This window comes from Bidens hawaiensis, unplaced genomic scaffold (genome assembly GCF_021521415.1).
Source record: "Bidens hawaiensis isolate Kalapana, Puna unplaced genomic scaffold, B.hawaiensis_p1.1 tig00049163_1, whole genome shotgun sequence".
In the NCBI taxonomy this organism is placed as follows: Eukaryota; Viridiplantae; Streptophyta; class Magnoliopsida; order Asterales; family Asteraceae; genus Bidens; species Bidens hawaiensis.
In genome coordinates, this window is record NW_027498804.1 from 74405 (window position 1) to 135743 (window position 61339).

The window sequence follows — 61339 nt, forward strand, 5'->3', positions numbered from 1 at the left end:
CAAAGCTGTATAATTAATTACCCATTACAGAGATCAGATGAGGGCTTAATTGATCCAAACGAAGAAGTCAAAAGAAATAACTCGAACGTCTAACATATACATCGAAAACAAAATTAAGCAGACGGGTTTTATTGGCTACATCATAAGGATGGTGTGGGCATGTTTAATTGAGTTAAGATCATTGTTATGTTATAGTTTGATTAGTGGATTCAGAGGGTTTGTATATTAAGTATTACATATCACATTTGATCGTTTTAACAAAATTAAAATCGTTGGTGAGCCATTTATGGCAAGATAAAAGATTTCCCCAAATCATTTTCAAGTTAAACGCGAGAATTGTGGTTCAAGCAAATCAAATGGGTCACAGTTACGGGTTTGGTTCATGAGTATGGGTATGGGTAATTGGATAAGGGTTAAGAATATAATAATGTTGCAGAAATTGAACTTAGGCCCTTCAAGATTTGAGATGGGAACACTAAAGGGTTAAAGTATTGTTTAGGGTGATAATTGTATATTTATCAAAGATGTTTTATATATACTAAATAAATATAATAACAAATAATAATAAAATAATTACATGATAAACGTGATAACTTTTTATTGATATAAATTTCCCGAATATATAAACGGGTCAGGTAATATAGATTGGAAAAAACCGAGTTATTACAGTCTCCCCTACTTTAGGGAATTTTGTCCCGAAATTAAAGGACACTATGAAAAAAATCATTACATTTTGAGGAGAGGAAAATTTTTAATATAAATTTTTAAAATTAATCATGATATTAGAACTTTGAATAGTTGAAGCAACGCTCTAGATGAAAATCCTATAAGGGCACTTATATATAGGATGTACCAGCGGCGTATCCACCATGTCCTTATCATATTTACATTTGTACCGTTATCCCAACTACTTTCGATTCTATATTATTAACACACAATCTTACGCATCATGATTTTCATGCGAGGACTTTGATAATTATGTTCCGGACCTTAATTATTTTCATCGTCGGATGGTCCACATGATTCGTCCCATCGTGTGGATTTACAAAAACGTTTGAAAATCTAATTTCGATAGAAATATTTTAGGGAAAAGAGTTATACGAAAGACATAATGATAGGAAATCTTAATTTAGTATTTCAATAATTCTTAAAAGCGTTATCCAAACTTTATTTAAGAGTCGATACAAAACGGAAATCAGATTAAATAAGATAGAATACGACGAGCGGCAAAGTCCTCTAGTTGCTTGAATCCTTAGTTGGCCATGACTTGGAACCTTGAAACTTGAGCATCTTGAGTGATTTGCGTAACACTCGGTAAAAATTATCGTTAATGTAATCATGATTATCAATATAATATCATTTTATCAATAAAATCTTCCTTTATTAAGATTCTATGTCTTGCAAAGTCAACAAAAAGTCCAAATTTCGACACGTAACGAGCATGACGTGTAAAAACCTCGGACAGCAAGCCAGAAAGTAAATAAATCATTAGAATTATTTAATGGTCCCAAAAATTCAAAATATATGTAAAAATATAGGAAACAATGTATAAACATAATTTAGGAAGGTTCGAATCACGAAAACTAAAAAATAAGTAAACAAAAGCCAGTACAGGGCCCGGAAATGACCCGACAGAAACTATTTTCAGAAAAATAGTTTTTTAGTCCATACTGTCAGGAATTTGATTTCATTCAAAGTATGGCAAAAAATTATATAAAACGGGATCCATTTTAATATCCAAAACTTGCAATACGTTAAATGATTAACCAAAATTAACTAGTTTATGACCAACTCCTCGCCTCCTACGCCCCCCTAGCCGCCCCCATGCCACCTCATCATCACCTCCCTTTCTCTCAAATACCCATCCACCAAATCATCCTTCCTAATGATTGTTGTTTATAGAAACTTTGTGTTGTAACACACTCCAGCAATCCACCTATCACTCTACACCCTTATTCACCACTCTACACTCCTCCTCCCCTCTTAAAAACTCACGGCCACACACCCTCACACACACTCAAATTTAAATAATCCTAAACACACACATGCGATCAATAATCAAGAACTATGGAGAATTAATCAAGAACATGGAAGATCAAGTAAGCTAGGAAGAAGATTATAAGGAAAACCACCACATTCACACCTTCTTTATTACCTTCAAATCCTCAAGAACACAAGTAAGTGTTGTTATAGATTGATTTCTAGGATTGGATACAATAGATTAGATGTTCTTGAGTTAGATTTGAGCTTGAAAGTTTAAAAATATGGATGAAGATGTATGTATGTATTTATGAACTGTATGCATGTATCTGTGGGTAGGAGGAAAGATTAAACTCACTTATACATGCATACATTCATCTTGAAAGATCATACATTGATTGTTAAGTTTAATTATAAGCATTGTTGGATTTCTTGATAATTTGGTATAATCTTGGATGAACTTGATGTTAGGGTTTGATGATAGAATGGATTTAGGTTAATTGTTGATCATTAATTTGATGATATGGACTTGAATCATTGAATAGTTGTTGTTAGAGATGAATATGATAAGAACTTGTTTATAATTGAAAATTTGGGAATTTTTTGGATTCTTGGATTAATTAGAGATTTTGGATGGATTGATGGATCAAGAAAGTGATATGAAATAATATAATTGGAAATGAAATAGGGTATATGCTAGTAAAGTCATAAAAACCATTAGTTAATACTTAAGATTGTTAGAAATTGTAAAATCGCCTATTAAGGAAACTTTTTTGAAGGAAAAAATGAATTGTTGATTTTAATATGAATACTTGGTATGTATGTATTTGATTTGTGATAAATTGCATCTTTGAATTAAGATAGGGTGCATGGTTGACGTATATATTAGGTTAGCATATTGATTAAATTAACAACTACTTACTAGAAATGAAAACTTTGTTAAATGGAGAATTGAAAGAGTAAAACTTGAATAGAACCATAGGATGCATGAAACCCTATCAAACTAGTTGAATGAGATAAACTTAAATTCATACATAATCAAGAATTGAAAAATTGAATTAGATAGAATTACCAAAAAGTAAAAGTTACTATAATATGAAACTTTGATAGATAAACACTTAAGAAATTTATAAGAATACATGATCTAATGATTTGAATAATTTTATGATGATGTGAATAACTTGAATTGATTGATAATAATAATAAGAATAAACACAAAAGTTAAAGTACTTAATCTTTGAAAAAGACTTGCATGATCACACATGTCACACCCCGACCAAAGGCGGCGGAACATGCCGGGGTACAACGTGATTGGACAAATACACAAGACACTATTTAAAGTGACAATATTTATTTAACTCATTTTATTTCAACAAATCAAATAAACAACACATCTCGTTCACACAAACAAATTGAATACAAGTAACATTTATATTGTTCGTTTTACTAATATCCTAAAGGTCTTGGTAACGTTTTCATCAAGTCCTCGAGTCAAGTCAAACATGTAACATTTCATAAAATAAAGTTTGTCAACACAAAGGTTGGTGAGCAATTCATAAGTTTGAGCATATAAGTATATAGTGTAAAAAGCCACAAAACTTGTATACAAAACAATAAATAAAAGCAACAACTTGGATAAATTGACAATCGCTAATAGAATTACGTTAGCGCCACCTAGCTACAAGGGGTTGCCAAGTAGTCTAGGATTTAATAGAATATCGTTAGTTGCATTACGTTAACGACAGCGTGCTATAAGAGAATATCAGATAGATCACGGATTTATAGACTTCCCCATGACTGAAAGTGATAAACACATAGGCACATAGCATGTAAGCATAGAACACCAAATCAAGCAATTATTCAAGTAAAGTATACAATCACGTTTGTGGGTTTAAAGATTCAAGTAATTGAAGCATTTAGTTTGATAAGTATGAAATGTCACCCCAAAACGAAAGATGGAAAAAAGGGTATGAAAGTACCCACCTCGAATGATGAACCAAGAAATAAATAGATAAATAAATGAAGCTCGAACGGTAAACGAACAGATCCGACTTGAAACGATAAACATCTTAGCTAAAATAAATAACGTAATATATATTAATGAACTTGAAACCATAATGAAACTATATTGGAAACAATGAACGATGAGGTTCGGTTGTAAATCGGATTACCGGTTAATTTGTTAATGATTAGGGACTCATACTTAATTGATAATTTAAAATAAAATATTATCATTTTATTGGGCTTTTAAATAACTAAACCAATATCAAAATAGAAACAAGACGGGCTTAATTTAAGAGATAGATTTTATAAAAATGAATTGGTAACAAAGTTTACAATAATATTATTAATGATAGGATAGTAACGATAATAATAATTCTTAAAAGATATGTTATATATATACATATATATATAGAGATATATAAGATAATAATAATAACAATAACTATTTCTAATAATACTAATATCGTGTAATAATTATAACAATAATTGTTATAAATAATACTAATAATAATAGTTAAGGAATAAAAATCTTTGATACCAATTTAAAGTGATGTTGATAAAAATAGTAATAATAATAAGTAATATTGATAGTACAAATGATATCATTTGGTAAAATATGATTTTGATAGATAATAATAATATAATCTTTAATAATATTAATAACAACTTTAATATTTATAATAATAGTGATAATAATAATAATAGTAATACTAAATAAATGTAATGCTAAGTTAAACTTAATAATACTAATAATAATTTCTACGTAGTGATATTAGTATTAATTAGTGAAAATAAATTTGTTAAGTATATAAAACTAATAATACCAAAACCGGTATAGGATGAGACCCGAACCCGAGACTTTTAGTTCAACAACTTATGTACAAACCAACCGAACCAAAATAATTAAACCCATAAGAACTTAGTATATCCATTACCCGATCGTTTATCTTTTCCCAAATTTATAACAACACTAAGTCCATCCAACTCGTTTCAAAGTATATAAGCAAACAATATATCCGATTATTAACAATTTAAATCCGACAATCGATATATGAAAAAATTAATAATAACAAAACCCAAATTAACTTGTACCTACTATATGTTCACGAGGTCGTCGAAGATGGAAACCGCAACCGGAGGGAGGGATGAAGGGAAAAAGAGAGAGAGAGAGAGAGAGAGCCGTAGAGAGGGAGAGAGAGCCGTAGAGAGAGAGCGCCGGAGAGATAGAGAGATAGATAGAGAGAGAGAGAGAGTTACAGCGAGAGAGAAAGAGAGAGAGAGACGGAGAGTGAGAGAGAGTGTGTCGGAGAGAGTGCAGCGAGAGGGAGAGAGAGTGCGACACACCGGTGGCCGGCCTTCCGGTCACCGGAAAAACGAGCCGAGGGAGGGGGAGAGCTGCTGGAACGCGAGGGTGGTGGTGTCGGGTTGAGGGGGTGGCTGAGATGGTGGTGATGTAGTGGAAAGTGGTGGCCGGAGATGACGGCGGCGAGGTGGCGGCGGCGGCCGGAATCAGGGAGGAAGAAGATGAAGGCTGGTGTGGTTTTGTTTATGATATTAGGTTTAGGGCTGTTTATATATGTATGCATATTTTCACAAAAGGCCCTCCAAGTTTCAATCAATGTTCAAAACGAGTTTTAAAGGTTCTTATAACTTGTAACAACTTTACGAAAATTAGTTTGAGCCCCTTACGTTTTTCTTAACGACACTATAATATGACAAACATCGATTTATTTATGATCAAGGTCAAAAATATTATTATATAATAATTAAATAAGTTCTAAAAATGTTGAGTCGGTTTTAAAAACGAATAAAAGTTTACAAACTAATACAACGCGATACTCAAATTTGACGGATGTCACAACACATGTTAGAATCTTTCAAAATAGAATAAAAGGAATATAGTTGTAAAGTGATACTTTGGCTTGATATGGCACCCATAATAAAAGATTTAAATCTGGATTTTTAGTGTATATTATAACATTTATTCATATAAGAAATGATAAGCTTAACAAGTAATATTACTAATAAACTTAGGATAAGAACTAGAAACTTGAAAATTTGTTTAAGTGTGTTATGTGAAAATATGTGATCAAATCTGGAAGTTTGGATGAAATATGTGTATTAATATGTGTAATTAGTTCATAGGATAATTGATGTAGACTTATTTGACTTGTCGGTAGCTTTAACGGTCGAAAAATCGACTTTTAAACGTGAACCAAAGTTTTAAATAGGGATAGAGCAAATTCGATGCCAGTACCGAATCGTTACCAAAGTTTTGAGTTTCGGTATTGGTACGGTACCGGTATTTTCCAAAATTTACCTTAAATCCCGATACCGTATCGGTAACGAACCGAAAATTTCGATACCATCACCAAAAATTTACGATTTTCAGGATCAGGATTTTCGATACCAATCTCATCCCTAATCCCAACTGTATCCTATTAACAATTAACAATCCCAAATAACACTCAATTTATAGCTTCAAAATGTCAATAAGTTATTAAAATATTCGAAAGGAAAACAAACTCATAGTTGAAATTTATTCTCCTTTGAAAATACAATTTGAAAACAACATAGGTATAACTTTTAATTATTTAAAGAAAATTGGGTTTAATAATTCAAATTTTTAATCATTAGTCAAAATTAATCCCTACTAACAATATAAGCGGTGGCAATCCCAACTTTGAATTTTATAACTCGTAACAATCCTAGTCTAACTTAAATGAACTTAACTAACAGAGCTAACGGTTTGCTAGACTAAGATTGTTATGGGTAATAAACAGTGACGGATCTAGGATTTTTTTTCAGTGGGTTCACTGTTTTTAGATGCTCGATTTTCATACGGACCAATTTTCATGTCGGTTAAACTGTTCGGGTCAGGTAATCCAAAGATTGGGCTCGTTGTAGTATAGGCAAGTGATTTTATGTGGCAAAATGGTTTGAACGAGTCAGGTACACTGTTGTTTAATGTTTAAGAATATTGTACATTTGTTTCGGGTCAGAATAAGTTTTTAACCAAATTTAGCACATGGTAGTTTAGAAAAAAAGTATTAAAATGATTAAATTGTTAAGTTAAAAGATATTCAAAAGTATTATATATTATATTTTGCAACTTCTGATCCAGACACAAATTCACTGTTCATTTTAAAATGTTGCTTTTGTTTGTACACTCTGCTAGCATGATTGTACACTCATTGGATTGGACCTCATATTCCACTTTCTCATTACCACCTTTGAATATTATTCTCTGCTCCTCTTTCTCCTCGCCTACCGGATTCTCTCTCTATGAGATCACCGGCCACCGTATCATGAATGCCGAGGCTCCTATAGGCGAGTTCCAAGATGAATATGCTGAAGATGACGTGCTACTTCAGAAAATCAAAAGCAATATGCTGACTGAAATGGAGATTCCCGATATTAGTATAGTGTATCAAATCGGGCAAAGTTAACAGATTTCCCATTTAGACGGTTGCGTCTCCGATTCGTCTGTTGCCGGATTCCATTTTGGAACCCTAGTAAAAATGCATAGATGGGACTATTGAACAAAGGGGCTACAGATCGAATGCGATCCTGCCGGAGATCTCCAATCAACACCGTCACTCTACTACGGAGCGATCTGAACGAAATTGAAAGTGAGGGTTAGACAAACAAGGTTTTGCTTTCTGTCTCTGATGATATGTTTTGTTATATTATTTGTTTAGGTCACTAATCAAACTAATTGTTTGGTTTGGGCTTTGGTTTAATATGTTCTTTTCTTATTGGTGCTTCCTTATACAGATGTATAAGATCGTTATGGTGGTTTTTTGTTTTTTAATATGTTGTTTTTTAATATGTTCTTTTCTTATTGAAGTTTGCTCGGTTGAGGTTAGTATCACTGAAATGCATCTTTTCTAGACTTAATTTTTTGGTGCATGTGATTGTGTTTCTCTTTAATTTGTACTTCTTAACTTTTTAGTCACGGTTTGGGTTTACTTTTTCTATTTTAATTGTTAGTGTCATCTTTACACTTTTGTTCGTTTTGGTTTAGTTGAAGAATATGGATGGGTTGCTTTGCCCAACTGGTAATTAAAATGAATAAAGGATCGGTAAAACTAACTGATATAATTATAAGATAAAGTAATATAATATAGATAAATTTTCAAATATATAATTAATATTTTTGAGGTTTTTTTTATCGGTTGTTGATTAACTGCAGAAGGAAATCAGCAGGTCTTTTACGGAAATTAGGAGATAGCGAGGGTGTTATCGACTGTCGCCTACGGATTTTTGTGAACAAATTGAAAATCAACGGTAGCAAGTTTGGTATTTCAAAATTTTAAAATGGGTCACCATATATACCAAGCTAGCTACGAATCGACGGCTGGTTGCCTTAGGCCATATAGGTTCCAGCCGGATCTACATAGAAGTATTTAGTAACACGAGGGTGCGGAATCCCCACATATACGATACGAGTGTCAATACAATTAGTACTTTGAATCTAAGCAAACACACAAGAACATAAGATAATACTTGATATATTGCAAAGACCAACACGTGATACAGAGAATCACACCAACAATCGTTCAAAAGTTTTTTTAACTCAGCCGAAGTTATGGGTTTATAATACTCGACAACTTCGCCTAACACACTAGGCAAAGTTGTCATAACTTCGTTGTCCTTCAAGTTCGCCCAACACATGGCGAACATATAAAAAACACTATTCAATACAAAACAAACGAACTAAACGATTACAGACCCAAACAAACACAGGATACTGAACTACTGACATCATGCACCAACAGAGTCCCCCTTGGCAGTAGCTTCATATCTCTATCTTCTTTCTCGTGTCTTGTAATCCAAAAATCTCGTACCACTCGTCTTCAAGCATGAACACCCTGTCTTACGCAGACAGAGACCAACCTCTGGTATTTTTTAGATTCCTCTTTCCACGCAGGAATGTAGAAAATCTTCTTATCATGGAGTACCTGCAAATCAGCTTGAGACAAATTAACCAAGTGCATGGGATCATACACTCTCAGAATCTCCTGTTCGTCCTCATCTTCCATAACAGCTTCAGTAGTCTGGCAGTCAACATACCACCACTTGAGATCTTTTAACACGTCCTTGGGCATCATCTTCATCGGCACCTCTTTCAAATAACGAATCGGCTTATACTTCATCACCATCCAGGGTTTGCCGTCAGCCCGCATTCCCCGTTCCTTATCTTCAACCAACTTTCCTTTCTGAGGCTTTAGAAGTTCAAACTTTTTCTCCTTAATAGCTTCCTTCCATACTATCTTTCCAATTATTCTAGCCATATTGTCATCACTCCTATTAATCAATCTCAAGCGAGCCAAATCTTTTACCTCACACTCAGGCAAAGTGTTAAGCGATCTTAAAGCCTTCTTAAAGTACTGAATCCCATCATAACGCTTTATCACAAACAACTTCAACTGTTCGTCATACAACCAGCAAATGATACCTTTCTTTGACTCAGCGTAGCCCTTGATATTGTAACTCTTCTTGAACATTGTTGGTACCGCGGGCTTCTTTGTCTTGAAGAACCACTGAGCACAGCCTTTTTTCCATCTCGGCTGTTCTTCCCACTCAGACTCATCTGGCACACTTTCATCTTGACTCAAGTTCACCTTATCAACATTTGGAATATCATGCTCTACACCATCATCAACAATCTCCCCTTCTTCTAGCTCACTATCAATCTCTATCTTTTCCCCAATCTTTTCAATCTCATCAACCGTTAACACATCATCAATTAACTCATCATCATCATCATCATTTCCCAACGCTTCCTCATCATCTACAACCACCACATTCTCACCACCTGTACCGCCTAATGGAACAACAGACTCCCCCTGAGATGTGGAAGTCCTAAGAGTTTGTTCAGTTCTTGGCAACTCACCACCTGCATCTTTCGATGCATTGGGATCATCGTCTTTGTCTTGCCTCTTCTTAGTTCTCAATTCATCACCCTTGCAGCTCGTCTCCCCCTGAGATGCTAAGAACTGTTTAAGAGCATCAAAAAGTTTACCGTGTTCAACGAGGAGTGAGGATTGTATCTGATTTTCTGCCACCAGTCGCTGAATAGCTTGTGTCTGGATGAGGTTGATACGTGATTGTTCAGCAACTACCCCTTCAAGAGCCGCAATTCTCTCGGAGTTTTACAAAGTGGCATCAAAATCAAACCGCATATGGGAGATATCTTGAGCATACGGCGGTGGAATTCCCAAAGTGGCTGGAATGTCTGAGGTAGGGTGAAAAGTAACTGTGGGTGGTATTGTGACAGGTAACCCAGCAGTTGCTACCACAGTGGATTCAACAAACCTAGCAACCACCTCTGAAGCAGTAAGTGTCGGAGGCGGTAATGAAACAATCTCTGGAGCTGTAAACTGAAACGTTGTTGGAGGAACACCAAAAGATGACGACGTGGTTACCAAAGGAACACTTGAGGTTATCGGCAGTGTGACAGTTGAAGCAGCAGGTAACATAGTCATACCGGATAACGATGGTGGGGAAAAACGAACAACTTTTGAACTTTCACCAACTCTAGAGCTTTCACCAACCCTTCCCTTCTTTGATCGTCGTACCAGACGATATAGATCCTCCTCATAATCTGATTCACTGTCATCTGAGTCTTTCTTTTGCTTGCCATGAATCCTCTCTTGTCTGGCAAGGATTTGTTGTGCTTCAACGATATCGTCAGTAGAGGAGTCAGAGTCAGTTCTTTCAAAATCCGCCACAGAGGTAGCGACCATGGAAAGATTCACACCTGATACCTCAGCTACTGAGGCTTGAACTTTAGCAGTTGGATCAATCCGTTCCATATCAAAGAACCCTTGTCCTCCAAAGGCAGCTTCAAGATCAACCTGTTCTTCTAGAGCTGCAACAGGATTAGCAGGCGGTGCTTGCTGTACCACAGGTGGTGGTTGAACCACAAGAGGTGGTTGAGGGATATTAGCCTGTTGCGGTGGAGGATCCATAAACTCATCTTCCGGAGGAGCAACATATGCCGGGTTCACTAAAAAACCAAACAAGGCAGTGTGCCTCGGACGAAGGTCAGGTTTGCTACGAGCACTTGATGACTTACATTGCGCAAAGATTCTCTTAGACACACTTTCCACATAGGAAATAGGACGACATTGTGGCAGATTAGGAGCTACATGATTCAGAATCATCTGAAGAAATCTCGGATACATCAAAAATCTTTCCCGTGCAACATCACGTCTCTGACGATCAATCTCATAAAAAATCATCTGGCTAAAACTATAAGGCTTGTTGTAGGTTAAAGTAGTCATAGCCGATTGCATTGTCGCCCCCATTCCATCTGTACCAGCTTTGCGACCAGACATGCACACTATCATCACATGCATCAGAAACCTCCACTGATCTAACAGAAACCCCTTTCGTCTCTGAGAATCTTCTAAAGGACCCGAGTACCCCATATGAACAAAAGCACCATTTTGGAAAGTGGCTGAAAATTCAGTAGGATCTTCAGTAGTTTCAACCCCAAACTGTAAGGCTACCCTTATTTGATCGGCCGAGAACTGTACCACTTTACTGTTAACTGTAGCACGCATAACCGGAGAATCAACCCTACAGTCATATTCAACGGTTCTCCAAAAGTCTTCAATATTTGGTAGTGAAATGGGAAGGGTAGTAGTGATGGCATGAAAAATACGTGAGCGAACGAGAAATGAAATGATCTCACGATAGTCGTCTATACCACGAGCATCCGGATCCAAAGTGATATACATGTTGTGACCCGGAAAGAACTGTCTGTTATTACCTCCCCCTTCATCACCACCAGCGCCTCCAGCACCTGCCACAGCAGCCAAATCTGCAAAACAAACGAGCCAAGTCAGATCATAATGACAAAAGATGACAACTTCGCCCTGCGTGAAATAGGAGAAGTTGTAATGTTAGCGATGTTAAGGGACAGGCGAACTTGACAACTTCGCTCAAACCCTAACTTCACCACATGAACGGCGCATACTCAACAACCAGGTAAGGCTAATAATCTCTGATCAAAGAGAATCAATACGAAAAGAGGAATGCGATTAGAGTGCCGAATCACTTATTATCACTAAAAGAGCCTTCAATTCGGACCAACATAGTGTGACGAGGGTTTGGTACTTGAACGGACTCAAAACATATCATTGTGGATCAGATTACCAGTTGATACGAAAGAATTATGTAACACAATGACATGACGAACCTTTTAACACAGACGAAAACAGATTTTAACAAATTTTGATTCAGAGGATTAAGTTCGCCGAGGGTTTTAGTTTGTAAATAAGTAGACCAGTTTGACCACCGCTTCGCTTTATATAGTTTAGAGAAACCCTAGAGGCGAAGTTAGATTTAACTTCGCCCAAAATCAACTTCGCTCAGTCAACGCACGGTCAACATCGCCTCTTTTGATAACTTCGCTGTTAAGTTAAGTTCGCGTATTATGACTTATAAACAGAAACGCATAAAGTTGACCAAAGGTCAACTTCGCTTGATAAAATTCTTCGAAAAAGATTTAAATATAACGATCAAAGAACCAAGTAACCAAAAGTGTAAAAGTCTAAATATAGTACCAAATACATAACGAAAATTTTAATAATAGACTAAACGGGATCAAATTTCAGTCTTGACGAGAACCTGCATGTTTTAGAAAAGATCCGAACAGGAATCATACTAATTAAGTGGCTGTCACATAGATCCATGTTCAGCGATATTATGACATAAAGAAACAGGTTGTAGGCAGGTATAAAACTTAGTATGGTTTTCATCGCTTCTGTGATACGGATTAGGTTCAATTAAGCTCAAAATTTAGGTGGATATCACATGAGAGATTGTGATGCCTCCTATCTATTCTCAAAGCGTATTTGGCTTTCCCCAAGTCACCCCGAGTTGACTTCGACCCGTAGTGTCTGATTAATCAATGAACACACGTCGATCTTCGGAGTCTTCTTCCCGTTCTTTCTTATACTTTGAAATATTCTTTCTTGCCTCTTTCTTGATATTTGTAATAAAATTAGCTTCAGAAGGCTTAACAATAATAACTATAGATAATTTTTTTTTTTGGAGTTAAAGACAATAATATAACTGCAAGTCTAATCCAACCGCAAGTCCAGAATCTGGATCACTGCAGATTACATAACACTATCTTCGCGGGAATCAGAACACTCACGGGCTCGTGTATGACTGGGTAATCACTTTTCTACCTATCATTCGGAAAGATGTATATGGAGACATGCACAACTCAGAATGATTCTCCACATTAAATCGAGAAGATTTAGTTTGTATCACTTCTACTTTTACGCACCATAGAAAGCTACCATAACATACAATGACTGTTCTAGAGTCTTTTAGGCCTAATAACTTCACCATTTAAGCACACAGAATCAGTTTATCTATCACTTTCCAAGGTTGGATCAATTTTCATTTTAACACCATTTTGAAACTTCTTACGAAGTTAAGACTAAAAAATTATATCATTTCCCTAAAAAAAAATTAAATTCTAGCGCCCCGATCAAGTCAAAGTCTTTAGGTAAACGGCTATCCTGAAGATCCAATGGATCAGCCGGACCGACCACATACGAGTATGTGTCCTTCTGACTAAGTATGAACGACTAATTTTAAGCGAAAGAATAAAAACCCATCATAAACCGCCTCGGTCACTGTCAGTCATCTGGTTAATAGCTATCCTTATAATCTACACGTAGAAGTAAGGACCAAACATATCCTTGGATATGTCCTTCAAACTTGAGCAACCAACATAATTTTAAGCGATAGTGATGTTTTTTCTTTCTCTTTTTTTTACGAAAATAGAGAAAACAAGGTTACTCGGGATTGATCATCCCATTAAGCTCAACAAGATTTTGAAAACGGGATCGGTCAAACGCTTTAGTAAAAAGATCGGCAAAATTATCCAATGAATCAACCTTTTCAAGCACAATTAATTTCTTCTCAGCACAATCCCGTATAAAATGATGACGAATGTCAATATGTTTAGTTTTACTGTGTTTAACGGGATTGTTAGTTACTGAGATAGCAGCAGTGTTATCAATGCAAATAGGAGTTTGAGTGAAATTCAGACCATAATCGCGCATTTGTTGTATCCATAAAACCTGGGAGCAGCAGTTCAATGCTGCCATGTATTCTGCTTCGCAGGTGGAAATGGCTACAGAGGTCTGCTTCTTGCATTGCCACGACACCAATCTTCCTCCGAAAAACTGACATCCACCGGTTGTTGACTTCCTGTTCTGATTACAACCTCTATAGTCAGAATCAGTGTAAGCAACCAAATCCAGTTCTCCCCCTTTCGAGTACCATAGTCCCAATTTAGGCTTTCCTTTAAGATACTACAAGATTCTCTTCACTCCTTTCATGTGTGATTCCTTCGGGTTTGCCTGAAAACGAGAACAAAGACAAACTGCAAACATAATGTCAGGTCTAGATGCAGTTAGATACATTAAAGAACCTATGATTGCCCGATATTGAGTGGGATCCACATCTTCATCACTATCAGAATCAGCACCCAGTTTGTGGTTGACGCAAATTGGAGTGTCGAATGGGGTACTATCATCCATCTTGAAGCGTTTAGGCACATCATGGACATACTTCGTTTGATGAATAAACATGCCATCTTTCTTCTGATCTACCTACAAGCCCAAAAAGAAAGTTAATTCGCCCATGGCACTCATTTCAAACCTTTTCTTCATGACTGCTTCGAACTCCTAACACATAGTAACTCTTGAGGCAGCAAAGATGATATCGTCCACATAAACCTGAACGAGTAGAAAATATCCCCCATTCCTCTTGACAAACAACGTACTAACAATTTTCCCTCTCTCAAACCCATTCTCTAGCAAGTAGTCTGACAAAGTTGCATACCAGGCTCGAGGTGCCTGATGTAACCCATATAGTGCTTTGCTCAGTTTGTACACATGATCAGGAAAATCTGGGTCAGGGAAACCCGGAGGTTGCTCAACATATACCACCTCATCGACTTTACCATTAAGAAAGGCACTTTTCACATCTAACTGGAACACTTTCATCTCTTTGTGTGCAGCAAATACCAAAAACAGTCGAATTGCCTCCAATCTCGCCACAGGAGCAAACACTTCATTGTAATTGATTCCTTCCTGCTGATTAAACCCTTTCACTACCAAGCTTGCCTTGTTGCGTATGATTATCCCCTTCTCATCTCTCTTACATTTAAAAACCCACTTTGTACCGATAGCGTTCACTTCTTGCGGTTTTTCAACTAATTGCCATACTTCCATCTTCTCAAACTGTGCCAGTTCTTTCTGCATGGCTTCAACCCACGAGCTATCCTTCAGTGCCATTTGATAATTCTTTGGTTCAATCTGGCTGATGAAGCAGGTGTACAAGAAATCATTTATAATACCCGTGTCTTTAATGCTTGCATAAATACACGTGTGTTCATCCAAACTTCATCTAGTACGTACACCATCAGAAGAATTACCGATCACATTCTCCAAAGGATGATTCTTGTGAATTTTGGTGGACTGTACTGGACCGACTTCCAGATCATTCTCAAGATTTGAAGAAAGTTCATCAGTATGAGACTGAGGTTGAGTGTGAAATGGATTGTAGAATTCATCTTCATTCGAGACAACAGGAGTTTCAACCGCACTTGACGAGGTTGGTTGATTTTCATTATATTGTGGACATTGCACAATGGTCTCCTCTTCGTCATACAGTATCTTTGAGGCCATTTTCTCATCAATGTCTGCAAAATCCAAGTAGGGCACATTAAAAGATTTGAATAGCTTATCATAGTCGAAAGCCTCTGCCGGTCCCATGCTAGGCCTTGCTGATTTGTAACTAGTAATATCAGTGTTACAGACCACCTCAACCTTGTTTTTCGATAGATTATATACTCTTCTGTTGGGACATAGCCAACTAAGATTCCTTCGTCAGCTTTCTCACCAAATTTAGAGTTAGTCTTTAATATCGAACATGGGGACCCGAAAGGTTCAAGACCCTTCAAGTTTGGCTTTCTACCATGCATAAGTTCATAATAGGTTTTATTTAATCTTTTAACATTTAAAACACGATTCAGGATATAGCAGGCTGTAGCAACAGCTTCAGCCCAGAACACCATGGGAAGTTTAGCATCTGTCAGCATGGTCCTGACGCCTTCGATTAGAGTTCTATTCTTCCTTTCAGCTACTCCATTTCTGTAAATAAAACATCTCCATCTGATAGTTCTTGAATTCTGTACCATTATCACTCCTGATGTACCTAACCTTCCTCCCAACAATATTTTCCACCTTGGTAATCAAGTTAATTACCAACTGAATTGTCTCATCTTTTGCCTTCAGAAAATATACTCAAGAGTATCGAGAGTAATCATCGGTTACAACCAAACAGTATGAAGTTTTTCCTAGACTCTTTACATTCATAGGACAAAAGAGATCCATGTGAAGTAGGTCTAAGGTTCTGACAATTGAGTTAATCTTTTTGGAGTGATGAGGCTTTTTGTGTTGCTTTCCTTTCTTGAACGACATGCATTGATCTTCAAAGTTAAAATTCTTCAAGGGAACCCCAAGTACCAGCCCGTTCTTGAAAATGTAATTCATCTTGCGAAGATGAATATGACCCATTCTTCGGTGCCACAGTTCTGACTCAGATTCTGTTGCTTTTGACAGAAGACATGACTCTTCTGTTGTTATCTCGGTTGATCTCATATCCATCACATACGTGTTCTTCTCTCTTGGAGCTCTCATTACAACCCACGTCTCTGGTATCTTGAAACCAGGATAAAGTACGAGTGCCTCATCTTTAGTAAAATGAACAGTGTATTCTTTGTCACAAATCTGAGATACACTCAACAAGTTATGCTTCAACTCTTCCACAAAATTCAACTTTTCCAACTTTATTCTTCCATTCGTCACAGTCCCAATACCACTAATTCTTCCTCCACTTTCTCCTGCGAAACTAACTCTTCCTCCTTGAACAGATTTCCAGTCACGTAACAATTTCTTGTTACCAGTCATGTGCCGAGAACAGCCACTGTCAACAACCCACATATTGTTTACAGCCCTGTTTGACTATTCCTGCACAATTAAAGATATAGATTTAAATCTGGGGACCCAAGACCTTCTGGTCATGGGCTGATTAAATCTGTTATCCGGCATCCAGTATCTTGGTTGCCCAAAGTTAGTTTGAGGAGAGTTTCTATAAGTTCTGTAAGAAAAACTTCTAGATAACTGGCTATGAGGCCATCCAAACCTTCGTGGGTTAATTGAATTATAATTATTGGTTTGGTGATTTACTGGGAAAAAACGAGACTGATTTCTTTGAAATCTTGGATTAGACCAATGATTGAAATTTGGTGTGTTAGTGTTCTTACCAGCATCATAATTAGTACTCGTTTTATTCTCAGTTTTAGTAGGCCTCATATTTCTATGTTTTCTTTGTTTCAAAGGACAATCAGCGACAAGATGTTCTATCCTGTTGCATCTAAAACAACTTCTGTTCGAACTATTCTGGTTGTTTTGAACTTTCGTTTCAAAAGTTGTTGCAGATGTCGAGGTTGCGTTACTATCCGTTTGTCTCACATATGGTGGGACGAACGGATTTAGGGAAGATTTCTTCTCATCAAACTTATAGTCCTCCCCTCGTTTTAGTAACACAACCTCTTCTTTTATCTCACCCAATTCGGACGTCTTGTCCGAATTTGACGAGACAGAACTAGAGATAGAACTTGTGACATTTGAACTCGTCTTACTTGTTTCACTCTCATTAACTTCAGTTTCTTTAGCAGAAACTTTTATTGGTACGGTCTGACTAATTTCAACATTAGCAGATTGTTGATTACTTGGATCATAAGTATAATTATTGTTGTATGGTGGTGGGACTTCAGAAAATCCAATTCCCCCTTTGTTAACCGGGGAACGTTGAACACTTATGATGTGATCTAACATTGCAGAAGAATTTCTAAATTGTTCAATTTTTCTGTTCAGTTCCACCACTTTTACCTGGTAATCAGCTATCTGTTTATCCTTTTCAGCAATTAGTTTGGTCTTTTCTTCTAACACTTCATAACTAAGATCAATTACTTGTATTTTTTCAGCTAGACTGGCTTTAAGACTTCTGATATCCTTTTCACTAGCTTTTATTTTTACCGAATAACTATTTTCTTTAGTTTTAGAATAGTGATGTTCTTCTTTTAAGTTTTCAATTGATCAGACAGGTTTTCACATTGTTCACAATGAAGTTCAGAATTTACCTCAGAGAGCTGATCGTTCACTTCTGCCATGTATGCTTGATCTTCCCCCGTCTTTTTGTCACTTCCTCTAGTTTCTATGTTTACCAGATTTTCCTGTTCGAACACCTCCTCAACTTGTATATTCCAGTTGTATCCACCATTCTGTTGAGATATCATAGCCTTATTTTCACTACCACCCCCACTCTGTTGAGCAGGCCTGTTCTGGCTTCGTTCGGCTCTCTCATTTGTACACTCTTTTGCAAAGTGACCATTTTGTTGACAGTTATAACAACGAACTTTTGACTTATCAAACCCCGGTCTTTCTCCAACGAACTTTCTACCAGTTTTCTTCATAAATCTCTTTACCCTTCTTACTATCATAGCCATCTGCCATTGCAGATCCATTTCTTCCAGATCATCAGCGTCGATCTGATCATAGTCTTCATCCAAAGTTGCAGGGTCGACTATTTTACCTTTGATGTAATTCTCATAAGATGCAATGAAGGATGCATAGAGAGCAAACTGCAGTTCAGCTGATTTCACACTCATGGGCATCTGTGAGTAGTTCTGGCTTGGAGCATTGGATGAGAAATTACCAGTTGTGGTTTGAGGGTTTGAGGAACTACTACCTCCTGCTACGAAACATACGCCACCATCCATATTGAGAATCACATGACCATCTGGAGTGGAGTTTGATTCCCCCTTTGAGTAGTAGGCAGTGGATTCTGATTTTGAAGTTGAGTTTGAAGTGACTTTCGTACCATACATTCCCGGATCCTGAACCTGATCAGTCGGTGTCTCCTTTCGAGCCATGTTAAGTTCAAAATTCCGTAACTTATTTACCACCGTCTCCAAATCAATCTTCTCAAAGTCCTTATCTTCTCTCATCAGAACAGTGTACATCTCCCATTTTGGTGGGAGAGAATCAAGAAGTTTTTCCACTATCTCTGCCTCCTTGTATTCAATGGAGTAGTTATTTAGCTCGGTCATCAGATGATAATATCGTATGATGATGTCATCAAGTGATTCATTTTTCAGATACTTGAATACTGAGAATTAAGTTTTCAGCAGCTTTGTCTTGGAGGTACGTATCCCAACATTTCCTTCATATCTATTCTCTAGTGCTTCCCATAGCTCTCTAGTTGTTTTGTATTTCTTAAAAGTATGAAGAATCTCTTGCGGGAGAGCCATGGTTATAGCTGCATGCACTTTACTTTCTGCCTCATACATTTTCTTTTCATTATCTTCCATCTTACTGTACTTCTTAATATGTTCACGACCCTCAAACATGGATGTTGGAGGTATGTACCCGTATTGAATGCAAACCCACATCTTTGCGTCCTGATACTTCACTACTGTTCAAATCGATCTTTCCATGCAACGAAATCAGTGCCTTTCAGCAGTTTTGGGGCTTTAGTTGCTGAACCAGCTTCTACCTCCATCTTTACTAGTTCGGTGATGTTGATCGATGTCATAATTGAAAGAATTGTGATTCAAAAATCAAAAATAAGATTCTGTGAACGACTAATAGCGAAGTTAATGTAACTTTGCTAGCGGGTAACTTCGCTGACACTTAACTTCGCTAATTCACAACTTCGCAACTTCACAACTTCGCTGAAACCCTATATGTTCGCCAAAAACCCTAGTATTGGTGACGGAAACTTCGCCTGAAGAACAAGAGAATTTTGCAGGTTTGGTTAGGTCGATTTCAAGGGATGCGAGGGTGACTTGAAGGTGTAATTGATGAGTAAAGAGGAGCAATTGACAAAAACGAGGTATTTCAACGTAAATTCGTTCCGCGAATGGTCTAACGGAACAATCTTGACACCCGTGTGATAATCCCGAACGACACAATCACGAGCAAAATGCTCTGATACCAATTGTAGGTTCCCAGCCGGATCTACACAGGAGTATCTCGTAACACGAGGGTGCGGAATCCCCACATATACGATACGAGTGTCAATACAATTAGTACTTTGAATCTAAACAAACACACAAGAACATAAGATAATACTTGATATATTGCAAAGACCAACACGTGATACAGAGAATCACACCAACAATCGTTCAAAAGTTTTTTTAACTCAGCCGAAGTTATGGGTTTATAATACTCGACAACTTCGCCTAACACACTAGGCGAAGTTGTCATAACTTCGCTGTCCTTCAAGTTCGCCCAACACATGGCGAACATATAACAAACACTATTCAACACAAAACAAACAAACTAAACGATTACAGACACAAACAAACACAAGATACAAAACTACTGACATCATGCACCAACAGGCCATCTTCAGTGGTTGGCCACTACGGTAGTCCAGTGCTCGGTCCATTATCAGTTTGATTAGCTATTGTGTGAAGTGGATGCCAAAACAACTTCCATTCTAATTGATCTTTGCTTTGATTTGGGTACCTATGTTTGCTATTGGTTTCACAACAATGATGGAGTTACACCTGAGTTCTGTTTCTTTCTTTTTAGAGAGAAGTATAGGGAAATTGGGGGTGTTGCCCTGCCGTTGCTGGCTCCAACCGTAAATGGCGACGGACCTACAACTACAACATGCAATTCCTTACCTCTATTGTGACCTTAGACGTGGTGCACATGAGGGATCCAATGAAATGCTTGTCTATCTGTTTGAATTATTGCTGCGAATGAGCAGCATGTATATTTTTGTTTTGCTATCTTCTTTGTTATATGATGAGCGGACTGGATAAAAGTCGAAATGGGTTTGGGTTAAAAACATTATACATTGTTGTACGTGTGTTCTATTCTTGACCAAAATTATTACTGTGAATGCTAAATTTTGATGACATTAATTAGTTTTATATTAAATCTTTTATTTATAAATGATTTAGCTTTTACATTTGTGCAGGTTAATGAAGCTGATTGGAGTGACACAAAAGGAAGATCGTATTGAATTATTACGGTTTTATAGTGCTGCAGAGTTGGAAAAGAGAATAGAAAATTTAACAAAGGAGATGGATGTTGTTAACTGCATGTGATACACACTAAGAAATGTTAAAACTTGATATGCACTCACTCACTTGAAGCGTTGGCTTGACAAGATTCGAGAATGTTAATCAACGACCGGTTTCATTGTAACGTAATTTGGACATCGTTAGTCTTCATTTATGGAATACTAGTTGATAATTAAGTTTGAAGGCAAGCAACTAAATTTGCAGATTTATAAATTAATAATTCTTTTGAGGACTAGCACAATATTGCAATTGCTACTACATGAATGCAAGTATACTGTTATTGTAATATTGTTCCGGAATCAACATTGTATGATCATTGACCGATGTCTCAACAAATATGAACAATGACCAATGACTAAACAATTATGATATACCCGAACCTATTCTATATGGATCAAACCAATTAGAACGAAAACCTGTTCCCTCACCATTAACCATTGTTGTGGAACCTCATTGCGTCTTTCATTGGGAGAACACATGAATTCGATTACTTTCTCATAACAGAGAATCAAGTTTCAACAACTAATTTCATTAAGTGTAAATTTTGTAAAGAAAAAAACACTATCAGAAAGGTGGAGTGACTGTTTATTTAAAAAAAAGAAATAAAAACTTTCTTTCAAGGGGATTCGAGCTGGGGTTGTCCCAGTTTGAATGCAAACTCTTAACCAACATACCAAAGTTCATTTTGTTTATGAGTTCACTCAACGTTTAATATGTGTGTTCACTCCAATTTTTTATATAGACATTCTATTAAAAATCCGAAACTCGGTAGGTTCTCGTGAACCCACAATATGCATACTAGATCCGCCCATGGTAATAAATTTCAAAGTTTGGATTGCCAATGGTCAATAGTTATAGGGATTAATATTGGCCAACAATTAATAGTTGATTATTAAAAATAAGTTTTCTGATTTAAAACTTAAATAGTTCTCTTTTCCGTTTTTAAGGATTAGTGCCAGTGAGCTTAAGTTGAGCTAATCAGCTTGTTCTCATCTTGGGCTTCTTCGGGCCTTGGGGCAATGTTAACCCAAACAGCTAAACCCGGGCTCAAATTGGATCGGTTTTTTTTTTTAATTCAACGGATTCATTTGTGTCATCATCTCTAATATGTAACAGGCCCAATGATCACAATAGTAGTGGCGAAAAATAAAACAGGCCTCAGGCTCATTTTGTTAAAATGACTCGTTTTGACCTGTCACCTCACCCCCAAACCACTACTACAAATCCAAACCCACCTCACTAATATGTGCTACCAGCACGACCCAAGCACCCGAACACCATATCCCACAAAAAGATAACAGGATGAAAAAACCTTTTCTAGAAGTTAATCATCAAATATTGATTTGGACACTTACATTATCAACAAACTAATCATATCGACTCTTGATTTACCGCCAACATGTGGTATCTCATACGATCGATACCATTTAACCTTACACAACATAATATCTGCTCTGGCAACTCCTCTGTTTTGTTTCCCTGTCACATTTTTTATAAAGTCGAACCGTAAAAACGTGAAACAAAACAAGAGAAACCCAATCCTGTAACATGTGTATGAACTAATACTTGCCTGAATTGTGAGACCCACATCCAAAATGCAGTTCTTTAGTCGATCTTGAAACGCTTCAAACCCTTTCCGGGAGATGTAACTAAATCTATGCATATCCAAATCAATTTCAAAGTAACTTTCACCCTGTAAAATAGTATGTTAATATTGAATATAATATTTAAATTGCTGAGTAATCATAAGCGGAAACTCACTTGGTAGAATTCATGTTGTGGACGTGAAAGCACGGGCTTTTCATTATAAGCATGCATAAGCTTCCTCTCGGGTGCACTTAACTGAAGGTCCTCCACGTTTACAACCCGACCCAATATTTTCAACCGTTCACGAAATGGTACGAGTGTGTCAACAGGAAAACCTTTGACTTTTTCTATTTCATCATCTAGAATCCTCTATATCATAAAATTAAATGAAAACTATAGAATATGTGCAAGCGAAGGGATACCTATTTTATAAAATATATTAGTTGCCGTTTATTGTGATTATCTCTATCATAATTAGAAGATATGATTTTATTACGGTTCCTCTTAATTATCCTCGTTGTATATGGTTGATAGATAATAGGCATGTAAACGAACCAAACATTCATTTAGCCGTTCATGAATCACTCGGAGGGAAATTTGTTTATTTTCATTAAAAAAACTCATTTATTTTCGTCCGTTAGCATTCATTTTGTTCGTAGTTTACGCTTATTTTAATCCACTCATTATATTTATTCAAATTTTTAGGCTCATAACAATTTAGTCTAGGTCTAATAACTCACATTGGGTTAATTGAGTTTTGCTAAGTTATGTTCGTTCATGTATCTTCAATTTTGTGCGTTTGTTTACGTTCATGAACCGTTCGTTTATACCGTCAATAAAAGAACATAAAAGAACACGGACATTTCTAAACGAACAAACAGGAACAAGAAAACTTTGTTCATTTGATGTTCGTGTTTGATTGTTTGTTCGGCTAAAGTTAAACAAACGCACACGACATGCTTCGTCCGTGTTCGTTTAGAAGCCTAATTAATAGTCCATAATACCTAAGGGGGGTTTTTATTATTTTATAATATTATGTTATGCATATGAAGATAGATAGGTGATTATTACCCTCATATTATCTTGAAACTGGGACGAAAGCTCCTTCGAGTAACCATCAGAAAGTTTAAAGTACAAAACGATATTCATTCCTTCACCGTCTATTTCCCCTTGAAAAAATGCAGCCGGGTACAATGGAACCTTTAGAACCACAATTTAAAAAGCATCACAACATTAAAAGTATTTAAAAATGTCACTTTTAAGACTAAAACTCACAAATATGAATAAATGAATGTACCTGTACATTTACAACAAGAATAGAAGGTAAATCTCCTGAAGAAGAACCGACAACAGGAAGCTCAACAAACCGAGCAATGTGATCAATTTTCCTTTGAGATAAGAACACGTCAACACCAAACGGATAATATGCTGCATAATTAGGAGCATGTTCCTTCCTTTTATCCCTGTAAACATTCACATAACCAATTACATGTTTATATAACCTTATAACCAATTAACACTTACTTCAAATAATTCTCCGCACGGATCCTAAAAGTCTTCGGTTCAACATATGACCAAGAATCAAGCACTTTCTTATCTACCGGACATAAAGGCACTTGTGAACCTGCTATCGGTCTTTGCAGCTGCATTTTTGAAGAAACTAGAAAAGAAAAAAAGAAAGGTTCAAATTTTGGTCATTTTTCATTTTTTTGTCTATTTTATGTTCGTAAATTATATCTACATGCTAGTTAGGGGTATAAACGAGCCAAGCCGAGCTGAGCCTATCTAGGCTTGAACTAGGCTCATTTCGTTTCGAGCTCTATTTCTAAATCTTGAGCTCAGCTCGTGAGTGTTTTTTGCGAGCTCGGCTCGTTTATTATGTATTAATTTATATATATTAACAGTTTTACACATACTTTAACTATACTTTTTATATCTAACATAAGATAAATTATTTGGTTATTTTATCATAAATTTATATATTAAAAACGGTTATTATAAAAACTTATATTTAATATACTAAATAAATGTCATATAAATAATAGGCTCAATCAAGCTCGTTTAAGCTGGGCTCAATTCAAGCTTTTAGCGAGCCAATCTTAAGTAGCTCAAGGGCAGCTCGACTAGTTTAGTAGTTTACACATCTAATGCTAGTATATTACTCACAGATATTCGCATTTGGATGCCCGTCTTTCCACTTGAATGAAAGTTTATGTACAACCTTCTTCCGTGCACTCGGTGGGCTAGAAGTTAACGATGTTCGTTTCTCAAGCGAAGGAACCGTAGCAGCAAGACAAGGCAGACAATTTGTGGGAATGACTCCACAGTCCAACAAACCATCTTCCCTTCCATGTGTATTATCATCAACAGAAGACGATATCTCATCAAGATACACGGGTGTGATTTCATTAGGACCGTCGGATCTTGATTTGGGATTCGTTTCTTCTGGGCGCGCACCATCTCCATGACTTACATCCCTGAGAGAAGCTATGCTTGCCCTTGAAGCACCTTCTGAGCCGTTTAACGACCCTGCATCTGCATGCATAATGATTCTTAAAATAATATTTAAAATCCGTTAATAACCGAAAATGAATAAGAAAAGAGTACCATCAAGAACACTTTGGAAATCTTCTTCACTGCAGTCAGATTCAAGAACTGCTGCAGAATCATACCAAGACTCATCAGTGCTCCCTGCTAATAGATAAAAAAAGGTAAATCTTAGGAAGCTAGTAATACACAAAGCTTCATAATAATATCTTGAAAGAGTTAAATTTGCATTTTGCAACAATGCCTTAAAAGGAGTTGATCTAAGAGTTAGCAGACTTCTACATGGACCAGCTATACAGAAACAAGAACAAGTCATAAAGAGACCTAAGATAAAAGAGGCATAACTTAGGCTACTAGTCTAGTTACAAAATATTTTCCCTAATTATAATGTTCTCCAAAATCTTTACATTTTAGTGTAGTAAATCTCTAATTATGAGAATTTCAGTGTTTATTTGACAAATGCAATGTTAATGTTAAATTTTGTTTAGAGAGGTGGATAAGAGACACATAAGACTTGATAATAATATCTTGAAAGAGTTAAATTTGAATTTTGCAACATTGCTTCATAAGGAGCTGATACTAACAATTAGCAGACTCTTACTTGGACCAGCTGGACATAGAAAATTTAGCTGATACCAATTATTGTGTTTTCCAAAAATCTTACCAAGTTAGTGTAAAATGTATAAATCACTAATCGCCTTAAATAACTGCAATGTTAGTGTTAAATTTTGTTATAAGAAGTGAACGAGGCATAGACAATCTCTATAATTAGAAAGAACGTGAATATTCAACTAAGCCAATATATGAACTGAACGGAGGGCATTTTCGTGTTCGTTCGTTTAACACGAACATATAATCGGACATTTTGTTTGTGTTCGTTCAGAATGGGCATTTTCGTGTTGGTTTATGTTCGTTCGTTTAAAACCTAAACAATCACAAATGAACATAAGTTAGCATTAATGAGCACAGCCGAACAAGCTAGGTCTAATGCATCACAATTGATCTAAAAACACATCTAAACTGTTAGTTGTTTAAATGTACATGATCCATTCAAAATATCCATCATGATTAGTGGTTTAAAAGAGCCGGTAGTATGATTATATTTATTTAGAAATAAAACCAACATAGGCGTAGGCATAAACGAACGAACATAGCGTGAATAAATTATTGGTGTTGGTTCGAATAACCAAATAAACCCAACCCCCCAAAAACAATACTAAAATAGAGTCAAAATGGAGATCTAAATCAATAGACCAACAGTCGAGAGAACCTCTAGGATTAGCCGATGGGCGATCGGACGGCAATTGATCGGAAAAACGAGTAGAAACTCGTCGTGCTTTCTTCCGTCGCCGCCGGGAGCTGATTCCACCGCCCACGCAATTATCCGGCGTCGACAAGCAACCGCCCATCACATAATAATAATAATAATCCAACAACAACAACCGCTTCACTTCTCTTTTTTTATCAATAACAAACAAACAAACAAACACAATTCTCTCTATCTATCTACACATATGCATACATATATATGTATGTATGTGTGTGTTGGTGAAAAAAGAAAAAAAGATATTATTATTATTATTTGGTGAATGAGAGGTAGAAAGAAAGTCAAAGAAAGAAGGGGTAGTAGATGGTGGGACCCAGTGGGTGTACAATAAGCACGCCCACCTGGACAGCGGAATTTATTTCCTGGGAAATGTAAACGTGTGTCTCCGACTGTCTTTGTTGTACACTTCACGTATTCCCATTACTTTTTTTTATTCACTAAAACAGATCTCTTTTAAATGTTCATATCTTTTTTAAGTTTTATATTTTTCTTATTATCGGTTAACGTGACGACGTCTTTATTCACTTGAATTTTTACTGTATAAAATATTCATTCAACTTTGTGAAATATTAAACCAATTTTTTTATAATTATATGTGATAACATATTTGCCTGTCAGCGTTAATATGGGGCTAGTCCGTTTGGCTCGGTTAATGAACTCTTGGAGTATTCCATCATGCATAAACGTAACAACGAGTGTTTTTGTAATACAAGCAATTTCAGAAGAAACCGTCGGACGACGTTTCAACAGTTTGGACTGTTCTTATCCTTTCACCAACTCTTCGAATTTCAAAAAGATTCAAAAAGATTCAAAAGTAAGCGGGACTATACCCCTTACCTTGGCAACCAAGTAACTATAAGACAGGTGCGAGTACAGTGTTAAGGCAAAACCCTTTACATACTTAGCACCTGCAGGGAATTGAAGCCAAGAATACCTCGGCGACCAAGTAACTATAAGACGGATGCGGGTACAGTGTCAAGGCAAAACCCTTCACATACTTAGCACCCGCAGGGAATTGAAGCCAGGAATACCTTGGAAGTAAAGTAACTATAAGACGAGTGCGGGTATAGTGTCAAGGCGAAACCCTTCACATACCTAGCACTCCGTAGGGAATTGAAACCAAGAAGGATCTTCTGGGCCATGCTTGCGGAAACGGGAATAACATCCCCGCATAGCGGGAACGTCGAGAACTAGATTGTTTGAAGCTCCAAGATGGAATTGGTTGTTTTAACATAATTGATCACTATGTTCAAACTACCAAAACCTCATGGAGAATCTATACAAGTGGAACTCAACGCTCCTGACTTGCGAGGAGGTTACAGACCTACCCGCATCATACCCAAAGATCAAGCAGAAAAGTCGGGAATTTCTGCACGTGACATTAGGACTTCCGCGGGAAGAATCCCCATGGAAAACCTTAAAACTAAACCCTTTTCAAAACCCTTTGCTTAAGTCCAAAAGTTCACCTCACTTATTAACAATTCATGAGAAGAACATTGGACTGGGGGGACTTGAAGAGGTAGGTCCCAGCAGAGCCCAGTTGGACCCGCAAGACTCACCTCAAAGAGGGACGTCTGCGCAGTTGAACCCGCAAGACTCACCTTCAACAGGGACGTCTGCGCAAAGGCTAAACCCGCAAGACTCGCCTTGAAGAGACGTCTGCGCAGAAACCAACTGGATCCGCAGGACCCACCATGCTCAGAGACGTGACGTCCTTACGCGCAGTACGCAAGCTGTTCCCGCAGGAAAAGCCTCCCAATGGTCGACGTACTTTGCCTGTTCCCGCAGCAACGGATACTAGCCATCAGGGAAGGCTACCCGCGCAGCAAGGCTACACGCACAAGGCACTTAACTCTTAAATAATTCAGTAATGTCACCTGAAGAAGGAGTGAGCAAGCCGGGAACACTCCCGCACAAAGCCGGGAACACTCTCGCACAAATGAGCCAGTCCGTACGATACTGGAGGATCTTTTGTACTGTACCTGACGAGGTAAGGACAAAAGATCTGACCAAAGATACGACAGTTCACTGACAACAGTATGACGAGCAGCACGCTCTTGTACTGTATGTCACTATCAGCCGCTGCCTACTCACCAACCTGTCGGAGGACGTGCATAGCCTGCAGTTGGTGGAACAGGAATAGTACACAGCCGGCCTGGTCACTATCAGCCGCTGCCTACCCACCAACCACCAGCATGGCACGTGCGTAGCCCACAGTTGGCAGAACAGGAATACTATTCAGCCGGCTGTACCTGCTTGGAAACCTACCTTCGGCTATAAATACTCCAACACCTTGGAATGGTATAGACACATTACATTACATTACATTACATTACCTTATCACATCTTATCTTTTCTAGCAATCTCTTAATATACACTTATATTCAAGAGCAATCTAGTCTGATTCTCAAGCCGGAGGGTGGTCACAAGGAGGTACCCCTCCCCTTCTAAGTGACGAGCTCACGGTGTCTGTTTTGCAGGTCACCAGAAGAACCATCTTTGCCGGACATAACCCCTCGTGGGAAACATCTATTTAACCCCCAGATTATCCATAATCTGCCCGGGGTCGATTAGTGTTTCTTCATTGGCGCCATCCATGCATAAAAGTTAGAACTAATTCTCAGTTTTTTCAAAACCTCCGAAAAGATGGTTAACGTTACTCAGGTCCCCAGGCCAGGGAGTAACCAAGAAACCCCGGTAACCACAACCCCAGCTACTGGGGGGAACACCGGCGAATACACACATTTTACGAACACTACCCCGGTTACCCAAGCCGGGGCAAGTGCAGTAAATTTTACGAACACTACCCCGGTTACCCGAGCCGGGGCAAGTGCAGTAAACAATCCTCCCCTGGGATTCATTGATACCCAGGTGGAAAGACAACAGACGAGGCCCCCCCGCCAAACACTTGAACAAGTTAAAGCGTGGGGGGAAAAACGTCAAAGTGAATTCCAAGCTGAGTTGGATGAACGCTTACGTTCACTCCAACAGGCTGACGAATTCGGAAGCACTCGACAACAGCTCAACATAAGCAATGAGTGCGAGTACTTGGACGATGATTCGGAGGAATCCGACACCGACGTAAACCCTCGCCATAAGGCTTTCAGCGTAAGGAAACGGACTTCCAACCAAGAAGGAATTTTGGAGAAACCTTCAAACCAAAAAACGCGGGTGGAAACCCACGTGACTTCTCTAAAACCTTCAGACCAACCGCTGCAAATGCGGGAACCTCCAAGTTTGCAAGGGACATTGCGGAAGCAATCGCCCCAAGAAGTGCCAAACAGATGTCCAACATCGGCACCTATGATGGTATATCCGACCCAGACTATCATTTGAACAGATTCATAGCGGGGGCAACCGTCAGCAACTGGACGGAACCCACGTGGTGTTATATGTTCCAGATGACGTTGGTTGGAGCAGCCAGAGCGTGGTTCGACCGTCTACCGGTCCACCACATCTACGATTGGGCAGACTTCCAACAGAAGTTCAGCCAACACTTCAGTCAACAAAGAAAGTACACTGAAGAGCAATGGACAATCCTCAACTGCATCCGAGAGGAAGATGAATCTTTGCTAGACTTCATCACTCGCTTCAACTCAAAGAAGCTAAGTCTGGGTAATATTAGCGAAGATCTTGTTCGCGCTGCTTTCATCCAGGGCACAAAAGACCCAGAGCTCATCCGCACCTTAACGGGTAAAGATGGCATGCCATCCACATGGGATGCCATCATGACAGCAGCTAAACGCTTCGCGGAAACGGAAAAGCAACTGGGTAGAGATCTTCCCCAGAGCACAAACCTCTACACCCAGAAAACAAGAGAAAACAATGTCCTTACCGCCCGACTAAAAAAAAAGAGGAAGCTAGGCATTTGGCAGTCAAGGGTAAACTTTGACACCTCATCCTGCTCGCACCCTCGGTTAGGCGGAAAGGATAACATGCCGTCGTCAAACCGGAACTCCAGATGGACGCCACTCACCAAAAGCGTCACCGAGATATTCGACACCGAGAGACTCCCATGGCCAAAGGCTCCAATAATCCGAGAGCGTCACAACGCTGATCAGAGCAAATTCTGTGACTTCCACAGGACAAGAGGCCACAACACCGAAGAATGCGTAGACTTGAAGGACATCGTCGAAGCATTTGTCAGAGATGGGATGCTCACGCACCTCGTGGCGTAATGAACGCTGAGCAGGCTAATGCGTGTAAAACCCCAGTTGGGGAAAACACGAATAAAACTGCAGCTTCAATGTCGGAGACTACATACTGCGTAAACAACGAGATTCCGAACCAAGTGTATATCGGCTCGAAAGGCTCGATGACACTCCCAAGAACATGGAAGGGAGCTCAATTACACAGTCTGCATGTAGATCAATTCCAAACTTGTAAAAGAAAAGGCCGAGAGCCACTTCTAATGGAAATGATTCTCCTTATCACATTGACGCTGATGGTCTTACATTTATACTTAATGAACTTTCCACACTGATATGCCGGTCTTCACCGCATACATAAGTGGGAAAACAAGTCGTTGCGTGTGGAAGGCGGCAAAACCCGCATAAACACAAAAAACGGCAAACCTTCACGCAGGTCAGTCATAGGTAAAGTTTGATCATCCTACTAAATGAAAGTGCCGGTCCTAACCGCACAAATCATGATAGAGGACACCGAACTAACCTATTGACAACCGCGCGTCGAACGGTTAGTTTATTCAAAACACTGATATGCCGGTTTTCACCGCATAAATAAGTGTGAAGAAATCGTTGCGTGTGGAAGGCGGCAAAACCCGCATAAACACAAAAAACGGCAAACCTTCACGCAGGTCAGTCATAGGTGAAGTTCGGTCATCCCACTAAATGAAAGTGCCTGGCCTAACCGCACAAATCATGATAGAGGAAACTAAACTTTAACCTATTGACAACCGCGCATCGAACGGTTAACTTATTCAGAACACTTAGAAAATATCTTCAAGGAAAAAATGAGGAAAACCTCCACGCAGGTCAGATATAGGTAAAGTTTAGCCATCCTACTAAGTGCAAGTGACGGTCTTACCCGCACAATCACGAAAGAGGAAGCAAAACTTTAACCTATTATCTGCCACGTTGATAGGTTAACTTATTCAAAGTACTTAAGAAATTGCTAAGTTAAACTAAAGTATGCACAAGCGAATCATATATTGTTTATGCGGCAAAACAAGTGCCAAATTAAACTATAATATGCATGAGCAAGTCGTATAACGTTTATAAAGCAAGAGTGACGGTCCTACCCGCACAAAGGATTTACATTCCATAAAAATTCAAGTATTACAAGAATGGCCGGGTATCTACCCGCCTACAAGAGTATAAATCTATACAAAAACATAAACCTATCCTAACAGTGGAAAGGGATCTAAAGGTTCAAGCTTCAGTACCACTTCCTCCAAACCCACTTGTACCCGCACCATCGCTTGGCTGTGGCGGTTCAAGGAAGGTCTTGAGAATGGTTAACCCATCATCAGCAGCAGCAACTTCGTTCACCTTCTCCACCACTGGATGCGGGAAGGCAGCATACTGGTTCACTGCTTAGTCATAAGCAGCTTCAGTATCCACATCATATAAAGGGAAGTTGGAAGGCGGGATGCTCTTCTCAACGAACCCTAGATCAAGCAGGAAGCCAGCCTTTTCCCCATCCTCATGAGAAGCATTGAGGGCTGCGCTCATGGCATCGTCATATGATGTGTCCGTGAAGACCTGATGCACAACCTACAAAACAAAAATACAAGTATCAAAACCTTTTCTAAGTATAAAGAAAAGCGTGAAGACATTATGAAGCTAAGCTTACCTGCGACAACGCTTCTCGTAGACGCCATTCCTTGGTAACCAGAGCCTCCTGGAGGGCAGCTTGAGCTTGGTTACGGGCGCGTTCGGCTTCACTTTTGTTAAGGTTGGCAAGCAACACTTCCATAGCAGCAGCCTCTTCAACGCCCTTTAGCTTACGCTCAGTATCAAGCATACCCCTCTGGTCCAAGATTTCTTGAAGCTTCTTGGCGTCTTCCATGGCCAAGGCGTCATGAGCCTGCTGGAGCCTCTCTAATTTGGCTTTGAGCTCCTCATTCTCGGTGCGTAGAGGCTCAGCAACAGCTTCAGCCCTGGTGGCCCTCTCAGTTGCGTTCCGAGCGGTTTCCTTAGCTAACCGAAGCTGTTCGTTAACAGCTTGGGCAGCCTTGGAACGGGCCTCGAGACGGGCCTGAACCTCAACCTCAAGGGCCTTGAAGGCCTTCTCCTTCTCCGCAGCAACGGCGGAGAGCCTCCTGTTCTCCTCCAGGACAGCCCGCGCCTGAGCTACTTTTTGGATACGAGCTGCTTTTAACTTTTCGTTTTCACGACAAAACAGCTCGACGCGCGGCTGCATCCGGGCAAGGAGAATTCGAAGCTCGTTTGTCAGCCTACCCTCCTGGTAGCTTGACATAGCTTCTCCCAGTGCACCACTGGGGGCGGCGTGGCGCGCCCACTCGACGCAGTCCACAGCCGTCCGAAGGGTGGTTCCCCGGCGGATGTTCCACCGCGGAACAAACACCTCATTCGAATCCGACATTGCAAAAACAAAAAGCAGTTAGGAAAAGATGATAAAAAAAAAAAAAAAACATAACAGGCCAAAATAACCCTACGCACCTGTAGGGTCGACGACAGGCCTGTAGCCGCCAAACCCATCACCCGAACCTAACGGATATCCATCCAAGAGGTCAGGCAGATGGGAAGGGGGCAGAGATTGGCTAGACGCCCCAACCCCAAACATACCTGCTGAACCGGCTGGGGGCGAGGTGGTCGCCGGTGCCGGAAGCGCGGTTGAAGCCGCCATCGTAGGAACCAACATAGGTGAACTCACCGGAGGTGAACTCACAACCGTGGTCGCCGCTGCGGAAGAGCCCGCAGAAAAACTCACCGCCGGCTCAGTGAAGGAATCAGTGAATATGGCACTGACAGCCGGCGAAGACGACGTCACAGTTGGAACAGTTGCCTCAACCGAGTGAGCAACTAAACCAACACGTGAAGCAGGCGCAGCCGCCTGGGTCATCGCCTCGGGTAGGTTGACCAAACCTACCGTCATGGGTCCAGAAGTGCTCCTCCCCGCTCCACCCTGGAATGCGGTTGCATCCACGCCTGCATGAAGACAACATATTTAAATATAATGGCGGAAAGATATGAAGTTTAAGTTAAAGTTTAAACTTACGAGTCCTCTTGAGCTTGAAGGTGCGAATAGGCGGGGACGAACCCGATGGAGCCGGCCTCTTCACGCCGGTCACCGTCGTTGTACTAGGCTGCCCGGAGGTGACAGCTGTCTCAACCTCCGGAACAGTGGTCTCATCACCACCAGGGTTCCCCGCCACCTCTTCATTCTCGATCTCCGACTCTGACCGATTCCCCTGATCGGCAGTGGAGGCAACCTTCGCATTGCCCTTCCCGCCGGCAGCCTTCTTCTTCCTCGCCAAGAAAGGACCATCTGCGGATTCCTCATCAGAAGATGACAAAATTAGAGGAATTCCCGCAGAGGTTTGAGCATTGAGAGGGCGAGGGTCAAAAAGTCCTTTACCTGGCCACCTGGCGCTCAGGATCTCATGGCCTGGCGGGTAGACCTCCACGAACCGATCCGCCGTTTGCTCAAGGATGGACAACTCGTTCTCATCTAGAGCACGAGTACCCATCCGAGCGGGACCATCACTCTCCCGCGGCTGCAGGAGAGACTGCAAGTCGTTTCCCTCTGAAAACAAAAAGAAAAAACGGTTAGAACAAAAACCCTAAATTAACGGATAATATGAAGCATACCGTAAGGGACAGAGTTCAAACCGTATTCGAGGACGATGGGAATCTGTGACGCCTCCTTCCACACCCGGCTCATCCCGAGCATCACCATCCCGGACTCCGCAAAGCGGTAAACCGGAGACTGGATCCGGGAAACCTTGGAGAACCATTCCGCCTCCTGGTAGTTGGAGGCGTGAAGGTTCGGGAGAGCTCTCCCGTTCTTGAACGTCATCGCTATGGGGACGACGCGAGCGGAGATATAGAAGAACTCCCGCTTCCAAGATCGAAGACTGCGCTCGGTAGCGCAGATCTTCAAACCCTTGATCCGATTGACCAAGGTATACCACCCCTGGATGCACCTCCAGGAATAGAAGGTCATCAGGCGGTCAACATGGGGCTCCATACCCAGAATGAGACACACCCACTCGAAATGGCGGATCTTGGCGATCGTCATTGGGTGTACCTCAGTCAGATGCACACCGTGTCTCTCCAGAACACGGTATACAAACTTCGTCAATGGGAACCTGAGATTCCCATAGACGAAGAATGCAGCGTACACCCCTATCTTGCCCTTGGCGGCATCGTACACCGTCTGATGAGGTGCAGGAAACTCAGGCTCGAAAGGCTCGAGCATGAACTTCCTGACGACGTACTGATAAAGGTCGACCGGAAGAGCACACTGGCACTCGCCAGCAGTACTCTTGTCATCCTTGTCCGACGTGGACGACGGATTCTCGAAGTATACATCGGACTCCTCGACAGTAACCTCAGGATCATGAGAAGACATGTTTGGGATGTAAACAAGAACGATTTCAGGAGAATGCTCGACGGAAAAGTTAGAGTATTCGCCGGAAATCGTTTAGAAGAAGAAGAGAGGTGAAACTGTGAGTTGAGATGCAACCTCTCCTCCCTTTATATACTCATCGCAATGAATGCGATGAATTTAATGCGGAAGAGAGAGGAAAACGCTGGTGCAATGAAACTATGACACGTGGAAAAAGCAAGCTGGCAACAGCTGTTGACAGGACGCGTGCCGTAAACTTCGCGGCCACGCGCCCGAAAACTCGAGCCCACGCGCCTGAAAAAGCGTCTGGAATGACCATATACTGTCACGTCGTCATAAATTCCTGCACGTCCTGACACTGTCAGAAGAAACCGTCGGACGACGTTTCAACAGTTTGGACTGTTCTTATCCTTTCACCAACTCTTCGAATTTCAAAAAGATTCAAAAAGATTCAAAAGTAAGCGGGACTATACCCCTTACCTTGGCAACCAAGTAACTATAAGACAGGTGCGAGTACAGTGTTAAGGCAAAACCCTTTACATACTTAGCACCTGCAGGGAATTGAAGCCAAGAATACCTCGGCGACCAAGTAACTATAAGACGGATGCGGGTACAGTGTCAAGGCAAAACCCTTCACATACTTAGCACCCGCAGGGAATTGAAGCCAGGAATACCTTGGAAGTAAAGTAACTATAAGACGAGTGCGGGTATAGTGTCAAGGTGAAACCCTTCACATACCTAGCACTCCGTAGGGAATTGAAACCAAGAATGATCTTCTGGGCCATGCTTGCGGAAACGGGAATAACATCCCCGCATAGCGGGAACGTCGAGAACTAGATTGTTTGAAGCTCCAAGATGGAATTGGTTGTTTTAACATAATTGATCACTATGTTCAAACTACCAAAACCTCATGGAGAATCTATACAAGTGGAACTCAACGCTCCTGACTTGCGAGGAGGTTACAGACCTACCCGCATCATACCCAAAGATCAAGCAGAAAAGTCGGGAATTTCTGCACGTGACATTAGGACTTCCGCGGGAAGAATCCCCATGGAAAACCTTAAAACTAAACCCTTTTCAAAACCCTTTGCTTAAGTCCAAAAGTTCACCTCACTTATTAACAATTCATGAGAAGAACATTGGACTGGGGGGACTTGAAGAGGTAGGTCCCAGCAGAGCCCAGTTGGACCCGCAAGACTCACCTCAAAGAGGGACGTCTGCGCAGTTGAACCCGCAAGACTCACCTTCAACAGGGACGTCTGCGCAAAGGCTAAACCCGCAAGACTCGCCTTGAAGAGACGTCTGCGCAGAAACCAACTGGATCCGCAGGACCCACCATGCTCAGAGACGTGACGTCCTTACGCGCAGTACGCAAGCTGTTCCCGCAGGAAAAGCCTCCCAATGGTCGACGTACTCCGCCTGTTCCAGCAGCAACGGATACTAGCCATCAGGGAAGGCTACCCGCGCAGCAAGGCTACACGCACAAGGCACTTAACTCGTAAATAATTCAGTAATGTCACCTGAAGAAGGAGTGAGCAAGCCGGGAACACTCCCGCACAAAGCCGGGAACACTCCCGCACAAATGAGCCAGTCCGTACGATACTGGAGGATCTTTTGTACTGAACCTGACGAGGTATGGACAAAAGATCTGACCAAAGATACGACAGCTCACTGACAACAGTATGACGAGCAGCACGCTCTTGTACTGTATGTCACTATCAGCCGCTGCCTACTCACCAACCTGTCGGAGGACGTGCATAGCCTGCAGTTGGTGGAACAGGAATAGTACACAGCCGGCCTGGTCACTATCAGCCGCTGCCTACCCACCAACCACCAGCATGGCATGTGCGTAGCCCACAGTTGGCAGAACAGGAATACTATTCAGCCGGCTGTACCTGCTTGGAAACCTACCTTCGGCTATAAATACTCCAACACCTTGGAATGGTATAGACACATTACATTACATTACATTACATTACATTATCACATCTTATCTTTTCTAGCAATCTCTTAATATACACTTATATTAAAGAGCAATCTAGTCTGATTCTCACGCCGGATGGTGGTCACAAGGAGGTACCCCCCCCCCCTTCTAAGTGACGAGCTCACGGTGTCTGTTTTGCAGGTCACCAGAAGAACCATCTTTGCCGGACATAACCCCTCGTGGGAAACATCTATTTAACCTCCAGATTATCCGTAATCTGCTCGGGGTCGATTAGTGTTTCTTCAGAACCCGTGTATTACACGGGATTTGTCAAATAATAATAATAAAAAGAACCATTATTTAAAATAAATGAACAAAATTATTGGTAAAAAGAAGTTAAAATATATAGTATAAACAATAAGAAGTCTAGAATCTCAAATTTACAAATTCGCTTTTTTTTATATACAACATTTGCAAAAATTGTTTTGACCAATTACCGTTGATAACTATGATAAATGATATGAGAGATTTGAGAATTAGAAGAGAAATTATAACTCATTTCTTAAAATTGTTTTGTTCCATGACCCATGTATAGGTAGGATAAATAAGATGAGAAATTAGAGAATTAGAAATGAAATTATGACCAATTTGCTAAAGTTATTTTGACCCATGATCAATGGATAGTTATGATTAATGAGATGATAGATTAGAATTTAGATAGCTAGAAAGGAAATTATAACCCATTTGTCAATATGGTTTTGCTCCATAACTCATGTATAGGTAGAATGAATGAGAATAGAGATTAGGCCAACAATGAATATAGGATTACCACATCATTTTCATTATTTTCTTTTATTAGTATAGTTAGATTCCTAGCCGGCTCCCTATAAATATGAGTAAGTTTTGTAATTATATTGTATGATTATGCGTGGTTGTGAGTAGATGGAAGAAAAAATGTTAGTTACATTTGGGGATAATACCACAAAAAACCAACCAACTTTATGTTTTTGCTCACAAAAGTCCTTCAACTTAAATTTTGCATATAAAAGTCCATTGTTAAATTTGAACATAAATGTGATATGACCTATAATAGCCTATCCATTGCTAATGTGGCACACATGTAAATATATCATTTTGAGATGGACAATTTATATATAAAAATAGACACATAATCAAGTTATATGATCATTTGATTTTTTTTTCCTTTTGTTTTATGGTTATTCTTTGAATTTTTTGTTTCTCGTTTTTAGTTACCTTATGACTATAAATATATTCTCGCAAACAAATTATAAGATAACAAAAACAACAATCGCAATCAAAATAATCTAGGTTCCGCAATATAGATAGCGTTTACAATTTTTTAAACAAAAAAAGGAAAACATACTTAAGCCATTACTTTCTAATTTGTGAGTACTTGGCTTTCTTCATCGAATATTTGACTTTCTTATTCAATATGATGTCCCCTCCCACCTCTTCCACCTCTCCCGTGTATTCCATTGGTACATTCTTTTGTTATCCTTATTCGAGGCCTCCCTTTTTTCTTGGGTTCTTCTGGCGGTGCTTGCGTTTTCTCATTTGTGCATGTTTTCGCATTATGTCCTTTCTCCCCACAGTTGCCGCAAGTTATGTGTCTTCCAGTAGCTGATACTGTTTTATACTTCCCTTGCTTTTCAGTTTCATGTCTCTTTCTTTTAATCGATGGCCTACCGGGCATTCTTCTCTATTTTGGAGGAAGTGGCTTAATGTAAGATGTTGACTTCCACATCTTGCTTCCATTTACCGGTTTAATATAGTGTTTGTAGGTCTCTTTAAACCTCTCAACCTTAAACCAATCACTTACGTATTCCTTCGGGTCATTGTTGTGTAGTATATAGCAGTTGTTGAATGCAAACAAGGTATTCCTGATATTTGCCACAACCTACAACTACACTCTCTATTATCAAGATCCACAGAGTAGGCTTCATATCCATCTCGTACCTCAAACATATTGCCACCACTCGGGATAACAATCCACTTTCTGTATATAATAAGCATACAAAAAAAGGTTAAAAACTACAAAGTACAACAAATAAACAGCCCAAAGTTATAGCAAAAAAGCCCAAAGTGCAGCTACAAACAACAAGAAAAAGTCTCAAAACAGCAAAAAAATGCAGCCCCAAAATTACAGCATATAAACAGCCCAAATGCAGCCTAAAATTACAGCAAAAAAAGTGGTACTGAACAGCAAACAAACAGCCTAATATTACAGCAAAAAAACAGCAAAAAAACTGGTACTGAACAGCAAACTAACAGCCTAAAATTACAGCAAAAAAAGCCTAAAATACAGCACAAAAACATCTAAATACAGCAAAAAAATCAGCATGTAAAGCAAAAAAAATCAGCAAAATAGCTCTTATCTTTAACCGACGGATAAAAAAACAGCATTAAAAAAAGAATCAACTTACCTTGAATTTTTTGACCAGTCTCTTATCTTATCCCTTATAGCCGGACATACATTACCTTCCCACTTCAATGATTTTTTGCTCATTGTGTAATTCCTCTCCATAATAAACATTCTAATCTCTTCCAACATGGTGATAATTGGTTTTCTTCTAGCACTCATAATAACAGAAGTAAAACTCTCACTAAATCCATTCTCAACAGATTCACATGCTCTACCAGTTTCAAAGAAACCCTAGACCATGTATTTGGGTCTCTTTCAATTACATGATCGTACACCTCAATATTAATAGATTTAATTTTATCCAATATAGAGAGAAATTCATGCTCAAGAGTCGTTTTGGATGCTGCCCAAAATAGATTCCTAAATTCTACCCCATTATATATCTTCTTGAAATTAGCATATATATGTCTTGCACACTGCCTATGTTCAACATAAGGAAGCAAATCCTTTACGGCTTCTACAAGTCCCTAATTACACAATAACATACATGTAAATAAAGTAGATTTTCAAAAGATGATTCTATAACTTAAAGTAATTGTACCTTGTGTTGATCGGATATAACCGTTAGACCCCTCCCATCAGATATTCCAATGTCATCTATTAAGCATTCAATGAACCACTTCCAATTGTCTTTGTTCTCTACTTCCACAACAGCCCAAGCAATGGGATAAATCTGGTTATTTGCGTCCCGACCCGTTGCTGTTAGAAGTTCTCCTTTACATGACCCTTTTAAAAATGTTCCATCTAAGCCTATTACCTTCCTACATGAAACCCAACCTTCTTTTAAAGCTTTGAAACATATGTAAATTCTTCTAAAAAATTACTTCCATCTGGCAAGCCATTCACTCCCACTTTTACAGAACTTCCAGGATTGGATCTTAAAATCTCATGTGCATAGTCCCATATCCTAGCATAGTGTTCTTTCAACCCACCTTCTATTTCGTCATTTGCAATAAGTTTTGCCCGAGTACATTGACCTCTACTAACTTTGACCATGTAGTCACGCAATACATCTGCTTGCATGTCTCTTATTTTAACGAAAGGTCTTGCAATGAGTTCTCTAAGGTACATCTTAGCAATCCATGAGGCTGTCACCGGGGAGCCTAAACTGTAATTCCTACTACAATTGTGATTATCATTAAGGCTTTTAATTTGAAAGGACTTCTCACTTTGCATCCAAGATGCCCATAATCTAAACGGATAAGAATAACATACATCTTTGTTTCCACATACAACGAAGAGCCTTTTTGTTTCATTTTTTTTATAACTTAAAAGATATCCATTAACTACTCCATAGCAACATATAGCAAACTTTAGTTGTGCGGGATTTTCATACCTATCCCCAAGAATTGGTTTCATGTCTTTCCAGTTCATGTTTGGATCATAAATTGGATAAATTTTCCCCTTTTCAACGTGTTGTGTACCTTCGTTATCCTCATAAATGTTTGGATCATCTTTTCCCTCAACCAATGTCTCACCTACATTGTCGTCAGTGTATTTTTCAAAATGAAATCGCATATTCTCATAACAAAGTTTATTCAAAAAAGGATCATCATTTGTCCTATTTAAAGTAGTAACAAGATCCACATCTTCAAGGTCCATTGACAACGAATCTGACAATTCCTCATCTTCGGTACTTGCTTCATAAGTAGTGTCACTAAAAGCATCTTCTTCATCATTCGAGTATGACTCCATTCTATAAAAACATGTACATCCATTGTTTAAAAAAAAACAGCCAAGTTAAAGATATAAAAGACAATCTAAGCAATCTAAGATCTAAAAGAATAAAGAATTACTTTGATGGAATGCAATGAATAATTAATAAATATAAGGCTTATAAACATAACATGTGGATGATATTGTTTATAAAGAAAAAAACTTGATATGAACTGCTATAATACATCGATGATTTTACTTGATATGAATTGTTTATAAAGAAAATATAAGGCTCACAAACGGCGATAAATCTAAATTTGATATGTGGATTAAATCAACTAATTGTAACTACATGACATCACACCTCACAAAAAACATAAGAATGAAACATATATCAAACAATAATATGAAACATCGATGATTTTATTCCAATATATTTATTGATTTCTTTTCCAATTACATACCTCAAATCGATTCAAAGTAGTCCTCGTAGGGAAGATTAGTTCAATCGTCGTCCTGGTGGGGGAAGATCTGTTCAATCCTTCATCAGTATCATGTATATTGTGAATGTCGTTTCAGCCTTTTTTTCTAGGGTTTAATATAAAAGGATTTTTTTAATAAATAAAAAGGCAAAATAACCGGGGCAACATGTTACAGGTTTTATTTTCCTAAAATTTCACATTTATGTTCAAATTTAACAAGTTAAGGGACTTTTATATGCAAAATTTAAGTTAAGGGACTTTTGTGAGCAAAAACATAAAGTTGGTTGGTTTTTTGTAGTATTATCCCTTAAATTTGGGGTTACACTGTTCACGCCGTATAATTTTTCAATGTTTTTTTAAATTGGTTGCGAGTTAGAGTAAAGATAATGATAAGGTTAAACAAAAGTATTATTTAATTGAAAATGAGAGAGAGAAATGTAGTGATTTGTAGTGTAATTATATGAATATGGATAAGGAATTGGTTATGGATGCTCTAACATAGAACGATATGGTTTTCTAGAATAAACCGTTCTCGGTAGATAAGGTGGTGGATGACATCAAAACAGTCTCTTTCAAATGGGTGAAACACATGAGTTGAAGTTTAAGCTTGGATTGTGATGATTGATGTATGTTTAGCTTTGCCAACTTTTGTAATTGATTTGGTTGCCCGTTTCTTTTTTTATTGTTTTTTTTATTTCTTGTACACTTGGGCTTCTCGCAACTTGTTAGGTGCTCTTTTTTCTTTTATTTTTTTATTATTTTTTCGACAGATAAACTTTATCAAAAATGCTCCAATAGGTCAAGCACAGACTAAACTAATACTCAAAAGTGTTCCAATTAGGTCACTCATGCAATTTTTGCAAAATCATATCACTAAATATTTAAATCAAGGCTCATTGTACTTTTTGTGTGTCAAGAAAACAATGTACGAGAAGATGGGGTGTATTTGCAATATACGTACTTATATTGAAAAAAAAAACAAAAAAAACATTAATTATATTAAAAATTAAAAATTCACGTCACCATTTCAATTAAAAAATGTAACACCCCGTAACCGCAGCGGAAACGTAAACGGGATGCAACAGACACGTCTGATATCAACAGCATTGCTTATAAAGAAAACACCACTGCATTAATTTACACCATATTACATTGTTCCGAGTTTAGTTACCGTCTAGGCGTTAGCACATAAGTTTTACCAACGTTACATTAACATATTTAATACAAAAAGATCATTAAGCTTCCACAAAAAGCACGCATCGTCAAGCATGTAGCAATTAATCCAGTTTGGGGGTACCTAGAAAGCATGTAAAGAAAACGGGTCAACTACGAATAGTTGGTGAGTTTCACTAATTTAAATAAACAGCGACAAGTCATTATAATAATCATATATTAACGATGTAATTATGCTGAGCCCACAAGTGAAACCTCTGACTATCCACATACAACCCCGTGGCATACTCCGCCCACGAACCTGCCCCAAACCGCTATGCCTAACATTACATAGCAAAATAAATAAAAACAAAATAGACATGTGCAACTGGCTGGGAAACATCAGCAAATCCATGCCGGACCAGTTGGGTTTGTCAGACCAATAGTACTATTCACACTCTACCGGCTTTTAGCTAATCACTCGTGTTACGGGGCCTTACAATGTTAGCAACTCAGACAATTACCATCTTAGTACATTTCCGTACGATTCCCGTACAATAAAATATATATAAATACACGCAAATCCATGCGTTCAGTATGTACTTAAACATTTTGATAATAACATGCTTCCCGCCCCGAGAAAATATTTAAAAACAATTCAGAAAAAGGGGCTCGTGAAACTCACCATATCGCAAGCAAGCAGGTAACACAGTACGTGAGCTACTAGTCCGGATCTGTAATACGATCCCTAAGTTCGTTACTATACAATCACTATTAATATAACCTTAACCGTGTTAACCGGTACATCTGGGGACACTGTTAACCCAGTACTGTACCCGTTCCGGGGGCAATGTTAACCCAGAACACTTCTCCGGACTCAGATTGTGATATCGTTTAGAGTTCAATAGTTAAAATTACTATTAGTTCGTTTTCCCCGTTTTGCGTGCCTAGCACGGTTATCCGTTTTTACGTTTCAAAAATGGGTTTGGTCACACACGACCCGAAAATAGTTGTTGACTGATAATTTAATTAAAGTTGTGAAATTAGAGCTCGGTTTAGACGCCCCGATTGGCCGCGGGACCCGTTTCCGTCTTTAGTGCACCGGAAACTGTTAAATCGGATAAAATTACCCAAATCATCCGAATTATTTTCGGATAATTTATTTTTACCTGTTTAACTCAGTTATATGAAAATAGTTCATTTTTAGGGTTTTTATACACCAGTATTGCTCGTTTAGGCGAACTTTACCGGTTTACGCGTTTTAAACTTTAAAAGTTTGTTTTGCACAAATAATTATCCGTTTAATCTCGGATCTTGAAATTTTTCACAAATCACTTTTTGACAGTGGGGAATTTTATAAAAATATTTCCAGAATTAATTTTTATATTTAAAATTTATTTATCTATTTTTAAACACCATTTAAACACTAAATATGTCGTAAATACCAAACGACCTTAGAAAAATCCCAAATTTTTCCTGGATGACCCCTGCCATCCACATAGTCCCCTGTAATGTTTTCAGAACTAAAATCTCTTTTTACATGCCATTTTCACTAAAACCGAGCTAGAAAACCCTAGAACTCGTTTAACCGAAAAGCCTACTTAGACTTCTCCAACTGACCTAAAATTTTGTGTGTGACTTTTACATGTTATAAAAAGCTTATCTGGAATTTTCCAGAATTTATCATGATATTTAAATATTTTTCACCATTTTTAGCCAAAACCGAGCATTAAATTCACCAAATATTCATCCTTTGTCCAAAAATTACCAAATTTTCACATATCTCATATTTTCATGTGTAGATCATCTCTGTGAAATTTCGTAGCCTAACTCTAAATGTACCACAATCTGTCCAAAACACATACACCATAAAAAAAAACCGAACTACCTTGTGTTTTTAGCTTCAAATCGCAAGGATCTTGCTTTCTAGCATTTGTTAACAACTAGATACAACACCTACAAGCACAATAATACCACACCAAGCAAGTTACACCCACAATCAAGCCATTTCTTTCATGTGTTCGGTTATGATTTAAAAACAAAGATTTAAACCGTAAAAATTCGTTTTTGGTTCGTTTAACTCCTTTCTTGGACCAAGATCCCTTGTATAACCCGTATACATCACTTGATCATGCAAGAATCGGTTTTCATCTCGGGTTTTCACCTTTTTTCACTTGAACCCTCATTTTCTTGCAAATAAACTCAAGAAAAGAAGATGAAAACGTAAATAACTCGATTTTTACCTTGCTTTTCTTGCTACAAATCCGTGTTTTTAGTTCATGATGTGGAGAGAAAGTGGAATCTTGCAATGGTTATTTTAAAAAAAAAACTAACAAGAGGCAAGGGGTATAACCCCCATGCCGATCGAAAGTGAGGGGAGGTGGGGTGGGACCCACCTTTCCATTCCTAGCCACTCATTTGGATTTTGGAAATCCGGATAATGTTTTGGATAATCAGGTTCAGTTCGTTTTTCGGTTAAATGTTTAATTCAACTTAAAACGAGGCTAAAACGGTCGTTTTCGGCTTAAAAATGAAATTTATATAAAACCGATTTAAAAACTTTAAAAACTTAAACCATGACATTTATTAACTTAAAACATCATATTATTAATAATTGCGCATCTTTTTCGGCTTGATCGATCGTCTCTTGCTCGGTTTGGTATTAAAGGTTTCGTTTAACGTACCGACGTACCATTAAATCGAAAATTATTTTTCTGTGCTTTAATTCACTTATCCCGAAGCTTTAATACTTCTTAAACATCACTAAATATCATATATCTCATCTATAATGTCGTTCGGGCTTCAATAATCGTTAATCGGTTAATCGTATTTCCAATACGATTAACTGCATAATCGAGTATAATCCGTACTGTGAATCATACATACTCGTATAAATGCATTATAATTCATATATTCATTACTAAATAACACATAAATAGTATATACCGGTTAGGGTATACCTGATTTTGCCGGAATCGTTACATTCTCCCCTCGTAAAAAAAAATAAATCCTCGAAATTTTACGCGTCGACTACTTCCTTTTGAGGGAATAGGTTGGGGTATTTCTTCCGGAATTCGTCCTTTCGTTCCCATGTATATTCTGGGCCTCGTTGCGAATTCCATCTAACTTTGACCAACGAAATCTTATTGTGTCTAAGTTGCTTGATTTTCCCGTCTACTATTTCTATGGGTTCCTCTACGAAATTGAGCTTATCACTTATTTGGACACCCTCTAAATGTAACACCGATGTCTCATCCGCCAGACATCTTTTCAAGTTCGATACGTGAAACACGTTGTAACACCCCGTAACCGCAGCGGAAACGTGAACGGGATGCAACAGACACCTCTGATATCAACCACATTGTTTATAAAGAAAACTGAATACATTAATATACTTCAAATTACATTATCTCGTATTTCATTACCGTCTAGGTGATACACACATCATACAATACGATACATAATTCTATTTATTATAATGTATCCTAACATCCCACACGCAAATCTTACACACATCAAGCACTTAGCACGTAAGCAATCACTTCATCTTAATTGTACCTGAAAAGCATGTGAGAAAACGGGTCAACTACGAATAGTTGGTGAGTTTCACAATTTGAGTAAACCATGATAAATCATTATCAAAATATAATATTATCGATGTAATTATGCTGAGCCCACAAGAGAAACCTCTGTTAAACCAGTACTGTACCCGTTCCGGGGGCAATGTTAACCCAGAAACACTTCTAGGGACATCTGGGGACACTGTTAACCCAGTACTGTACCCATTCCGGGGGCAATGTTAACCCAGAAACACTTCTTGGGACATCTGGGGACACTGTTAACCCAGTACTGTACCCATTCCGGGGGCAATGTTAACCCAGAAACACTTCTAGGGACATCTGGGGACACTGTTAACCCAGTACTGTACCCATTCCGTACGATTCCCATATAATCAAATATTTATAAATACACGCAAATCCATGCGTTCAGTATGTACTTAAACATTTCAATAGTAACATGCTTTCCGCCCCGGGAAAATATTTAAAAACAATTCAGAAAAAGGGGCTCGTGAAACTCACCTTAGCACATGCAAGCAGGTAACAACAGTCATTATCAGTTAACACGTCCAATCTGTAATATGATCCCTACGATCGTTACTATACAATCACTATTAATATAACTTTAACCGTGTTAACCGGTACATCTGGGGACACTGTTAACCCAGCACTGTACCCGTTTCTGGGGGCAATGTTAACCCAGAAACACTTCTCCGGACTCAGATTGTGATATCGTTTAGAGTTCACTAGTCAAAATTACTATTAGTTTGTTTTCCCCGTTTTGCGTGCCTAGCACGGTTATCCGTTTTTACGTTCCAAAATTGAGTTTGGTCACACACGACCCGAAAATAGTCGTTGACTGATAATTTAATTAAAGTTGTGAAATTAGAGCTCGGTTTAGACGCCCCGATTGGCCGCGGGACCCGTTTCAGTCTTTAGTGCACCGGAAACTGTTAAATCGTTTAAAATTACCCAAATCATCCAAATTATTTTCGGATGATTTATTTTTACTTGTTTAACTCAGTTATATGAAATAGTTCATTTTTAGGGTTTTTATACACCAGGCAGTTCGTCTACCCGAACTTTGCTGGTTTACGCGTTTTATATTATAAAAGTTCACTTTTATTCCAAATAAATATCAGTTCATCCTCGGATCTTGAGATTTTGCACAAATAACATTTTGACAGTGGGGAAATTTATAAAAATATTTCCAGAATTAATTTTTATATTTAAAATTTATTTATCTATTTTTAAACACCATTTAAACACTAAATATGTCGTAAATACCAAACGAACTTAGAAAAATACCAAACTTTTTCTGGATGACCCCTGCCATCTCCATAGTTCCCTGTAATTTTTCCAGAACCAAAATCTCTTTTTACATGCCATTTTCACTAAAACCGAGCTAGAAAACCCTAGAACTCGTTTAACCGAAAAGCCTACTTAGACTTCTCCAACTGACCTAAAATTTTGTGTGTGACTTATAAATGTTATAAAAAGCTTATCTGGAATTTTCCAGAATTATTCATGATATTTAACTCTTTTTCACAATTTTTAGCCAAAACCGAGCATTAAATTCACCAAATATTCATCCTTTGTCCAAAAATTACCAACATTTCAAAGAACTCTTATTTTCATGTGTAGAACATCCCTTTAAAATTTCATGACCCAACTCTGAACCATCCACAATCTGTCCAAAATTCCATAACCGAACATAAACCGAATATACCTTTCGATCTCCGCCACTACAAGCTACAAACTCGTTTTTCCGCCTTATCTACCACTAAATACAGAACCTACAACCAACATACCATAATACCAAGCAAGTTACACTCACGATCAAGCCTCTTACACTATAGTTTCGGTTATTGTTTCAAAACTAAAGTTTGAACCGTAAAAATTCGTTTTTGGTTCGTTTAACTCCTTTCTTGGACCAAGATCCCTTGTATAACCCGTATACATCACTTGATCATGCAAGAATCGGTTTTCATCTTTGAAACCTCATTTTCTTGCAAATAAACTCAAGAAACGAAGATGGAAACGTAAATAACTCGACTTTTACCTTACTTTTCTTGCTACAATCTCGGGTTTTTAGATCATGAAGTGGAGAGAACACAAAGATTTTGCAATGGTTTGATAAAAAAAAATGAAAGGCATGGGGTTTATCCCCCTTAGGCCGATCGGAAGTGTGAGGGGGGTGGGGTGGGACCCACCTCTTCATTCTTAGCCACATGTTTGGATATTCGCAATCCGGATAATGTTTTGGATAATCTGGTTCAGTTCGTTTTTCGGTTAAATGTTTAATTCGGCTTAAAACGAGGCTAAAACGGTCGTTTTTCGGCTAAAAAATGAAATTTATATAAAACCGATTTAAAAACTTTATAAACTTAAACCATGACATTTATTAGCTTGAAACATCATATTATTAATAATTGCGCATCTTTTTCGGCTTGATCGATCGTCTCTTGCTCGGTTTGGTATTGAAGGTTTCGTTTAATGTACCGACGTACCATTAAATCTAAATTCTTTTTCTGTGCTTCAATTCACTTATCCCGAAGCTTTAATACTTCGTAAACATCACTAAATGTCATAGATATCGTCTATAATTGAACCCTCGATTCGTTCGGGTTTCAATAACTATCGATCGATTAATCGCATGTTCAATACGATGAATTATATATTCACGTACAATCAATACAGTGAACCATGTATTCTCGTATATTTACTAGGGTAATTCATATACCCGACATTAAATATAGCGTAACTATTGTCTACCGGTTAGGGTATACCTGGTTTAGTCGGAATCGTTACATTCTCCCCCCGTTAAGAAATTTCGTCCTCGAAATTTTACACGCCCACTATCCCCTTCCGAGAGAAAGGTGGGGGTTTTTCCTTCAGAATTCACCCTCGCGTTACCAGGTATAATCTGGTCCTCGCTGTGAATTCCACTTAATCTTAATCAATAAAGCTTGGTGTGTCCAAACTGTTTAGTTTTCCCGTCTACTATCTCTACGGAATTATTTATGATATCAAGCATGTCCTCGATGAGTACCTCCATTACTAGTACTCTCGTTGCCTCATCGCTTAGGTACTTTTCAATCCGTATACATGGCAAAACATCATGTATAGTACTTAGCCCCTGGGGTACTTTAATCGATAAACTAAATGACCAATCATGGAGATGGTCTCATGAGGTCCAATATATTAAGGAGCTATTTCCGGTTTTGCCAAACCTCATATCACCTCTCTAAGGTGATGCCTTAAAAATACCTTGTCACCTCTTTCCAGTGACAATGGTTTCCTTTGAATGTTGGCATAAATCCTTTGCCAATCTCGCGCTGCTTTCAACTTATCTTAAATATTATAAATCCGATTGGTTGTTTCTCGAATCGATTCAAATCTTATGGCTTGATTGACGCCCATTTTCAATTTAACAATTTGGTGATAATTACTTCACCCGTAGAAAGCTTCAAGCTCTCGATGCTTCCTTCCCCGCCTTCCAATAATGGAAGTAGGACGACTATTTCGATCTGAGATAATTGAAAATGATACTCCACGACGAGATACCATTTCACCATCATGAATTTGGGCGAGAATTCATTGTGGTAATCGTCATGGATTGGGATGAAATGCGAGGATTGGTTAATCGATCCGCGATTACCCAATTTACCTCATGCCTTGGATATATCTTGGGAATTTGCGCTCGAAATTCATTGTAATTTTATTCCCACTATCATTGGCGAATTTTCTGTCGTTGTGGCGTTCCCTAGGGTTTTCGGTGTGCAGCCTTATCACTTGCATAACTTAAATACTCACCAACATACGTAACCATATCTTTCTCCAAACTCGGCCATTAATAAAATCCTTTCAGATATTCGTATCATCAATAGTCCAATCCGATCCCGGATGCATGGAATATTTCGATCTATACGCTTCGTCCATGATTAATTCACGAAGGTCATGGAGGGTCGGGATCCAAACCCGATTTTTGAAGTAGAGAATTTCGTCCACGCGCTGTTCGAAATTCTTCTCATTGCCGTAAAGTCCCTCCTTTTCCAATCGTTCCTCTTTCAACGCCCCACGTTGAGCGACTCGAATCAGGTCCGAAAGGTTCGACTGGACTATCATCCCCAGCGCTCGCACTCGCAATGGCTTACCCCGATCTTGCCTACTCAAGGCATCGGCTACGACGTTAGCCTTGCCGGGGTGATAACGGATGTCACAGTCATAATCGCTTAACAACTCGACCCATCTTCGTTGAATATGAGACTGCGGTCTCTTATCATCTATAAAATTTGTACATTTGCGTCGAACAAAGGATTATGAGTTGGGTAATGCTAAAAATTCTTCAATAACCCGCTGATAGTCTTCGGCTAGTCCTAAAAATTGGCGCATTTCCTTTGGCGCCTTGGGTGACTGCCAATTTTAATGGTTTCTATCTTACTCGGATCAACGTGTATTCCTCGATGGTTTACAACGTGAACGAGGAATTGCACTTCTTGTAACCAGAAATTACACTTGGAGAATTTTGCATACAACTTCTCCTGATTCAGAAGCTCTAAAATTATTCATAAGTGTTGCTCGTGCTCTTCTTTACTTTTCGAGTAGATCAAAATATCGTCAATAAACACGATGACGAATTTGTCGAGGTAGGGTTTACAGACTCGATTCATGAGGTCCATGAACACTGCCGTCGCATTTGTTAGCCCGAACGGCATAAATAAGAATTCATAATGGCCGTAACGAGTCCGAAACGCTGTTGTTGCAACGTCCTCCACTTGGATTTCTCCTTTGGTGAAAACTATATCTAAGATCAATTTTCTAAAAAATAAATCGCCCCTTGCAGTTGATTAAATAGATCATTTATTTCGAAGAAGTGAATACCTATTCTTGATCGTCACTTTATTCAATTCTCCCTAATCAATACATATCCTAACACTTCCGTCCTTCATTTCCCAAATAACACTGGTGCACCCCATGGTGACTAACTAGGTCGTATAAAACCTTATCCAACAATTCTTGTAACTGATTGGATAATTCTTGCATCTCGGACGGTGCCAGTCGGTAGGGTGCTTTAGCAACAGGGCCAACTTGAGGTATTAAATCGATTCTGGATTCGACCTGTCGGGTTGGCGGTAATCCAGGAAGTTCTTCCAGGAAAACTTCTGGATATTTACGTATCACCGAAACATCTTCTATATGTTTTCTTTTAAATACTTTTCTCTGTATCTAATCGCTTCATCGTCCGAAAGAGAGCTTCTAATCATCTTCTTTTCATATTTGATATCAGCTCCATGTTGAGTTAGCCAATCCATGTTAACTATTACGTCAAAACTTCCTAACTTTACTGGTCGTAGGTCAATAAGGAAAGGTTAATCGTTCAGAATAATAGGACAATTCCGAATAATTTAGTTAACCATTAGGGATTTACCGTTAGCGATTCTACAGTATAGGGTTCTATAGTTTCACTAATCGGTATCCTTCCAAATGGTAGGAGGTTAACAGGAATTAACTTCTATCGGCGACCGTAAAAATATCACTGAAGCCTATTGGTTTAAAACTACAACATACTCAATACCACCTTTGGATCATGACGTGTTTTATTCGAATTACTCACAAAAGCACGGCTCCTTGCTTGATCAGGGGGTGATGCTTGTCATGAGGTTCGTATTCCAACGACACCTTGGTTCAACTTTGGGCAATATCTCTTGAAACGTTCTGTACTGCCACACTCATAGCAAGTACAACTGTTTGGCATAATTTGATTTCTTTGGATGGATTGTTATTGAAGCTGTTGAGTTCGGAGTGGTTGTACACGAATGGGTTGGGGTTGCTGGTTCACATGGCTTCAATTGGTTATACAATTGGGGCATTACGTCCATCTTTACCACACCTGTGGCCTACTATCACTCGACATTCTTCTTCCTGCCGATGATCATATTTTCCACATTTAGGGAAGGACCCTTCATGCGGTTCATGTTTTCACACCAGAACTAGTCTTAGTATAATTCTGGGTTATAGGACATACCTACTTATTCAAAAGCCTATCTTGCACTATACCTTTATCATTTCTCTTCTTTAACACTCGACGTCTCACCTAACTTCCTTCCATTCCGCTTCCCATAGAGTCAAGTATATAAATGCTGGCTTGTGACATAACCCTTCCAAAGGTTGTATATTTTACAGGATTGACTATACTCCTTATCGATGGAGTTAGTTCCCAATATAGCGCTCACTTCGCTTAGTTTTAGGAGTAATTAGCCATGTTACCAGACATGACAATTCCTTCAAACGATTAGCGGGTTCTAAGTGATCAGCACACAACATTTCTATCTTCCATAGCTCAGTTTCCAATCTCTGAACTTAATTACTCGAATAAAGGTGCTCTAGCACAAGAATTTTAAATTCTAACCATATCGTCTGAGTAATAATTTTCTAACTATAATTTTGTACCATCGTGTTCCATCACGATACAACATAATCTACCAACATATCTGTAGCATATTTCACTACACAATGTTCTAGACTCTTACCAATATCCTTAACCATTTCGATCTTTTCTATCCACTCGCTGATCTATTCCTCCCTTTACCATCAGCAAACTATTAATAATTTCCTTAACACAACCAACAAACATATCCTTCATACCGGATCTAATTCATTACGACTACTATTCATGTTTAGTTTATAATTAATACTTGTAGTCATAATAGTATTCGGTGGGACATTATCACTCTTAGTAATAACACTAAGATTTGAAATATTCATAATCATGTGATTGCTCGATCTATAATTCTGCGATCACATTTGCATCAACACTAGCAGTGATCTGTGATACGACGTTCGGTATCATCATCTGCTATCTTTGAGCAATCAACTGAATCATATCAATCTCCATCATTAGAGTTACTCTTTTTATGTCATTCTGCCATACTCATCCCGTACGCAGTAATCAATACTAATCTCACCATATAACTCGTTACCAGCTAAATCATAATAACAAGTACACATACACACCAAATATTATCATACATATTACACATACCAGTATCTAGTATATATGTCCCACAAATATAATAGCATATGGACTTAACCTGACGTCGGTTAACGTTTAAATATGTTTCATAACCCTTGTCACCAACTGACATATAGATCTTTCTCAACAAAGGTTAATATTTAATATGCTTGATTTCAATATCCTTCTGCATGTCAGCATAACCGATACATGCTTACCGTGAGCACCAAGCGATTACGTACCACGAAGTTATAATATCCGTGTCTATTTGTATATCCGGCATACACGGTATACCACCTACGAGCGAACAACCAACTATGCTATAATGATTCCAACACCACTTTGTGTATGGGTAATCATTCTATTCGAGTATACATGGGTATAGGCATCTAACGGATGTAAGGATAACATAGGGAGTTGCAAGGTTCAAGGTAATCGCGCAACCCATGTTGCCTTTAAATATTATCAATTACTATTATGGGAAACTCTATCACTTGTTCAGTCAATGTCCTCAGGCGTTCTAGGTTTGCTAAAATCGGTAATTCTCGATCTGGAGGTGGTATGACTCATATGTTTGAGAGTGAGAAATACATATATATATTTCTATATATTATTTTTATCTGCTCATTTATTATCAAATTTATTATCATTATTATAGGTCCGAATAAGAATGGGTTCAGGTATAGGTCCGTCCGTACGTGAGGGTCGGCGGTTCGGGTGAACATAGGGGGTTATTAGGATATACGGTACCGGTGTTGGTAGGGTAAGGGATTTATCAATTTTGGTTGGGAGTGACGGTTACTAGGTATTTCTGGTTAATGTCAAACGGGAGAGCTACTTTGGTACTATCATAACTATGGCCCGATAAGTCAGACTTATCATCAACCGATGCTCTAGAAATTTCAGCATCCGCGGTACTTTTATTATTTCATCCCCCGGTTCCTTATCCGGGTCCTATTTCTCAATACATGTATCCACATGATATGTACATATATATATACACACATTAGCACGCATAAATAATATTATATACTTTACACATATGTTGCCATTTTTACCTATTAATGTACCCCGTGACTTCCCATGAATTCCCTCGTGCGGACAAGTCTGTTATTATGTTCCGGACCATAATAACTCACTTGTCCATCCAGATCCCGTCACTATATATTATTAGTTGATATTCAGATCCTACAATACTTGAGCTACTGGTTATATTTTAGGTATCTTTTAAAGACATCCTAATTCTTTATAACCAATGGCTCTGATACCAAGTTCTGTAACACCCCGTAACCGCAGCGGAAACGTGAACGGGATGCAACAGACACCTCTGATATCAACCACATTGTTTATAAAGAAAACTGAATACATTAATATACTTCAAATTACATTATCTAGTATTTCATTACCGTCTAGGTGATACACACATCATACAATACGATACATAATTCTATTTATTATAATGTATCCTAACATCCCACTCGCAAATCTTACACACATCAAGGACTTAGCACGTAAGCAATCACTTCATCTTAATTGTACCTGAAAAGCATGTGAGAAAACGGGTCAACTACGAATAGTTGGTGAGTTTCACAATTTGAGTAAACCATGATAAATCATTATCAAAATATAATATTATCGATGTAATTATGCTGAGCCCACAAGAGAAACCTCTGTTAAACCAGTACTGTACCCGTTCCGGGGGCAATGTTAACCCAGAAACACTTCTAGGGACATCTGGGGACACTGTTAACCCAGTACTGTACCCATTCCGGGGGCAATGTTAACCCAGAAACACTTCTTGGGACATCTGGGGACACTGTTAACCCAGTACTGTACCCATTCCGGGGGCAATGTTAACCCAGAAACACTTCTAGGGACATCTGGGGACACTGTTAACCCAGTACTGTACCCATTCCGTACGATTCCCATATAATCAAATATTTATAAATACACGCAAATCCATGCGTTCAGTATGTACTTAAACATTTCAATAGTAACATGCTTTCCGCCCCGGGAAAATATTTAAAAACAATTCAGAAAAAGGGGCTCGTGAAACTCACCTTAGCACATGCAAGCAGGTAACAACAGTCATTATCAGTTAACACGTCCAATCTGTAATACGATCCCTAAGTTCGTTACTATACAATCACTATTAATATAACTTTAACCGTGTTAACCGGTACATCTGGGGACACTGTTAACCCAGTACTGTACCCGTTCCGGGGGAAATGTTAACCCAGAACACTTCTCCGGACTCAGATTGTGATATCGTTTAGAGTTCAATAGTTAAAATTACTATTAGTTCGTTTTCCCCGTTTTGCGTGCCTAGCACGGTTATCCGTTTTTACGTTTCAAAAATGGGTTTGGTCACACACGACCCGAAAATAGTTGTTGACTTATAATTTAATTAAAGTTGTGAAATTAGAGCTCGGTTTAGACGCCCCGATTGGCCGCGGACCCGTTTCCGTCTTTAGTGCACCGGAAACTGTTAAATCGGATAAAATTACCCAAATCATCCGAATTATTTTCGGATGATTTATTTTTACCTGTTTAACTCAGTTATATGAAAATAGTTCATTTTTAGGGTTTTTATACACCAGTCAGCTCGTTTAGGCGAACTTTACCGGTTTACGCGTTTTAAACTTTAAAAGTTTGTTTTGCACAAATAATTATCCGTTTAATATCGGATCTTGAAATTTTGCACAAATCACTTTTTGACAGTGGGGAATTTTATAAAAATATTTCCAGAATTAATTTTTATATTTAAAATTTATTTATCTATTTTTAAACACCATTTAAACACTAAATATGTCGTAAATACCAAACGACCTTAGAAAAATCCCAAATTTTTCCTGGATGACCCCTGCCATCCAAATAGTCCCCTGTAATGTTTCCAGAACCAAAATCTCTTTTTACATGCCATTTTTACTAAAACCGAGCTAGAAAACCCTAGAACTCGTTTAACCGAAAAGCCTACTTAGACTTCTCCAACTGACCTAAAATTTTGTGTGTGACTTTTACATGATATAAAAAGCTTATCTGGAATTTTCCAGAATTTATCATGATATTTAAAGTTTTTTCACCATTTTTAGCCAAAACCGAGCATTAAATTCACCAAATATTCATCCTTTGTCCAAAAATTACCAAATTTTTACAGATCTCATATTTTCATGTGTAGATTATCTCTGTTAAATTTCGTAGCTTAACTCTAAATGTACCACAATCTGTCCTAAACACATACACCATAAAAAAAAACCGAACTACCTTGTGTTTTTAGCTTCAAATAGCAAGGATCTTGCTTTCTAGCCTTTGTTAACAACTAGATACAACACCTACAAGCACAATAACACCACACCAAGCAAGTTACACCCACAATCAATCCATTTCTTTCATGGGTTCGGTTATGATTTAAAAACAAAGATTTAAACCGTAAAAATTCGTTTTTGGTTCGTTTAACTCCTTTCTTGGACCAAGATCCCTTGTATAACCCGTATACATCACTTAATCATGCAAGAATCGGTTTTCATCTCGGGTTTTCACCCTTTTTCACTTGAAACCTCATTTTCTTGCAAATAAACTCAAGAAAAGAAGATGAAAACGTAAATAACTCGATTTTTACCTTGCTTTTCTTGCTACAAATCCGGGTTTTTAGTTCATGATGTGGAGAGAAAGTGGAATCTTGCAATGGTTATTTTAAAAAAAAAACTAACAAGAGGCAAGGGGTATAACCCCCATGCCGATCGGAAGTGAGGGGAGGTGGGGTGGGACCCACCTTTCCATTCCTAGCCACTCATTTGGATTTTGGAAATCCGGATAATGTTTTGGATAATCTGGTTCAGTTCGTTTTTCGGTTAAATGTTTAATTCAGCTTAAAACGAGGCTAAAACGGTCGTTTTCGGCTTAAAAATGAAATTTATATAAAACCGATTTAAAAACTTTAAAAACTTAAACCATGACATTTATTAACTTAAAACATCATATTATTAATAATTGCGCATCTTTTTCGGCTTAATCGATCGTCTCTTGCTCGGTTTGGTATTAAAGGTTTCGTTTAACGTACTGACGTACCATTAAATCGAAAATTCTTTTTTTGTGCTTTAATTCATTTATCCCGAAGCTTTAATACTTCGTAAACATCACTAAATATCATATATCTCATCTATAATGTAATCCTCGATTTGTTCGGGCTTCAATAATCGTTAATCGGTTAATCGTATTTCCAATACGATTAACTGCATAATCGAGTATAATCCGTACTGTGAATCATACATACTCGTATAAATGCATTATAATTCATATATTCATTACTAAATAACACATAAATAGTATATACCGGTTAGGGTATACCTGATTTTGCCGGAATCGTTACAAAAAATAATAAAATACTTCCTCATTGAAAAAAAACTTACTAAAAACATGTTAAAAAATTTAATTTATGTAAATATGAAGGTTGTGTTACTTAATTGAAATACTTTTAAAATTTCAATAACTTAATTGAAAAACTTTTAAAACTTGATTAATATTCTACAAAGTTACCCCTGTGTATTGGTCAAACATTACCGAAGTAATTAAGTGATCAAACTTTGAATGTGAGGTAGTGTATTTTTCACAAAAACGACAAGTAATTATAATATTTTTAGAGTTGGCACAAGATTAGCGAGGAAAAACCATTGATCCTGGTGAGGATCTCCAGCAAAAACCCTTGGGAGGAAAAATTATAGCGCGGCCTCAGATTTATTAATAAAACAAGTGATTACAGATCGAGAATTGACCGCAACCGTGCTAAAGATATAATGTAAGTCCTTAGTGGGTAAGTATGCGAGTAGCGTAGTAAGTTGTGCCATATACGTTTTACATCAACCTCATTATATAGCAAAAGAAAGTAACAAATAACGCGACAAGTCTGGAATCCCTAGCTTGTGACCGTTGTGAGACTCCTTCCTTTTCCTTCCTGTGCAAATTGACTAGTCTCTAGTTATTTCAGCAAGACTAAGTCTTGTTAGTCGTTTAAGTTTTTATTGGAAGAGTAACCTACAAGCAAAGATCAATATAATATCGAAATAGTTAGTTCAGGATACCACAGCTCTTCAGGGATCCCGAATATCAGGAAACTCGTCAGGATCACAATGAATAAAACTGACCCTTAACATTTGTCCCCAAAAATATGACAGCTGTAAACTTTAAAGTTATTATATTTTTATTATAAAATTTAATCGGTTAACGATAGTTATCACAGCCCCAACCTTACCTCGGGAGGGGAACCATGATCGCAAGTAGTGGTACCAGTGTTTATTAAATATTTGTTAGCGAAAAATTTCATTGGGACCATAGTTAGGAAAATCATCAGAGGGTAAAAACACCTTGATTCTTATTTTCGTAAACTAGGGATAAAACCCATTTTTATACAAACATAAGTTTTATTGGGATAAACCCTTATTTACAAAACTTGTTCCTTTATTCTAGTGATAAGCCACTTATTTAAGCTGGAAGATCTGCATACAACATTCATTAACAAGTCACCTAAAACATGATTAAAAATATTTGACTAGCAGGAAATACTGGTAAGTACATTTATTTATAAATGACACATTTGTACAATTACAGTATTAAGTTTTTTTTTCATTTGCTTGCTTACAAATTACCAAAGGTATTTGTTAGTCGACCGTATTTGTGATTGTGGTCATATTACTTACTAGCTAACACTTATCCAATAAATAATGAGTAATAAGATAATTCCTGTATACAAAACCCCACATACCCGTAGTAACCATCTAGTAAGTCTACAAAGACATAATAGTTTTAATGTAATAGAAAAACATTTGAAAACATTAGGACTCTGTCATGAGTTCTATAGGTTTAAAAATCTCAATGACGGTGTTTGGAAAACCAGTTGTCACACACAAATATGAGTTGTACAAAAACTCGAATGTCTCACCTTGAAAGTTTACAAATAAAAGCTTCGCTTTAACGATAATCACGAGATTGAAAACTTTACACGATGACACAAACTCTCACCTTGTTCAGACCGAGATTTGGATTCGTGTATTAAAGTCTCAATCATATGGACAGAGTACAATTGCAACGATAGGTATTATACCAGCTAACACTATAAGAAAAAGTGAGAGAGAGCGACTGGCTTTGGATGAAAAATGCATGACATTATGGACCGTAAAACCACTTTCTTGGAATAGTTTATGTGGGGTCCTTTCCTGGTCTTGTATTGGCTTGTTCTTACATATTTTCCAATTTTCGGTGATTCGAATCTTCCTATATTGTTGTCTCACATGTTTTTATATATATTTTGAATTTTTGGGATTATTTAATCCGTCCAATGATTTATTTACTTTCTGGCTCGCTGCCCGAGGTTTTTGCACGTTTCGTGCCAAAATTTGGACTTTTTGTTGCTTTTACAAGATATAGATCCTTAATAAAGAGAGATTTTATTAACGAAATGATATTGGGATGGTAAACGTGATTACATTAACGAAAATTTTGCCAGATGTTACATTCTCCATTCCTTTAAGAAATTTCGTCCCAAAATTTAGGAAGTGTCACTGGCTTCTGACTCTACTGGAAATAGATGAGCTAAGCTTTTGTATTTTCCAGCCCATAACTTCTAAAGGCTCCTCGACGAATCGAAGCTTGTCGTCAACTTGTATATCCTCAACAGGAACAATCAATGATTCTTCGGATAAGCATTTCTTCAAGTTTGTAACATGGAACACATCGTTTATTCCATTCAGTTATGAAGGTAGTTCGAGTCGATATGCTACTTGACCAATTCGATCGATGATCTTGAACGGTCCAACGTATCTAGGACTCACCTTTCCTTTCTTTCGGATCTGATCACTCCTTTCCAGGGTGAGTCTTTCAACAGAACTTGATCTCCCACTTGGAATTCCAATGGTTTTCTGCGATTGTCAGCATAACTCTTTTGTCGGTCTGCTGCAGCCTTTAACTTGTCTTTGATCTGGAAGACCCTGTTGGTGGTCTCCTGAACAGTTTCAGGTCCTGTCAGTTGCTTCTCTCCAACTTCAGCCCAACAAAGAGGGGATCGACATTTTCTCCCGTATAAGGCTTCAAACGGTGCAACCTTAATACTGGAGTGGTAGCTGTTGTTGCAGGAAAATTCAGCTAGCGGTATATGAGTATCCCAACTTTTGCCGAAATCGAAAACGCAGGCTCGTAACATATCTTCCAACGTTTGAATAGTTTTCTCGCTTTAACTATTGGTTTGGGGGTGATAAGCGGTGCTCATGTCTAAACGGGTGCCTAAGGATTCGTGTAGGGATTGCCAAAATCGAGAAATAAAACGACCGTCTCTGTCAGAGATGATGGAAACATGTACGCCATGTTTAGCCACAATCTCCTTCAGATATAATCGGGTTTAAATTCTCCAGGCTATCCTTTTCACGAATGGGAATGAAGTGAGCGGATTTCGTCAATCGATCCACAATAACGCAAATAGAATCATGATTATTAGGGGTATTTGGGAATTTAGTCACAAAATCCATGGTAATGTTTTCCCATTTCCATTGTAGAATCTTAGGCTGATGTAGCAATCCAGATGGTTTCTAGTGTTCAGCTTTCACCTTTGAGCATATCAGACATTTGCTGACGTAAACCGCTATATCTCCCTTCATGTTTAGCCACCAATAGAATTCTTGGAGATGTTTATACTCTTGGTAGATCCTGGGTGAATTGAGTAATTGGATTTATGAGCTTCATCCAATACTATATTTCGTAAATTACGATAACGTGGTACCCAAACTCGATCGATCAAGTGTAATGTACCATCAGAATTTGTTATGAATTCACACTCAAGTCCTCGCAATCTCTCGGTTCTTATGTTCCGAGGTTTCAAAGCTTCCTTTTGTGCATCACAGATTCGAGTGGTAAGGCT

The 61339-nt window shown here is 38.3% G+C and overlaps 2 protein-coding genes across 2 annotated transcripts; both read right to left on the reverse strand.

The window, feature by feature from the left end:
- Positions 1–22444: 22444 nt before the first annotated feature.
- Positions 22445–26867, reverse strand: LOC143597879 (uncharacterized). Its single transcript, XM_077076258.1, has 9 exons — positions 26595–26867; positions 25385–25468; positions 24944–25312; positions 24302–24437; positions 24075–24240; positions 23849–23977; positions 22952–23146; positions 22761–22883; positions 22445–22669 (listed from the first exon to the last, which is right to left on the reverse strand). The coding sequence occupies exons 1-9, from the start codon at positions 26731–26733 to the stop codon at positions 22562–22564; spliced, it is 1449 nt and encodes a 482-aa protein (XP_076932373.1). The 5' UTR covers positions 26734–26867; the 3' UTR covers positions 22445–22561.
- Positions 26868–38967: 12100 nt separating this feature from the next.
- LOC143597878 (uncharacterized) lies at positions 38968–41269 on the reverse strand. Its single transcript, XM_077076257.1, has 7 exons — positions 40399–41269; positions 40116–40288; positions 39946–40041; positions 39576–39805; positions 39456–39468; positions 39297–39367; positions 38968–39148 (listed from the first exon to the last, which is right to left on the reverse strand). Exons 1-7 carry the CDS (start codon positions 41267–41269, stop codon positions 38968–38970), a joined length of 1635 nt encoding a protein of 544 aa, XP_076932372.1.
- Between the last annotated feature and the right edge of the window lie 20070 nt (positions 41270–61339).

Excerpts from the sequence above, each read along its gene's own strand:
- LOC143597879 (XM_077076258.1), bottom strand. The coding sequence starts at position 26,733 with ATGGGCGGTTGCTTGTCGACGCCGGATAATTGCGTGGGCGGTGGAATC. Across the intron at positions 25,469-26,594 it reads CCCATCGGCTAATCCTAGAG|GGAGCACTGATGAGTCTTGG; the intron begins GTTCTCTCGACT and ends ATCTATTAGCAG. Across the intron at positions 24,241-24,301 it reads CGTGCGGAGAATTATTTGAA|GGATAAAAGGAAGGAACATG; the intron begins GTAAGTGTTAAT and ends GAATGTTTACAG.
- LOC143597878 (XM_077076257.1), bottom strand. The coding sequence starts at position 41,269 with ATGGAGTCATACTCGAATGATGAAGAAGATGCTTTTAGTGACACTACT. Across the intron at positions 40,289-40,398 it reads GAATGGCTTGCCAGATGGAA|GAGAACTTCTAACAGCAACG; the intron begins GTAATTTTTTAG and ends GGTCATGTAAAG. Across the intron at positions 40,042-40,115 it reads TTATATCCGATCAACACAAG|GGACTTGTAGAAGCCGTAAA; the intron begins GTACAATTACTT and ends TTGTGTAATTAG.